Source organism: Lycium barbarum, chromosome 2 (genome assembly GCF_019175385.1).
Source record: "Lycium barbarum isolate Lr01 chromosome 2, ASM1917538v2, whole genome shotgun sequence".
Taxonomy (NCBI): Eukaryota; Viridiplantae; Streptophyta; class Magnoliopsida; order Solanales; family Solanaceae; genus Lycium; species Lycium barbarum.
In genome coordinates, this window is record NC_083338.1 from 95,649,270 (window position 1) to 95,721,358 (window position 72,089).

General features: G+C 37.9%; 2 protein-coding genes across 2 annotated transcripts; one reads left to right on the top strand and one right to left on the bottom strand.

Moving 5' to 3' along the window:
* Window positions 1-24,751: 24,751 nt before the first annotated feature.
* Window positions 24,752-25,540, bottom strand: LOC132628680 (uncharacterized). Its single transcript, XM_060344444.1, has 3 exons — window positions 25,215-25,540; window positions 24,960-25,094; window positions 24,752-24,902 (listed from the first exon to the last, which is right to left on the bottom strand). The coding sequence occupies exons 1-3, from the start codon at window positions 25,538-25,540 to the stop codon at window positions 24,752-24,754; spliced, it is 612 nt and encodes a 203-aa protein (XP_060200427.1).
* Window positions 25,541-44,114: 18,574 nt separating this feature from the next.
* On the top strand, window positions 44,115-50,143 carry LOC132626651 (importin subunit alpha-2-like). Its single transcript, XM_060341600.1, has 11 exons — window positions 44,115-44,459; window positions 45,495-45,591; window positions 45,676-45,767; window positions 45,851-45,982; window positions 46,064-46,249; window positions 46,412-46,575; window positions 46,668-46,746; window positions 48,551-48,679; window positions 48,971-49,098; window positions 49,176-49,581; window positions 49,687-50,143. Exons 1-10 carry the CDS (start codon window positions 44,247-44,249, stop codon window positions 49,540-49,542), a joined length of 1,587 nt encoding a protein of 528 aa, XP_060197583.1. The 5' UTR covers window positions 44,115-44,246; the 3' UTR covers window positions 49,543-49,581; window positions 49,687-50,143.
* The last annotated feature ends 21,946 nt before the right edge of the window (window positions 50,144-72,089 follow it).

The window sequence follows — 72,089 nt, forward strand, 5'->3', positions numbered from 1 at the left end:
CCTGTAGGAAGCCTAAACGTAGTTGTTGCTGTGCAAAATTTTACTCCATGTAAAGTTGTGTGGGGCAGTGTTACTTTTAGACAAGTGGGTTGCTGGTCCCACCTAGCAACTCTATACCTCTCTATTTTTCTTCAAAATATCTCATTTTCTTTCTTACGGTTCTTCTTTTAAGCTTTTCATTTTCTCTTTCCTCTTCCTTCTTCATTTCCATGCTCGTTGGTGGCCATCCTCATTTTTCTTTTGGAAAAAAATACGTTATCCTTTGAATGAAGTTGGTCTCTAAGTCCTTGGATTCCCTTATTGATTGCCAATTATTGCTTTTTGATTAGTCTTTTTTAGGATTGGTTTTAGGCACGTTAGGTCTTGAAGGAAAAGTATGAATTATTGACTCCTCTTTGAAAAATGGAAATAAGTTAGAGTTTCACCATTTAAAATTACCAAGTCAATAAAAAGATTTTTTAATCGGTGAATTAAGCGGAGTAGTTCTTTAAATTTGGGCTTTGAGTTCCTCCATGTTTTTTCTCCATTCTTTTGGGTTTGACTTTGATGGTCTGGTCTCATTCTTTATTTTTTTCAACCCTTAATTTTTTTTTTAAAAGAAAAAAAGTTAAACTTTTCTCTAATAATTAAAGAACAACAAAGAAAATGTAGTGCTTTACTTAAAATAGTAAACCAACAAAAACTATCCAAAATAGAAAATGAAACAAAGATATAAAGGAGAAGGTGATTCAAGTGGCGGATAAAGAATAAAGAGGATAGCTGGGTTTAGCAACAAAGAAAAAAAAAGGAAAGGATATATAGTTGGTATTTTAAAGATACGTTGGAATTTTGGTGGAATAAATTGTTTGGAATTTCAAGGCCACGGTCCACTTGTCAGATGATTTGTGGACAATTTTATTCATCACTTTTGAAATTCTATGATATACTTATTACAATTTACAAATACTTAAAGTAGAAATTATTGAGAGTGTTGAACATGAAAGCAGTGATATCAATCAAGATTGAATTATCTTTCAAATCTCTTACTATATTTGGTTAATTGAGAATAAATATTATTAAGCATAAATTATATATGAAGAATAAATTATTCTTGAGGTTCATTTTGATGAATTTAACTTTTCCTTAATTTCATCTAAAACTATATTTCAATCACCTTATTTAACCAGTGTAAAAATTTGCCACATGAAATTATAAATGAAATTAAAACTTAAAAGACATCAAAATAAACATATTTCTCTCTATGAGTAAAGAAATTATATGCTCACAAAAAAGTGTAATGCAAATTATATTTCTTTAGTTAAATGTCTATTTTTATATCTTGAAGTCTGGGCCTCATGAAACTAGTAAGCATATATTTTTGTAAATATTGAGCCAAGAAACACACAAATTGAGTGAGACAACATATCACGCGTATTACTGTTATTTTCTTGTTACAAGTATTGAGTAAAAATTTGGTAGACTAAACACTAGGTTGCTCCCCTAAGCACTTTTAGTTCGAAAAGTCCTCTTTAAGAGTTTCGTCGAACAAAGAGAGAGCATGTTTTTTTACCAAAAATCTCCTTTTAGTAAGCAAGCCTTAACATACCTCGAGGTACAACTTAACTTCAACTTCATGCTTTCTTCGAACCGTCTGATTCACAAGTTCACAATTTACATGAATATTAGGCTCAATTGCATCAATACATGCTTAAAGATTATAACTTTATTAACTTTACCTTAGGAATATTTATTTAAATCCTCTAACTTGTGAATTTTCACCAAGACGTGGGAACTATGTTAACATGCTTCAATTTTGGAATTCAGTGGGTTAAAATCGTCATTAATAATGTTGCTTCAATTTTGGAATTCAGTGGGTTAAAATCGTCATTAATAATGTTACTGATTGTAAAGTTCAATATCCAATAAAAAAATTCATTTTTTCCTCAAGCTTCAATATCAATGCCATAAATGGTTATTCACATTTCACCAATAAATTTCTAGTAGATGCATTTAACTAGTGTAATGATCCGCGCTTCGGGCAGTTATTAACATAAATCAAGATATAATTGAATCTTAAGTCATAATGTCCATTTCAATCATTAGGTGTGACTTTGAATAAAAAAAGAAAGAAAAAAAAGGAGAAGAAATAATATGTTAAAATCTGGGGATATATTAAACCTGCGCTGACCATTTTTTCTTTTCTTATCCAAGGCCTGTTTCTAATGAGTAAGAAATGATCTTCAAAGTTCCTTGTCATGATCTGTTATTTTCCATCCATCACTACTGACTAAGCAAGATAATATTTGAACTGGGTATTGGGTACTACCTCTTGTACTGATTTTAATTAGTGTTTGAAACCCCATAATTCTGAGACAATACAATACATAGAAATAGCTTCCAGAAGCTAAATGTCTCAAATTCAATTTCTACAAAAAATGCCAAAGGAACAAATATGATTCAAATTACCGTAATGACAAAAACACATTAAAAAAATATCATTCATTCAAGAGTGGATATTAGCTATACTAAGGCTTGTATCTATTGAACCTATTGAAAAAGTGGGCAAATTCCTTCAACTAATAATTAACAAAATTAAGTGATTACAATTTATCAGAGTGAAAAGATATTATATGAGTATCACTCAAAATTCATTGTGTAAGAAAGTATATGTATTTCAATAAAACATTGTGTTTAAGATCTCTTTTTTCATATATATTATCCAAGTTTTAGAATTCATACCATGTTGGAGGACAAATTCTATTCAAGTCCTATGGTTGCACTTACATATAAGTTAAACATTCATAACATTCCATGGAGAGACCCAAAATTCAAATGACCCAAAAATGAAGCATTACGTAATAATGGATAAAAGGGAAAAAAATAATGAGAATAATACCTTGGATGTTGAGATTGATAATTTCCGCAGACAATATTACTCTTCTTTTCTTCATTGGCCAAAGAAATTGATAAAAATTGCAAGAAATAATAGGATCTCAGTTTTCATTGGTCATCTAAATTGTTCAAACACAGACATCACTGAAAGTGTATAATAAATTAATTTGTACTTTCTAGTTTGTACAATCAGGTCGAGGCAACTTTGGCAAGCATCAGACGCAAACATCAGATTCTCATGCTCTTTCAAATTGAAGACCTGGGCAATCTAAAAAGAACAACAAAATAAATCAATTAGAAAAAAAAAACTACAGATACTTAAACAATGAAATCAAAAGGACGAAAAAAAAAACTGAGCTTGAAATAAAGAATATGCAAATTCGTTCAAAAGCATCCTCAAAATGATATTGTGGAGACAACAAATAGAAGAATATAAATCGGCAATGATATTGGATCTAAATATTTGCACGTTGTATTAACAATGTAAAGAGATATTTTCCACTACTATATAGTGTTGGAAATTTTACGGAAAATACTTCATCACGAACACTTGTAGGGGCTTCTCTTCATCACGAACACTTGTAAGGACTTCTCTTCAACACGAACACTTGTAGGAACTTTTTCTAAGTATTATCTCAAAAAGAATTGGTGATAAACCAATTCTAACGTTATCATATTGATTGGCATTTCTAATTCTCATTAACTGTTTCAATGTTTTAACGACAATTACCTTTATTCTTTGACATCTTTATGGTATTAAAGGCTGTAATGAGAGAAATGATGGTCACTTAATGTTATTCAATTCACATAATCAAAACATTGAAATAGTTAATCAGAAATAGAAATGCCAATCAATATGATAACGTTAGAATTGGTTTATCACCAATTCTTTTTGAGATAGTACTAAATATAACCTTTGTATTAAATTCAATTGACCAGGTCTTTTAATTATTTTGAGATACTAAAAAAATTAATATTTTTCTAACATATAGCAGATGCATATCTGCTTGCTTGATGGTATCATTTAAGTCAAGATTTCACTGGCTAATTACCCCAGCATGGCAGCTTGAGCGTTCAGTAGAGTAAGTGCAAATTAAAGTGTGGTTAGTGGTATGATAAATTCTCTTAAAAGGGGCAGTTTCATCTCCTTTTAATGAGAATTTATTACGTGTATTTTTGGGGTTTTTAATATAGCACATAAATTGAAGAAATATGAGAAAAAATTAAAAAGAAAAAGGAGAAAAAAGATAAATAGTATTCTAGGCCATAGAGAGGTGTCACATCACCTTGTCTATGCCTAACTTTATTATAGATATAGATTAGTACTTGAAGCATCATAACAACACTATTTTATCAAGTCCAAGTTGTTGAGTTAATTTTAGGATCCAAATCTATAAAATCAATTATCAATTACTCAATTCGTAATTTAAATCTAATTTCTATTTGAAATTAGAAATAACTGTAGCGAGTTGATATTTTTTCCGATTCGCATTTGCACTTGCCTCATTTAAAAAGGAAAGTGTCCCGGGGAAGTACGGTTGTCAATCATACCGGGAAAAAGGAAAAATATACCTCTACGTGATGGTACTCTAGATGGATATTGTTTAGAGTCGCCACCTAATTTTTAGGAAATTAGGAAAAACCAATTCGAAAAGGGTTCTTTTAAAACGGCTAAATTTTAAAAGAAACCTAATCTAACCAAAGTATGGGTAAGGATTCTGGTGATCTCCCGGGGAAGGTGTTAGGCACCCCGGTATTAAAGATCCGTAGAATACGGTTGACCTACGGGTTCTAATAGTATGCCTTGTGAATATAAATTGTTTTTGATAAAAATTGCTTTTGTTTTAGATTCCCGCAATAAAAGGTTAGTCATTCTTGCAAAATACAATTCTTTCAAGAAATAAAAGTGGTAAAATTTTGCTCAAAATTAAGCGTTTTGGGTTTCGGACTAGAACACCTAGGTTAAAACCCGAAAGCGTTTAACCTAAGTACAATACTACGTAAGTCCACCCAATTTTGTTTTAAGTTTTAAAAGAGTTTTATTAAGTGTAAAAAAAATAGTTTAAGGCGTACTATTATTAACCATTTGTTAACCATATTTTACATTTTTAGATTTTTTAGCCATTTCTTAGTTTAAGAGTCCGAGTTATTAAAATAGTCAAACAGTCCCATAAAGTCTCAAATATGTTCGCAGTCAGTCCATCAGGTAACTAATAGTAGTCCACAGGTTTTTAAATGTCCAAATCAGTCCTCCAATATTATAAAATCAATCAGTTTTCATCCAAGTTATCAAAACGATCTTAATTTTTGAGGAGACATTATACAAGCTACAGCGATTTCCAAAATTAGTTTGCAAGGTTTATAATAATCAAGTTTTAGCGACTCTAATTACGTGATAATCAATTGAGGCTTCCAATAAACACATTTCCTCAATTTTGACAAATAAATAATAAGAGATAGGGAGTTGGGCCTACCAAGCCCAACAGAATAAATGCATATAAAATTTATCCGCTCCAAGTTATGCTCCAATGCATATGGTCGTCCATGGTTGAGGTTGACTCTAAATGGAGTTGGTGGGCCTCGTTGGACCCACCAATGAATAGGGATTTTACAAAATAGAGAGGTATGACATAATTAGTACTAGGACATAAATTTAATTACATAGCCACAAATATGAATTACAAAGCAATTGGGCTAGGCCCATAATATTAACTAAAAGGGGAAGGCTCATTTTATGCAAAAGGACATAAATTAAAAGAATCCCAGCTGAACTCAACGTCTAGGCCCAAAACTGGCCTAATTTCTCAACTGAACACATGTGCTTGTATTTTTCTAAGTGTTGAAACATCAATATACTAATATACTAGGTGATATACACATATGTAGAGAGCAAAACCCTCTAAAGGGGCATACCCTCTACATATATTTGCTATAGATTGAGTATTTCTCAAGTTTTTCCCTCAGATTATTCAAGAAATCTATCCAATGACATTAACTTTCCAAAGAATACCCAGAACCCAAACAGCTATACAGACAAATGAATAGAACAAGTCTTAGACAGGTAATCCAATAGCACACAAGTGACTGAAGGTCTGCAATTTAGGCTAACAAATAAGCATCTTAAACACAATGTATTGTATAGATTTTGAGGTTAAACAAATACTTAAGGTCCAAGATTAAAACACTATAGAATAGGGTCAGTTTTCAATCAACAAGAGTCTTCAACTTTCCAGTCTTAAGGGAGTAGAAATGCAGCTTAAGCAAATACAGTACATAGGCACAATTTCAGTCCAAAGCTTAGTCAACTCGAGGAAAATTAGGGACAAAATAAGCACATAAGTTTCATGTTTTCAAACTATAATTTCTAAACTGTTTCTCAAGGTTTAAACTCACAGCTTCTCATTGTCAACTTAAAGTGAATCATTTTACAAGCTGAGGCAGTTTTGAGCAAGTATCAGGCAGGAAGAAACCATAAGAAACCAGCAGTTATGGCTTATACAACTAAGAAGGAAAGCAGGAGGTGCAGCATGGTCTAGCAGGTTTCCCTAATCAAATGGTCATGTCGAAATCAAACAAGGTCCAAGAGATGCTCAATATCACAAAGGGTTCAAAACCAATTAGCCATATCAAGCAAATTGGATAGTGATCAGTTTAAGCAATAACAGGAAAGGCAACTTCATATTTTCAAGGAAGAAGGCTCACAATCTTATCTTTCAAAGTGTCTCTAGCAATCAGTTTTTAGCCTGAACAACAAATCCTGAACTTTACAATTATCATTTTCAAGTGTTTAGCTTTCCGAGTAAGTTTTCAGCCTCTAAATGTGATAAAACAGTCAAGTATAGGTGAGGAAAATCAATATATAGTCAACCCAGTAACACATGCACACACAGAGTTCCTTCTTCTCTTTTCCAAGTCAATTCAAATTTTCAAAGTGTCTTGCAGTGTGTCTTTTAACTTATCAAAAGTACTACTAACTTTATGCAAAGATTTAAATGAATGCAAGTTGTAACTTCACAAAATGCCCTAATTTCTACAAATAATGCCTAGTTTGATCCAAAGAAACAGTCTTATGCCAAATTTGCGATCCAACAGGTAACCAAACAGTTCTGGTTTTTCATAGTTTCACAGAAAGGGGTTTTCAATTCTCATTTTTTGGCCAAACAACTTATTAACTAACTCAGTAATAGACAAACAAATTATGATCCAATATTTCCGATCTACAACTTATTCTGAGTTGCAAAGCAACAACATATAGAGGCGGTTATGACAAAGAACAAACTCTTATTCAATTTTTAAAATTCAGGTGCAAGAGATAAACAGGTTGCAAGTTTACAAGATAGCACTCAATCACAATTTGTCATTCCAAGGTCAAAAAAAGTTCATCCTTACAGCTTCTAATCCTAAAAGGCCATGACAGTCTCAGTTTTCCTATTTTAGGATCAAACAAGTCCATATTTTCCTTTTTAATCCTTAAGAGTTAACTTTTACAAATGACAGATCCAATTTCCAAAGATGAATCCAAAAATGTGTCAAACTAATAAGTGGGGCACACAGCAATATTTAAAAGCCAATTTTTCCTAAATTGACCAAACTGGTCCCATGGAATAACTAAATGAACTTAGCTTAATCTGAAGCAAATTACAAGGCAAGTTTTCATTTCATTCTTGTTCTCTAAACCTCATAACCAATCAAATTTTCACAAGAGTTGCTAGGTTTAGGGAAAATTTTTAATAAGAACTCATGATTCTATTTTGAGGTCTGAGAAAGACCTGGAGCTAGGCACACCCTAAGTCACAACAAAGGTCAAGCATGCAGGTTCATTTTTTCCAGTACTTTTCAGTCTCACAAGCGTTATTCAACAAGTGAGGATTTCAGTTTTTCAAAAGAGTTCAAAACAATATCAATTTATAGACACAGACAAGCAAACAAGATAGAATTAAGCATTTCAGACTCAGCAGCCTATCACAAGTTATAAAGCCAAAGTGATCAAGTAATTTTGACACAGAAAAAGAATTTTTCTCCAACTTTGAAATTTCAGGTTCATGGAAACAAGTAAATAGCAAGTCACAATATAGTATACAACCATAGTTAACACTTTTAAGGTCCAAACAAACTCATTTTTGTCTTTTAGTCCTTATAAAATCAAATAACAGGTTTCAATTAGTCCTATTATTGACAACTTTTTGACTTCAAATCCTTTCAAATTGTATGCTTGGTATTTATTGGACTACTCAATCAAATCAGCAAGTTGTGATACTTATTTAGTCCTATCTTCTAAAACAATAAGGATACTTAACAACTTTCAGAATTCCAATCCACAAATCCATTTTCCAGATATAACTTAAAACCATTTCTACCAAAACTGTAAACATACTAACAATATTTCAAGTTATCCAAACATTTAGTTAATAGTTAAACCACATCTTATTAGTTTAGATAGTAAAAGGGACTGGGTGGGATCAACAGTCCAAAACAAGCTCAAAATATTCAGTTTTCACAAGAAGCAACATCCAGAGTTAACAAATGACTTCTTGCCTTATTTTTAGAGGAACATATCACTCAAAACAGTGCTTCACATATCAAACAAGTGTATTACTTTAAAATGAATCAAATAATACACAATGATCACATTTAACTAGACTAAAACCAAATTGAGCCAAACACCTACAAATACTAATTCCAGATTTTCAAAAAATAGCCTCATTTCAACTAATATAACACCATCTCAATGAAACAACTCAAATATCCAAGACATAATACTTAGACTATACCCCCACCCTTTACTTCTTTTTCTCATTTTTTATGAACCTAACAAGTTATAAAATTTACTTAACACTAACTTATTCAACTTTTAACTTATTTTCCTATAACTTTAGATAACAAAACAGAATCTAGTACAACAAAGTAAGAACAGTAGTTTACAAGATTTATGTACTAAGTAAGCAAGAAACAGTAAAAATACTCAAAATTTAAAGTAATGTAGAGCTTGAAAAAAAGGGGTTACCTTTTGTAGAGGCAACCTAAATACAAAAGGGAGGTCGAAATTATTCACTTCAAGTATTCAAAACCCTTCTTTGTCTTCCCAAAACCTCTTTTTATATTTTTCTTTTTCTTCTTCTTATATATATGTTTATATATTGAGTGAATATTCTTGTATCTCTACAGTATTTTTGTAAAACGGTTTTTGTATATATATCTCAATAGTGTATATTTTGTATCTCTCTTGTATTTACAGTTTTTGTGTCCAAATTTCCCAAAAAAGGTCCTTAATTCCAACTTCTAAACTTGCTATTTATAGAATTCTCTAGCTTAGGGAATCCTAGGATGTAAAAAGGACACCTCACCCTAAAATTCCCTCCAAATCCTAAAAATAGTACTATCCTCAGAAAATTCGAAATCCCCACATAAGACACAAAATCCAATCAATTTTGTACCCTAAAATCTAAAACAAAAAAAAAAACAAAAAACTGAAAAATCACAGATAATACATCACAGCTATATCCTAACAGTAACAATGTACTAAATAGTACAATTGGATAAAATCCCTAATTTGTGTACTATAATGAAGAAAAATACCTAGAAAGTATTCCCTAGGTTTTTGTTTCAGTGTAATAGGGTGCACAAGATAGCTAAGGGCTCAAGGCCCCGCCCATGGCAACCCTATTACAACAAAAACCCGAGTAACGTTCCTAAATGAATCGATTAAGTATACAAAAAATGGAAATCGAAGGAAAATAAACCTGTAAACCATGAAAGTACATGGTCAAGGTCAAAACCCTTCAAGAAATTAGCGAAAATCATCCCAAAATTGCCACGAGTTGTAAGCACTGTATAAATCCTAGAGAAATTGCCCAAATCGCCTGATGAAGGTGATTAGGGTGATGGGTTAACGAGAAATAAAGTTATGTGGTGAGAAGTTAGTTTTTACAAACTTCTCACCCCATTTTTATGAACTTATGACCACTAAAGTTTTTAAACTTAAAACATAGCCCACCCCCTGGCCCCACCCTGTTTTAATAATTATAAACTATATATTATAAAACTTATATCATTAAATAAAATAACTATTTAGGCAAATTAAAATTTAAAACTTGCAAAGTTAAACAATTATCTTTAAAACAAGCCCAATATTGATATAGATCTGGGTAATATTTTAAAAATGTAAAAAATGCAATAAGAATGAGCCGTAGTTAATACGTTGTTTAAATTAACGATTTCCCCCAACTAGACAGAGCGGGATGAAAGTAAATAACTCGTATTTATTATATTCGGAAAAAAATTAGGAAATAATAATTAAATGTCATTTTTGCAATTTTCTCGGGATTTTGAAATTTTAATTTTTAAAGGGTATATCCTTACCCCGTCGTTGACTCGGGAAATTTGAAAACTCAAAATACGCATCTTGTAAGGTGAAAATTAGGTGTCAACAATAACTGTCCCAATAATATTAATAATTTAAAAGAATATAGGAAGATAAGCTAAAGAGGAAGGAAAAATTCACATAAAGAGTGTTAGTCGCGAGAACAAGTGCACCGAAATACAAAAATTATTTGCCTGCATTCTGAACCCCTTTATACCAAATCCTTAGCTTCAGTTTGTATTAATTTATATAAAGAGATTATTACAAAAATATATAAAAATAAATTCATAATTACCATAAGTAAAAATACTACTCAACTTTAAAAATAAGCAACAAACAATTTACAAACCATATACAACCTCTAAGAAATTCACAAAATTAGGGATTTTGTCTTCTCTTTCATACAAATCATATCCGCTACTGTCCACATTCAACCCAACGCCACGGCTCTACTGTCGACTGTCACTGCTCCGCAAAAAAATCGGGAAGCTTCTCTCCCATTAATTTTTTTCGTTTTTTATCGGTGTTCCAATTCCATCCGCCGACACTGTCCATTGCTTTTTTTCTTTATCGGAGTTTTTTTCCCACTAGAATTCTCTCCCATGGCTTTGAAACTTCTTATCTCTATGTATAGCTAGTATATCATTGTATATCAATGTATGTCATGTGTATGGTAATGTATGCGCTTGACATACACATAACATACAACGATAAACATATAATATACAAGATATACATATGGTATGTTTATAATATACAATGATATACACACTTGTATATCATTGTATGTAATTGTGTTTGTGTGTATTCCATTGGATGTATAGTGTGATATGTATAATATACAAAAACATACACCAATTATACACCATATAATACATCCATTCCACTTTCAACGTACTGCTACAAACCACTATAACCACTACTCATTCCACCATAATGATGCGAAAATCACTTTTATGATAGAAAAAAAAGAGTTTTATTGGAGCTAGATTTATCCTGATCTATTCCGGAGCTATTTCAAACCTATTCATATTCATGATTTAATTGAATAGTCTTACTCATTTTTCAAGTACAAGCTGCCTCTTCATGCGAGTACTATTTCATATGTATTCGTGTCCCTTTTGTCGGAGGGCTACACCTTTATTGTGGATGTAGGTACAGACTTTCAGGGTGGCGCAAATCCTCGCTAGGCAATCCTCTCTTCTCCCTTACTTTTGGTAAGCCTCATTACTACAGGGGGCACTTTTGTATATGACATGAATTATTCTATTTTTGGGTAGAGTCAGGGACTTGTCCCGGTTCTTTTTCAATTCATGCAAGTCATAGAGTCTCCATAGATATTATTGTCATGTCATTTCTCATTTTGTTGCTTTCAAACGTGGCCTCGATATGGCTTTTATGAATACATTTACTTTGGATTATAATTTCATACTTATTTAAAAGTTCAATTTTTTAATGAAATGTTTCCTCTTCCTCTTTCACGTACAAGTCATGCTCAAGAATGTATGTAATATATCGATCCGCTTGGTCAAGTTAAGGCATCGAGTATCGGTCCGTCTATCAAGGATTTGTGGTGTGACAAGACGATTTAGACAAACGACTAATGAACCACCAACAGAGAAGACGTGTTGGCTAACGACTCCAATGCTCTGCAATATTTATTTAGCAGGAACAACATGGTGTTTATATGTTTAACATTATATTCACCTGTTTGAGCTTATTTGATACTATGATACATATTCTGATGTAGTTGTTTTATAATTGTTAGAAGTTTTATTATGTCATATTATGTCATTATGCACTACAGATTTTCAAAACTTGTCTTAGGGGTAACACTGAGGCTGGTCGAGGATCTTATTGGAACATTTCGATTCATCGTTTACTGCTCTATGTATATACTGTCGAGGAAGACATAGTTACAGACCACTTAGTTGCTCGTCTAGTTACATTAGTTGAGGTGATCCATGTACCAGTTTGTGGAGGCGCCATGAGTTCTTATCTTAATCTTTCAGTCTTGTTATTTATTTTCGAGCTGTGGCTCATATCTTTGTATTGTAGATCTTTAGATTGCTAAATGACTTAGCAGATTTGGGTATTTGTAGTTCACAATTGTTGTTTATACTCTTCTTTCCCTATTATGATACGGTAACACCTTTTCTATTGAAATTATTTTTGTATTTTTGTAGACTTAGCATAGCCGGTATTCCTGGCGTGGGATAGATGCTCTTTTGGTGCCGACCATGACTTGAGTGCTAGATTTGGGTCGTGACATAATGGATTGGAGAAGACAAATTGTCCTTATACGTTGAATTATGCTGGTCCTTTTATCAATAAATTTTGTATCTAGTTGTGAACACAAAATTTGTGTTTGGAATATTCAAGTTAATAGAAATGATACAAATTACAATATTAATATGAAGAGACAACTTGAGTTACAATCTCTAAGATGTGACTAGATCTACAGACGTCCTCTAATTCTTCTCCTCACCAACGTCAACTCAAGGCATTGTGAGCTTGATCTTGAACTTAATTAATAGACTTTTAATTTGATTCAAGAGACTTGATTTTGAATTTGTATGTGTTATGAAAAATTTAACGTTCGTCACAAACGGTTTGATGGACGTCATGAACTAGGATGACTCGACTTTCACGGGTGGAAGGTTTCGAACCGTCAGTTGGAATCTTGATTCGAACTTTGTTGTGGACCTTGATCACGAACGAAGATTGTAAACATAGAGAAAGACGTTCAATGCTTTTTTCAAAGCTCTCCATGTCTTTTCCTCAACTTGCTTGATTTATTTCTGGTCTGTTTCGGCCTTATGCGAGCTCCTTATTTATAACGGTGAAATAGAGGAATTGTGATAAAGGCAAACTCATTTGCTTTAATTTGCTTGGTCCATTTGAATTACAAATCAATCTCGTTTATCTTGTGATAATCTTCATTTGATTGCCAGAGTATGTCATTTATGTACTTGGCACACTTTATTGCATGTTGATTTGACCTAGCATGCCGCGTTGCTATGCATGCGGCGTGATTTCTTTGTCTAATTGGTGCCACATATTTTAACATGTGGCGTTGTCTTGGGCTTCAAGATAAATTAATAGTCATTTGGACCTTGAGTTACTAAAAGGGGTTTATTATTGGGAAAAAAACATAAATGTCTACTATTTTTAAAATAATTACAAAAGGCTAACATGATTACTTATTTAACATATCTGGCACCCTATACATTTGGATTACAATAGAAGTCGTGGCGTTTTGGAGAGACCACGTGATGAACAAACCGTTCTTAATTTTTTGCACAAAAAATAATCTTTCATAACGGTTGACACCTAATTTTACCGTACCATAACTTGCTCATACTATTAAATGCATTTTATAAGTTAAAAAGTATTAATCTGTAACGACCCATTATAGTCTTTTTGGCACTTTCGCCCCTTTCCGAGCTTGGTTAGCTCATTTTTGACCCGAAGGGACCGTGACATGCTACTTGAGGTGTTTAGATTTGACTCGAGTGGCTTTTTGTGAAATTTGGGCTTAAAGCGAAAAAGAGTTGACTCAAAATTGACTTTAGGGTAAACGAACCTTTTTCGGAAATCCGTCGATTCCGAGAGGTTCGGATGGTTGTTTAGAACTTGTGTATATATTTTTTCGGTTCCCAATGCACTCGGATGCATTTTGGGACTTGGGTTGGGAAGTTAGAATCAAGGTATCATGGGTTGACTCGGTTAATGAGATCTCCATTGGGAATTCCGAGGCTAAAAGTGTGTTCGTAGAGTGTTTTATGTGGGCCTGAGTATGTGGTTTGTGAGCAGATGTCCTCAGGAGTTAGTCGGGATTTCGGTTGAGACTTGGGAAATTTTGGGGATTTCTGGTACTGGTGTCCTCTACGAAGGCGCCAGTACCGTCTAGCGGCACCGCCTTAGCGGTGGGATGGCCGCTGGGGGCGGCCAAGCTATGTTGTGTCTTGACCATCCCGACAGTCTGAGTCGACGTCGGGGCGGTCCCGATGCCACAGTATCGGTATCAGGCCTGTTATATTCATTAAGTGTGTATTAAAAGCCCTTAGTCTATCATTTACTACTATTCCGAAATTTGAGCTCTTGGGAACTATTCTAGAGGATTTTTGGAGAAGATTCTTGGTGGTAAATCCGTCTAATCCCATTGCTAATTCATTATTCCTAATCATCTTAGAATCCCTTTTCATTGTTAGTTCATTGGTAAAGGAAGATTAAAAGTGGGTTTAATGGATATTCTATCTAGGTTTCTAAATGATGAAATTGATTGGGTTTATGTTAGATTATGCCGTATCTAAGGTTGTTAATCATATATCTCCCATTATTAGTGTTGAATTCTTGAATCTAAGAGTTAGGTTTATACCCAAAATTAGGGTTTTGCTTGGATTTTGAAATTGGATGAATCCTTGAGTTAATTTAGCAATTAGTTGTTGGCTTTTGAACACCTAGTGTTTAATTGGATATTTTAACCCCGGATTTTCTGTTTTGACCTTGTAGACCCCGTTTCCCCAAATTCTAGGGTTGGTTTTGACCTAATTAGAATGATAGCAATATAGGTATCGATCTTTATGATTTCTAATCTAGATTTTGAATATGCCTAGACTTTCTTGATCTTGAGGCTCAGCGGAAGGGCAAGGCTAGGGAGTGATTGTTGGCGTATTGTTGTTCGGCCATCCAGGTAGGTTATGGCTTACCCTTGGTGAGACTTCGTGCAGCGAAGCATATATTTAGATGATATTGTTAGAGAAAGCATGTAAATCTTCGGGTATGAAGTTGGGTTGTCTATTGTCTTAGGTTAGGCCCTGTTGTGTGATTGGGGCTAGCCACCCCATTGTGTTGTGATCTGATTTGTTCTATTGTTGTAGGCTTGATGCCGCGTAGTGATAGTAGAGATTGAAGACTATTGATCTATCTTGTTCATGATATTGTGGTACCTCACTTGCTGACGTTGATACGAAGATAGTATTCTATATGACTTGTATAGTCTTTCATGATATGGTTGGCATACCCATGCTTTGTACTTGTGATATTGATCCGATTATTGATGTTGATTCATACATTGCACGCATGCTCATCTCTCATGATATACTGTTGATACATTGTTGATACTTGAGGAAACACTGTGATCAGCTGGGCTCAGTTTGCATGAGAGTGATGCGAGAAGTCTGATATCCGATAGTTGTCCCAGAATCGTGGATTGAGTGGAGTGATGTGAGAGTTCGATGTCTGATGGTTGTCCCGGAATCGTGACTTGAGTGAGTACATAGACTTCGCGGATCCCTCATGGGTTGTGCTACCGAGACGTCGATACTTCGGTCCGGAGTACATGTGTACACAACATTGCATTGCATTTGCATTCTTACATCATTGCATTGCATTAAATTATGGCTTATATTGTGATGATCTAGTGTTCTACTTGTGTTGTTGGTTTCGGATTGGTTATATTGAGACTTTGCACACTTGGGTTTAGATGCTTCAACCTAGGTGATGCCGTGTACTTGGTTCTGATAATGTTTGACTTATACTTGTTGATTTATCTGCTTATCCTGCTTTATTGTCTGAATTATGTTAGATATACATAGTCGGCCTATGATACCTACCAGTACAGTGGTTTTGTACTGACCTGCACTTGCTGCATTCTTTTATGAATGTAGAGTTCTAGGTTGGATCTGCTTCTGTCTCCCATGGCTGATAGTCGCTATCAGTACAACTTAGAGTTTACAGGGTGAGCACGAGACGTTCGCTGCCTTGAAGACTCCTCTTATTTATGACTTACTTTCCATTCTGAGACATATATAGATATTGATGTGTTATCATATTTCCAGACTTGTATATTTCTAGCTAGATGCTCTTTTATGGATTAGACCAGACCCTGGGTGTATTTCCTTATTTCTGCACTTTTTCTATTTGATTGTCGTCAGACTTACGTGATTTATTCTCTTCCGCTTATTTAGTTATTTATTTACGTTTTTATTATCATTGGGTTAAGGGTTCGCTTACCAAGGTGGGAAAGGTAAGTGCCCGCACGACTTAACCAATTGGGTCGTGACAAGTTAGTATCAGAGCCCTAGGTTACTCGGTCTATAATACAAGAGCGTGTCTAGTAGAGTCTTATTGATCGGTACGATGAGCTCTGTACTTATCTGCAAGAGGCTATAGGACATTTAGAAAATCTCACTTTCTTTCATTCTTTCGTGCTGCCTTATTCTAATTGGTATCTGGAAAAATCAAATTGGTATCTGATTCTTATCTCTTATCTTACAGATGGTGAGGACTCGGGCTATAGGTGACAGAGCCCGCGGCTGCGGCTAGTACCAGAGGGCGAGCGAGATAGGACGGCGATGCGACAGAGCTAGAGGCTGCGGGGCTCTGTCACCTCTAGATAGGGCAGGGCTCCTGCGGTAGGACAACGACGCGAGAGATCTCCGTCTCTAGAGCCTGAGGGCTAGCAGGATCGAGACCAGGCTGCCGAGGAGGATGTGGCCCTAGCACGGATACAACCCGAGATTACTTCTGATCAGATTATGCAGGATACTATGACCAGAGTCTTGCTCTATCTCGATGCCTAGCAGGCTGCCGCTAGTGTTACTACTCCTGGCGGAGGTTCACAGACCAGAGTTGGGGCGCAGACCCCTGAGCATAGACCTACTCAGGTAGCATAGCACACCCCGCTGCAGCTATGGCTCCCCTATATTGATGCGGTGCCAGCTCTGGGTGATGATATTAGGCCTATAGAGGGCACTATTATGACCGTGTCTTACCAGGATCTTGTTGGGAGGCTGAGGAAGCTGGAGTCGCCGAGGTTTTCGGGCACTACTGCAGAGGATGCTTATGAGCTCATCTTGGATATGCATGAGTTTCTGCATAGGATGGGGATCGTGGAGACCCATGGAGTTGACTATGTGTCCTACCAGTTTCACGGCGACGCGAAGACTTGGTGGAGATATTTTGTTGCTTGTAGACCTGAAGGTTCCCCTGCCCTGACTCGGACTCAGTTCTACCGGGCCTTCCTTGAGAAGTATGTGCTCCGGTCTTTGAGAGAGGCACGTAGGGGGGAGTTTTTACATCTTCAGCAAAAGGGTATGGCCGTGGTGGCCTATGTGACCCGTTATTTGTATCTGGCCCGTTATTCTACTCTTTTGATCCCTACCGATCCTGACAGGATTAGGTATTTTGTTGGTGGGCTAGTTGGTTCACTTTAGATTCCTTACCTTCAGATGGAGGCTATGGGGGCTTCCTTCTAGTCTATCGTCGAGCATGCTTCTTTGGTTGAGGCCGCTAAAGCCCGTGCATTTAGAGGTGGTAGTGACAAGAGGTCGCGTCAGACTGGGAGTTATGGTGGTTCTAGTTCGAGGGGCGCTGGTTAGTCTTCTAGGCCGTATCAGCCATATTCCAGCCGACCTGTACACTCAGCTTTGCAGGTTTCCTCCAGTGAACCACCCAGACAGAGAGCTCCTGAGAGGTCATTTTCTCGGCCAGTAGAGAGGGTTGTTTCATCCGGGTCATCAGCTTCAGTTTATCAGCCTCTGACCACTCTGACCTGTTATTCTTGTGGAGAGATGGGGCATGTTGCTAGGAGATATTCCCGACCCAGGCGGGATTATCAGCCACTGAGGACTCCAACATCATCTGGTGCTCGAGGTAGTGTTTCTCAGAGGGGCGGTGCTCAGTCAGGCAGCGGTAGTTCTCAGGGTTCGAGAGGTGGATCCCAGGCAGTTAGAGGTGGGTCCCAGAGTGCGAGAGGGGGATCTCAGACTAGACGTGGTGGGGCCTATTGTTACTTGTTTCTGGGTAGGACTGAGGCAGAGGCCTCAGATGTTGTTATTTCAGGTACCATTTTTGTTCGTCATAGAGCAGCATATGTGTTATTTGATCCTGGATCCACTTATTCGTATGTGTCTACATATCATGCTGTTGGTTGGGATTTGCCTTGTGATAGCATAGATATACCTGTTCATGTGTCCACTCCGATTGGAGATTCTGTTATCGTGGATCGAGTTTATCTGTCCTGTTTGGTCACTTTTATTGGGTACGACACTTGGGTAGATTTGATGATTCTTGATATGGTGGATTTTGACATTATTTTGGGTATGACCTGGCTTTCTCCTTATCACGCGACCTTAGCCATGCCGGGCATTCCTAGGCTTGAGTGGAGGGGTACTCCTAGTCCCGCTTCGAAGAAGATCATTTCATTCCTTCAAGGGTAGAAGTTAGTCAATAAGGGGTGTTTAGCTTATCTGGCTCATGTGCGAGACACGACTGTTGCATCTCCACCCCTTGAGTCCATTTCTATTGTGAGCGAGTTCGCAGAGGTATTCCCATCTGATCTGTCGTGTATGCTGCCTGATCGCGACATTGACTTCTGCATTGACTTGAATCCGGGCACTCTCCCTATTTCTATTCCGCCATATCAGATGGCGCCTGTCGAGTTGAGAGAGCTTAAAGAGCAATTACAGGATTTATTAAGCAAGGGGTTCATTAGACCGAGTGTCTTCTCTTGGGGTGCTCCTGTGTTATTTGTGAAGAAGAAAAATGGGACCATGAGGATGTGCATTGATTATGGCCAGCTGAACAAGGTTACTATTCGGAACAAGTGTCATATGCCTCGTATAGATGACTTATTTGACCATCTTCAGGGTGCTTCAGTGTTTTCGAAGATTGACTTGCGTTCAGGCTACCACCAGTTAAGGATCAGGGCTGAGGATATTCCGAAGACAGCCTTTTGGATGAGATATGGACACTATGAGTTTCTGGTGATGTTTTTTGGGCTTACCAATGCCTCGGCTGGATTTAAGACTTTGATGAATGACATCTTTAGGCCATTCCTTGACTCCTTCGTGATTGTGTTTATTGATGACATCTTGGTGTATTCCAAGAGTTGAGAGGAGCATGACAGCCATCTTCGTACTGTTCTTGGGTTGTTCAAGAAGCATAGTTTGTTTGCTAAGTTTTTGAAGTGTGAGTTTTGGTTAGAGTTTGTAGCATTCTTGGGCCATGTTGTGTCTAAGGATGGGATTATGGTTGACCCACAGAAGATTGAGGCTGCGAGGGGTTGGGCGAGGCCCACTACTGTTACTGAGGTTCGTAGTTTTATGGGATTAGCCAGCTATTAGCGTCGCTTTGTGAAGGGTTTTGCTGCTATTGCTTCGTCTTTGACCAGATTGACTCAGAAAGATGTTCCCTTCCAGTGGTCCGATGATTTGAGGAGAGCTTTCAAAAGCTCAAGCTTCTTTCGACTTCAGCCCCAATCTTAGCATTACCCGTAGAGAGTAAGAATTTCGCGATCTATTGTGATGCGTCCCGTATGGTTTGGGTGCTGTGTTGATGCAGGAGGGTAGAGTGATAGCTTATGCTTCCCGTCAGTTGAAGCTTCATGAGAAGAATTACCCTACCCATGACTTGAAGTTGTTGGTCGTAGTCTTTGCTATGAAGATTTGGAGGCACTATCTGGACGGTGTCCATTATGAGGTTTTCACCGATCACCGTACCCTTCAACATATGTTTACCTAGAGAGATCTTAATTTCAGGCAGCGCCGATGGATGGAGCTTCTGAAGGACTATGACATCTCTATTCTTTATCATCCTGGGAAAACCAATGTTATGGGTGATGCCTTGAGTCGCAAGGCAGTGTGTATGGGGAGTTTAGCTCGTTTGATTGTTTCCGATTCTCCGTTGGCCATGGAGGTTCAGACTCTATCCAACAGTTTTGTTCGCCTTGATATTTCAGCCCCAAGTAGGGTTTTGGCTTATATAGAGGTGAGGTCATCTTTATTGGATCAGATCAGGACTCATCAGTTTGAGGATGCTCAGTTGAGCAAGATTTGAGATAGAGTTTTGAGGGGTGAGGCCATGGAGGCCGTGATTGATCCTGAGGGCATTTTGAGTATTAAGGGGCGCGTGTACCTTCCTCGTGTTGGTGATTTGATTCAGTTGATTTTGTCTGAGGCTCATAGTTCTCGATATTCCATTCATTTGGGGGGAGACTAAGATATATTGTGATTTGAGGCAGCGCTATTGGTGGCATCGGACGAAAAGGGATATAGTTGATTTCGTAGCTAAGTGTGGGAATTGTCAGCAAGTTAAGTATGAGCCCAGCGACTCGGCGGTGTACTTCAGAGGATAACTATTCCTGAGTAGAAATGGGAACAAATTGCCTTGGATTTTGTCGTGGGTCTTCTGAAGACCCTGGGCAAGTTTGATTCGATTTGGGTGATAGTTGATCGGTTGACTAAGTCCGCTCACTTTGTTCCCGTTCAGGTTTATTATACCGTGGAGAAGTTAGCCAAGTTATACATTCGGGATATTATGAGGTTGCATGGGGTTCCTATTTCTGTCGTATCTGATCGGGGTACTATCTTTACTTCCCGATTCTGGAGGGCTTTTTATGAGGAGTTGGGTGCCGATTGGATCTCAGTACAGTTTTTCACCCCCAGACCAATGGCCATTCTGAGCGGACTATTCAGGTGCACGGGGACATGTTGAGAGCCTGTGTTATTGATTTTGGCGGTCATTTGGATCAGCACTTATCATTGGCAGAGTTTGCATACAATAAATGTTATCATTCGAGTATTAGCATGACGCCTTTTGAAGCTTTATGTGGTAGGAGGTGTAGATCTCTAATTGGCTGGTTTTATGGGTTCGAGGTTCGACCTTGGGGTACGGATCTGTTGAGAGAGTCCCTTGATAGAGTGAGAGTTATTTAGGCCAAGTTTTTGGCAGCTCAGAGTTGACAGAAGATGTATGCGGACCGGAAGGTTCGAGATTTAGAGTTTGCTATTGGTGACCAGGTTCTATTGAAGATTTCACCCATGAAGGGTATTATGAGGTTTGAGAAGAGGGGCAAGTTGAGCCCCAAGTATATTAGCCCATTTAAGATTGTTGACCGTGTGGGCGATGTTGCTTATGAGTTAGCCTTACCGCCAGGTTTGGCGGGAGTTCATCTGGTTTTCATGCTTCTATGCTGAAGAAGTACCACGCCGATGGTACTTACACTGTTCGTTGGGATTCGATATTGCCTGATGAGAATTTGACCTACGAGCAGGTGCCTATTGAGATCTTGGATAGGCAGGATCGAAAGTTGAGGTCGAAGGAGATTGCTTCGATGAAGGTGCAACGGAAGCACCGTCCTTTTGGGGAGGCTACTTGGGAGACTGAGTCCGACATGCGTAGCCGATATCCCTAATTGTTCGCTGATTCAAGTACTTTCCCGCTATTTTTTCGTTCTTCGTTCGAGGATGAGCGATGGTTTAATTGGTATCTGATGTAACGACCTGTTTGGTCGTTATAGTCTTTCGGGCACTTTCGCCCCTTTCCGAGCTTGGTTAGCTCATTGTTTACCCGAAGGAACTAGATGACACACTTCTCAAGGTGTTTAGATTTGATTTGGATGACTTTTTGTGAAATTTGGGCTTAAAGCGAAAAAGAGTTGACTCAAAGTTGACTTTAGGGTAAACGGACCTTTTCAGAAATTTGTCGATTCCGAGAGGCCCGGATGGTCGTTTAGAGCTTATGTGTATATATGGTTCGGTTCCCAATGCACTCAACAAGACCTCCGTTGGGAATTTCGAGGCCACGAGTGCGTTCATAGCGTATTTTTATGTGGGTCCGAATATGTAGTTTGTGAGGATATGTCCTTGGGAGTTAGTCGGGATTTCGGTTGAGACTTGGGAAAATTTGGGGATTTTTGGTACTGGGCGGACACCAATACCGTCCCAGTGGCACCGCCATAGCGGTGGGATAGCCGCTGGGGCGGCCAAGCTATGTTGTGTCCTGACCGTCCCGATGGTCTGAGTGGACATCGTGGCGGTCCCAATGCCGCCGTATCGGTATCGGGCCTGTTATATTCATTAAGTGTGTATTAAAATCCCTTAGTCTATCATTTATTACCATTCCGAAATTTGAGCTCTTGGGAATTATTCTAGAGTATTCTTGAAGAAGATTCTTGGTGGTAAGTCCTTCTAATCCCCTTGTTAATACATTATTCTTAATCATCTTAGAATCCCTTTTCATTGTAGTTGATTGGTAATGGAAGATTAAAAGTGGGCGTAATGGATATTCTATCTAGGCTTCTAAATGATGAAATTAATTGGGTTTATGCTAGATTATGTCGTATCTATGGTTGTTAATCATATATCTCCCATCATTAGTGTTGAATTCTTGACTCTACGAGTAAGGATTTATACCCAAAATTGGGGGTTTTACTTGGATTTCGAAATTGGATGAATCCATGAGTTAATTTAGCAATTAGTTGATGGGTTTTGATCACCTAGTGTTTAATTGGATATTTTACCCCCGAATTTCCCGTCTTGACTTTATGGGCCCCGTTTCCCCAAATTCTAGGGTTTGTTTTGACCTAATTAGAATGATAGCAATATAGGTATCGATCTTCATGATTTCTAATCTAGATTTTGAATATGCCTAGACTTTCTTGATCTTGAGGCTCAGCGGAAAGGCAAGGCTAAGGTGTGATTGTTAGTGTATTGCTGTTCGGCCATCCATGTAGGTTATAGCTTACCTTTAGTGAGACTTCGTGTAGCGAAGCATATATTTAGATGATATTGTCGGAGAAAGCATGTTAACCTTTGGGTATGAAGTATTGTCTTAGGTTGGGCCCTGTTGTGTGATTGGGGCTAGCCACCCCGTTGTGTTGTGATTTAATTTGCTCTATTGTTGTGGGCTTGATGCCGCATAGTGATAGTAGATATTGGAGACTATTGATCTATCTTGTTCATGATATTGTCGTATCTCACTTGTTGACATTGATATGAAGATAGTATTCTATATGACTTGTATAGTCTTTCATGATATGGTTAGCATACTCATGCTTGGTACTTGTGATATTAATCCCATTATTGATGTTGATTCATACATTGCATGCATTTTCATCTCTCATGATATACTGTTGATACATTGTTAATACTTAAGGAAACACTGTGATGAGCTGGGCTCAGTTTGCATGAGAGTTATATGAGAACTCCGATATCCGATAGTTGTCCCGGATTCGTGGATTGAGTGGAGTGATGTGAGAGTCCGATGGTTGTCCCGGAATCGTGGATTGAGTGACTACATGGACTTCGCGGGTCCCCCATAGGTTGTGCTATCGGGACGTCGATACTTCCGTCCGGAGTACATGTGTACACAACATTGCATTGCATTACATTATGGCTTATATTGTGATGATCTAGTGTTCTACTTGTGTTGTTGGTTTCAGATTGGTTATATTGAGACTTGGCACACTTGGGCTTAGATGCTTCAACCTAGGTGATGCCGTGTACTTGGTTCTGATAGTGTTTGACTTATATTTGTTGATTTATCTGCTTATCCTGCTTTATTGTCTGAATTATGTTAGCTATACTTAGTCGGCCTATGATACCTACCAGTACTGTGGTTTTGTACTGACCTGCACTTGCTGCATTCTTTTATGAATGTAGAGTTCCAGGTTGGATTTTCTTCTGTCTCCCATGGCTGATAGTCGCTATCAATACAACTTAGAGTTTACAGGGTGAGCACGAGACGTTCGTTGCCTTGAAGACTCCTTTTATTTATGACTTACTTTCCATTGTGAGACATATATAGATATTGATGTATTATTATATTTCCAGACTTGTATATTTCTTGCTAGATGTTCTTTTATGGGTTAGACCAGACCCTGGGTGTATTTCCTTATTTCCGCACTTTTTCTATTTGATTGTCGTCAGACTTACGTGATTTATTCTCTTCCGCTTATTTAGTTATTTATTTACGTTTTTATTATCGTTTTTTTTTTTTGTTAAACTGGCATATTTCATTAATAACCAAAGTTGATAATACAAGAAGTAGCAACATTTGGACTAGTTGCCATCCTCATGAGTTCTCTATCTCTAAGTTACTACTAAAGATACTAGTCTAGCCTCAATAGCCTAGGACTATACATTTTGTACACAAAATAAACTACACAGCAAAAAAATTTTAAGGATAGTTGTTGAGCCTGCTAAGGGCTCCTTGCCATATTCCAATGCCACGACCTCTAACATGAATCTGCTGAGTCATGTTCTTGAGCAGTTGATCAGCCTCCAATCTTCCATTCTGCATTGTGATCTTGTTTCTCGCCCTCCATATAGCATCCACAATCATAACAATAGCACAGGTTGTTATCTCTGCAATTCCAGCTTTCTTTTGAGCTAATCTGCAAGCCCATAATACCTCTGAATCCCAATCCTACACCAATCTCTGATAGCCCAGCCACACACATAATCTAAACCACAGAGATCTTGTTATATCACATTCAAAAAACAAATGGGCAAAAGTTTCTCTATGTTGACCACAGAAGGCACAGTCAGGTGGCACTGTAATACCCAACTTCATAAGCCAATCAACAGTTGACAATCTTTTGTGCAAAGCAAACCACATAATAAACTTGTTTCTTGGATGCACAGTAGCTTGCAATGATAAACTTTTCCAACCAACTCTAGGATATTGTGGTAGTAAAGAAAAATACATTCGTCTAATAGAAAACATCTGATTTTATTGTGCTGCATTCAAAGCTACACTTAAATCACCTACATATGTTGGAGCTTGTATAAAGAACTCCATTGCTGCTAATATTTTCCTCAGTACCCAAGAAGCATTCTTGGGTATAGGAACTGTGTCTATAGCTTCACCCTTTATGTAGTAACTGTGAATCCATAATATCCAAAGGCAATCTTTTTTCCTAGCCACATTCCACAATTACTTTAGGATAGCTGTCTTGTTCCACAAACAGAAGTTAATAACATTTAGACCACCAACAACATAAGGCAAATAAACAGTCTCCCACGCCACTAATGCCTTTTTGGACACTGAAACAACCCCTGTCCAAAGAAAAGTTCTACAAATTTGCTCAATCACCTTCATAACTTTCTTTGGAATGAGAAATATTTGGGCCTAATAGGCTTACACCCCAAATAGTATTGATTTAATGAGTTGGAGCCTTATTGCATAGGACAACAGTTTTGCAGACCAGCAAGTGACTCTAGCAGTAATTTTCTCTATCAATGGCATATAGTAGCTTACATTTAACTTCTTAGAAGCAAATGGCACTCCCAAGTATCTGAAGGGGAGAGTACCAGCAGTGAATCCCAATTCATCCAGTATTTCTTGCCTTGTCTGATCAGCAACACCTCCTATATATAGAGAGCTCTTATCTACATTGGCCTGCAAACTAGAAGCTCTAGAAAACCTTTGAAAAGATGCATTCAGGGGCCTTATAGATGACCTATCAGCCCTGTAAAACATGAGAAGGTCATTTGCAAAGCAGATGTGAATACTCCTCATTTTCCTATATCTTGGATGATAGTAAAAATTGCCCTCAAACTACAACTGGTTCAATTGTCTTCCCAAGTACTCCATGGCAAGCACAAACAAAATAGGGGGACATTGGATCCCCCTTGTTACACTATCCGTTTTGTTGCAAGAAGATTTTGGCTTATTGGCGGTGTGTACCTTCGGTTCGGTAATCCGCACCAGAGTTTTGGACATGAGATATTTTACCTTGTATGTGTACAGGAGTATAAGTGTGCATTCTTAACATTACGAGGGAATTAGAAGTGAAACGAATCGAATCGGGGCAAAACAGAGCAGTTCCGAAAAATTGCTGAAACCAGTCAGCGTCGACGGCCCAACGGACGACCGTTGACACGTCGACGAGCCATCATCTGGCACCGTCGATAGAGTTCTGCAATCAGGCATCTCAGGCGGTAGTTCGACGAGGCATGTTGACGGACCGTCGACACGTCGACGACCGTCGACCCTGCTCGTCGACCCGCGGATCTGGAACTTTCCATCCCTGATTATAAATATAAGATCCCACGTTTTTATTCCATTATTCTCCCAAAAACAGATCCTACATCTCTCTAGAACTCTCCAAAACCCTCCAAAACCCTCCCTCCATTTCTACAACAAATCTATACCAAGAAACCAAGATCAAAAGCAAAGATTAAGAGATTCATGTACTAGGAAGCATATTAGGGTTTGTGGAGAATAAGAATTTCTTTGGTATTCATGTGGGTGATTTCATTCTAATGGAGTAGATTGACTCAAGGCTTGTTCCTAAGTGATTAAGGTGAGTTTTATGTTTATTTCATGTTATTAAGAATATTGAGTGGTTAAAAGACTTGGATTATGGAAGAAAGTGGAATATGAGCTTAAATATGAAAATAATGGTATGTTGGGTTGTAAGTTAATATGAATTATGATTCTTAGTATGAGATGAGTATAATCTCATTATAGATGATGCTAATGATGTTGAGGGAATGTTATGTGAGGAATAAATATGATGTATTATAATTATGGTTATGGATATCCTTGAGAGGGAATCTTGAGAATTGAATAATGATTAACTTAACGAAGCTTATTGATTATGATTTTGTGGATGTGTTGTTAATGTTTGGGAATTGTTATATCATATGGAGAAAGTTGCAGAAACAAAGGAATGCTGCCCAATTTTCGTTAACTTTAGCTTAAGCTTAAGTATATTTTCGATTATCTAATTTTAGTATGAATTCCCTTGAAGGTAGAATCGCAAGCTTGAGAGGCACGCAATTAGACGATAGAGTTGAAGAGATACAAAGGTATGTGAGGCTAGTCCCTTTCTTTCAAAGGCATGACTCCTATACTATGATTCATTTATATTTCCATGACCTTCTTACATTCCAAAAGATGACAGCCAAAGAGTATTAACAGTTTCCCACGAGATAGAGATGAGATATGTTCTTTGATAATGGCATGATGCTATTATGATGCGAAAGATCTTAACATGATTCTCTGATGCTATTCATTGTTGACACCCTCACCTTATAATGTTAGTTCCTTCAAGGTAAAGCATGATGATCATGGCTACTCCATAATGGAATCGGCGGTTCTCGACCTTACGTCACCCCGATAAAGTTGTAGCTTTTACTTGAGTTTTTATGCATGCCTTACGATAACCGTATAATGATGAGATTACACTGTGCCTAGTTGGCCGAACATGACACCGTTAAGGCGGGCTGCTTATGATTACACTGTGCCTCGATGGCCGGACATGACACCTCTAAGGCGGGCTGCTTTGATTACACTGTGCCTAGAGGGCCGGACATGACACCACTAGTGGTCGGCGTGCGATAGTTACCCGGATGCGGGTTAAAGATGATGGTATAGTTGATATGTATAACATGTGTTTTCCTTTAAAGGCTAAGCAGGTTATATCTTTGCTTCATGTTTCATGATTTCTTTATAATGCTAGTATTATTCATGCCTTACATACTCAGTACATTTTTCGTACTGACGTCCTTTTATTTTTAGACGCTGTGTTCATGCCTACAGGTAGACAGGGAGACGGTGCAGACCCGTAGGAGTTTATCAGCAGATTCATAGGAGCACTCCACTACTCCGGAGGTGCTACTTATGGTCATATTCTTTTGTGTATATTTAGGGTATGACGGGGTCCTGTCCCGTCCTTATGTCTCAGTACTCCAGTAGAGGTTCGTAGATACGGATGCGTGGGTAGTTGTTGTCTTATGGATACATCAGTGTATATTTTTGTATATCATTTTTGCAGTCGTGAGGGATTATGTATATTTATGTATTTCCTTGGAGATTATATGTGTCCAGGACGCGTGGGATGACTAGCGTAATGCGTGGTGCTCGGTGGTCAACTCCGGGTACCCGTCGTGGCCCCTAATCGGGTCGTGGAAAAAGTGGTATCCGAGCAGTTCCGTCTTAGTATGTGTCTACGAGCCGTGTTCAGTAGAGTCTTGTTTATGGGTGTGAGCGCGCCACACTTATAAACAAGAGGCTGCGGGGCATTTAGGAAAAAATGATCGTTCTTCTTCTTGTTAGATCGTGCCATAGAGCCATGTTATGAGATTTTCTCCTCCCTAATTGTGCGTTATGGTTTCAGCGATGCCGGTAAAGAGAAAAGCCACAGCCGTCTTGAAGGGCAAGGCTACGACATAAAGGTGGAGGGAAAGGGAGCCACCAATGAATGTAGAAGAAGGTGAATCTCATAATGAGGCTCCATCTAATACCTCTCACACTCCGCCTATTCTAGAAGAACAAGAGGGAGCTTCAGCTCCGGCTCCTATGCCTCCAGTTCCTCCACCGAATGCTTCGGGTCAACAGATGACCGAGGCCATTCAGCTATTGACCTAGTTGGTTGCCGCTCAGGCTCAACGGCAAAGTGCGGGTCCCAGTGATAGAGCCACTAGTGCAAGGGCCCATGATTTCATGAGTTTAAATCCCCCAGAATTTTTCAGGTCAAAGCCGGATGAAGACCCGCAAGGTTTCATAGATGAGATATTGAGGATGTTGAGGATCATCCATGTATCCGATACTGAATCTGTGGAGTTGGCATCTTATAGACTCCGGGATGTGGCGGGCTTATGGTATAACATCTGGATATCTTCAAGAAAGGAAAATGCACCTCCCCTAGTTTGGTAGGAATTCGTAGATGCTTTCATCCGCCACTATTTGTCACCCAAGGTCCGAAGGGCCCGAGCTGACAGGTTTCTAAATCTAAAGCAAGGGAATATGAGTGCCCGAGAGTATAGCCTCCACTTTAATTCATTGGCTAGGTATGCTCCGACTATGGTGGCTGACATGGGAGATAGAGTACACAGATTTGTGAGTGGCTTAGGGCCACATTTGTTCAAAGATTGCCTGACAGCTTTATTGCAAGAGGAGATGGATATTTCCCGTATTCTGGCCCATGCCCAGAACTTAGAAGAGCAGCAACATCCGTAAAGGGGTGAGCACGATATTGATAGAGGGCAGAGTAAGAGGGCCAGATCTGCTAGTAGTGAGTATAGAGGGGGTCAGCAACAGTATTCCAGGTACTTGGGCGAGTCCGTGACTAGTGCACCTCCTCGGTTTGCAAGTAGGAGATTTGACCTCCCCATTCACTCAGGACAGGGTTAGAGCTCGAGAGCTTCGGGTTCCCAGTTTAGAGGTGATTATAGCCAGAGGAGACCCCCGGTTCCACGATGTAGTCAGTGCAGAAAGTTACATTCGGGCCCGTGTCGCCAAGGCTCAGATGCTTGTTATGTTTGTGGACAGACTGGGCATGTGATGCGTGATTGTCCCTCGAGGTACGGTAGAGGTGGGGTTCAGCCCACAGGATCCGCAGTCGCTCGTCTGTGCGCCCGGTAGGGCAGACTCCCCAGATTTTCACAGGCCGTGGTAGGGGTAGAGGGGGAGCGTCCAGTTCAGGTGGCACTCCGCCCCGTATTTATTCTTTAGCCGGACGTCAGGCTCTTGAGTCCTCCCCGGATGTGGTTACAGGTATACTATCCGTATTCTCTCATGACATTTATGCATTGATTGATCCGGGCTCTACATTGTCTTATATTACTCCTTATATTACTAGTCGTATTGGGGTGAAACCCGAGCTAATTAAACCTTTTGAAATATCTACTCCGGTTGGTGATCCAGTAATGGCGAGGCAAATGTATAAAAATTGTGTGATTGTGGTCTATGATCGTCACAGTTGATTTGATTGAACTAGAAATGTTAGATTTTGATGTGATTATGGGCATGGATTGGTTGGCCTCTTGTTATGCTAATGTGGATTGTAGAACGGAAATAGTCCAATTCCAATTCCCGGGAGAACCCGTACTTGAATGGAAAGGTAATACAACGTCTCCACGAGGTAGGTTTATTTCCTACCTTAAGGCAAGGAAGATGATCGCAAAAGGCTATATTTACCATCCAGTTCGAGTTCACGACACCGAAGCAAAGTTATCGACTTTGCAATCCGGCCCGATAGTAAATGAATTTCCGGTTGTATTTCCAGATGAACTTCTAGGCCTTCCTCCGGAAAGAGAGGTCGACTTTGCTATTGATGTGTTGCCGGATACTAAACCAATCTCTATTTCACCTTACAGAATGGCTCCTGCAGAATTGAAAGAGCTAAAGGCTCAATTGAAAGATTTGCTTGAGAAGGGATTCATTAGACCCAGTTCATCACCGTGGGGAGCACATGTTCTATTTGTGAGAAAGAAAGATGGTTCCCTACGGATGTGCATTGACTATAGGCAGCTGAACAGGGTGACGATAAAGAATAAATATCCGTTTTCAAGAATCGATGATTTGTTTGACCAATTACAGGGTGCCAAATGGTTTTTTCAAAATTGATCTAAGATCGGGGTATCACCAAGTGAGAGTTAGAGAAGAAGATATTCCCAATACGGCTTTCAGAACGAAATATGGTCACTATGAATTTCGGGTGATGTCATTTGGGTTGACTAATGCCCCGGCGGTGTTTATGAATCTGATGAATAATGTATTCAGGCCCTTTCTAGACCTATTTGTGATCGTGTTCATTGATGATATTCTAGTATACTCTCGGACAGAAGCAGAGCATGCAGACCATTTACGTATTGTCATTGGGATTCTTCGGACTCGTGGGTTGTATGCTAAATTTTCGAAATGTGAGTTCTGGCTAAATTCTGTAACTTTTCTGGGCCATATCATTTTAGCTGACGGCATTCGAGTCGATACTCAGAAAATATAGGTTGTGAAGACTTGGCCGAGGCCTACAACACCTATAGAGGTGCGAAGCTTTCTAGGATTAAAGGGTTATTATAGAAGATTTGTGGAAGGATTTTATTCCATTTTAGCACCATTAATGAAGCTAACACAGAAATCGGCAAAATTCCAGTGGATCGATGCTTGTGAACGTAGTTTCCAGGAATTGAAGGATAGATTAACTTCAACCCCAGTCCTGACACTCCCAGAAGATCCAGATGGTTATATTGTGTATTGTGATATCTCTGGTGTTGGGTTAGGCTGCGTATTGATGCAGTAAGGTAAAGGCATTGCCTATGTTTCCCGGCAGTTGCGGAAACATGAGAAGAACTATCCGACCCATGATCTTGAATTAGCCGCGGTTATTCATGCGCTGAAAATGTGGAGACATTACTTATACGGCGTACATGTTGATATTTATACAGATCACAAGAGTCTCCAATATATTTTCAAATAAAAGGAGTTGAATCTTCGGCAGAGGCGGTGGTTAGAATTATTAAAGGATTATGATGTGAGTATTTTATACCACCCCGGAAAGGCAAATGTAGTAGCCGATGCACTTAGCCTCAAATCAATTGGAAGTCTATGTGAGGTCCCTTCGGAGAAGAAAGAATTAATCTGTGAGCTCCACCAGCTAGCCAGCCTCGGAGCTCATCTAATTGATTCAGGCGATGCAAGAATTGGCATTCACGACCCAGCTATTTCGTCCTTAGATATAGAGGTGAGAGAGCGACAATATGAAGACCCTCAGTTGAGTCACTATAGAGATACATTTCCTGAGAAAGAGAAATCGCCATTTGAAGTTTCTGCAGATAAAGTTCTTAGATACCGAAACAGGCTATATGTTCCAAATATTGCAGGGATACGTCATCGTATTCTAGAAGAAGCTCATTATTCTCGGTACTCCATTCACCCAGGAGCAACAAAGATGTATCACGACCTCAAATTAATGTATTGGTGGGATGGAATGAAGAAAGACATAGCAGAATTTATAGCTTAATGTCCAAATTGCCAACAAGTGAAAATTGAGCATCAAAAGCCAAGAGGATTGTTACAAGCCATGGAAATTCCAGCCTGGAAATGGGAAGCGATCAACATGGATTTCATTGTAGGTTTGCCTCGCTCCCGACACAAGTATGACTCCATATGAGTGATCGTGGACAGACTCACAAAATCAGCTCATTTCCTTCCAGTCAGAACCACATATTCGGCAGAAGATTATGCAAGGTTGTATCTTAAGGAGATCGTGCGACTTCATGGTGTCCCGATATCTATTATCACAGATAGGGGAGCACAATTTACAGCTAAATTCTGGAAGTCTTTCCAAGAAGGTTTGGACACTCAGGTAAGGCTTAGCACAGCGTTTCATCCACAAACTGATGGGCAAGCCGAACGCACTATTCAGACTTTGGAAGATATGTTACGGGCATGTGTGCTAGATTTCGGTGGTAGTTGGGATGACCACTTACCTCTTGTTGAGTTTGCATACAACAACAGCTATCATTCCAGTATTCAGATTACTCCGTATGAAGCTCTATATGGAAGAAAGTGTAGATCCCTAATTGGGTGGTTTGAAGTAGGAGAGATACAACTAATAGGTCCGGAGCTGATTCAACAAGCGTTGGAAAAGATTAAGGTTATCTGAGATCGATTATTGACAACCCAAAGTCGCCAGAAATCTTATGCGGACAACCGTCGGCGAGACTTGGAATTTCAAGTTAATGATTGGGTATTTCTAAAAGTGTCATCGATGAAAGGTGTGATGAGATTTGGCAAGAAGGGCAAACTTCGTCCTCAGTATATTGGGCCTTATAAAATTGTACATAATGTGGGTCAAGTAGCTTATGAATTAGATTTACCTCCAGAGCTTGAATCAGTCCACCCTGTATTTCATGTGTCAATGCTCTGCAAATGTGTTGGAGATCCAGCTAGAATCGTCCAATTAATGATATTCAAGTTACAGAAAAGGTGGCTTATGAAGAGGTTTCTTTAGCCATATTAGATCGGCAAGTACGGAAGCTTAGAAATAAAGAGGTAGCCTCGGTTAAGGTCTTATGGAGAAACAATAACCGAGAGGAAATGACTTGGGAAGCAGAAGAAAAGATGAAGTCCAAATATCCACAACTGTTACCACCTCCGGCAGAAGTTCAAGATTAGACGCCATTATCGTAAGGTATATAATGCTTCTTTTAATGCTTTTGGTCACGTGTGGCCCTATTGTCTTACCATTGTGTTGTAGCCCTGTGAGGTGTTGTTAATGTGGGTTGTTGTGACAGGATGGTAGTGTCATATTACAGGAGAAACTCTGGTAAGAATTTTATAGAATCCTCGAGAATTTAACATTCGGGGACGAATGTTCTTAAGGGGGGAAGAATGTTACACCTTCCATTTTGTTGCAAGGAGATTTTGGCTTATTGGCGGTATGTACCTTCAGTTTGGTAATCTGCACCAGAGTTTTAGACATGAGATATTTTACCTTGTATGTGTACAGGAGTATAAGTGTGCATTCTTAACATTACGAGGGAATTAGAAGTGAAACGAATCGAATCGGAGCAAAACGGAGCAGTTCAGAAAAACTGCTGAAACCAGTTAGTGTCGACGGCCCAAAGAACGACCGTCAACACGTCGACGAGCTGTCGTCTGGCACCGTCGACAGGGTTTTGCAATCAGGCATCTCAGGCGGCAGATCGACGGGGCATGTCAACGGACCGTCGACACGTCGATGACCGTCGACCTTGCTCATCGACCCGCGGATCTGAAACTTTCCAGCCCTGATTATAAATATAAGATCCCATGTTTTTATTCCATTATTCTCCCAAAAAAAATCCTACTTCTCTCTAGAACTCTCCAAAACCCTCCCTCCATTTCTACAACAAATCTATACCAAGAAACCAAGATCAAAAGCAAAGATTAAGAGATTCATGTACTAGGAAGCCTATTAGGGTTTGTGGAGAGTAAGAATTTCTTTAGTATTCAAGTGGGGGATTTCATTCTAATAGAGTATATTGACTCAAGGCTTGTTCCTAAGTGATTAAGGTGAGTTTTATGTTTATTTCATGTTATTAAGAATATTGAGTGGTTAAAAGACTTGGATTATGGAAGAAAGTGGAATATGAGCTTAAATATGGAAATAATGGTATGTTGGGTAGTAAGTTGATGTGAATCATGATTCTTAGTATGAGATAAATATAATATCGTTATAGATGATGCTAATGACGTTGAGGGAATGTTATGTGAGGAATAAATATGATGTTGTATTATAATTATGGTTATGGATATCCTTGAGAGGGAATCTTGAGAATTGAATAATGATTAACTTAACGAAGCTTATTGATTATGATATTGTGGATGTGTTGTTGATGTTTGGGAATTGTTATATCATATGGAGGAAGTTGCAGAAACAAAGGAAATGCTGCCCAATTTTCATTAACTTTAGCTTAAGCTTAAGTATATTTCCGATTATCTAATCTTTGTACGAATTCCCTTGAAGGTAGAATCGCAAGCTTGAGAGGCACGCAATTAGACGATAGAGTTGAAGAGATACGAAGGTATGTGAGGCTAGTCCCTTTATTTCAAAGGCATGACTCATATACTATGATTCTTTTATATTTCCATGACCTTCTTACATTCCAAAAGATGATTGCCAAAGAGTATTAACAACTTCCCACGAGATAGAGATGAGATATGTTCCTTGATAATGGTATGATGATATTATGATGCTAAAGATCTTAACATGATTCCCTGATGCTATTCATTGTTGACACCCTCACCTTATAATGTTAGTTCCTTCAAGGTAAGGCATGATGATCATGACTACTCCATAATGGAATCGGGGGTTCTCTACCTTACGTCACCCCGATAAAGTTGTAGATTTTACTTGAGTTCTTATGCATGTCTTACGATAAGCGTATAATGATGAGATTACACTGTGCCTAGTTGGCCGGACATGACACCGCTAAGGCGAGCTGCTTATGATTACACCGTGCCTCGATTGCCGGACATGACATCGCTAAGGCGGGTTGCTTTGATTACACCGTGCCTAGAGGGCCGGACATGACACCACTAGTGAGCGGCGTGCGATAGTTACCCGGATGCGGGTTAACGATGATGGTATAGTTGATATGCATAACATGTGTTTTCCTTTAAAGGCTAAGCAGGTTATATCTTTGCCTCATGTTTCATGATTTCTTTATAATGCTAGTAGTATTCATGCCTTACATACTCAGTACATTTTTCGTACTGACGTCCTTTTCTTTTTGGACGCTGTATTCATGCCCACAGGTAGACAGGGAGACGGTGCAGACCCGTAGGAGTTTATCAACAGATTCACAGGATCACTCCACTACTGCGGAGGTGCTACTTATGGTCATATTCTTTTGTGTATAATTGGGGTATGACGGGGTCCTGTCCCGTCCTTATGTCTCAGTACTCCAGTAGAGGCTCGTAGATACGGATGCGTGGGTAGTTGTTGTCTTATGGATACATCAGTGTATATTTTTGTATATCATTATTGCAGCCGTGAGGGCTTGTATAATGTGGTAGAACAAGCAATAGGCCTATAATCCTTCACTTTTGTAGGGGATGGAACTTTAGGAATCAAAGTAATAGCAGTTGTATTAATTGTAGGAGATAACACACCTGTCTCGAAGAACTTCTTTACCACACATAACACATCAGCCTTCACTAAATCTAGTTTCTTGTGAAAAACTCTACTGGAAAGCCATCCACTCCTGGTGCTTTATCCCTTGGCATGTCAAGAATAGCTGCATATATCTCCTCATCAGTCACTTGCTGTATTAAAGCTCTTTGCTGCTGGATATTAAGATATACCATCCCTCACTACTTCCCTATTGACACAAGGCAACTCATTAGCACAATCACCTATCAGGCTAGTAAATACAGATATAAATTCCTGCTTAATGAGCACAGGATCAGTGAGCTTGATCCCATTCTCAGTGTATATGGATGTGATAGCATTGTGACTAGTTCTTATCTTCCATTGGGCATGAAAATATCTGGAATTTGCATCACCACAGTCAATCCAACTTACTCTAGCCTTTGCCTCAGTACTTGCTCTTCTATCATGCTCCACTTTTCTATGTCCTTCATCAGTGCTTTCTCCCCATCTATCAAAGTAGAACACATTAAGTTTTCCTGCATCTGGATCTGTACAATATCAATTTTCTCCCTAGCAAGGGCCAAATGCTGATTATAAGCAGCCATATAAGTATTCACATCCTTTAGTTGAACCTATAATGACTTTAGTTTTGCCCACAACCTCTCCATAGTAGGTTGTCTAGTATCCTGCTGCCACACCTGAAGCAATATATCATGAAACTCAGGATGTTCCATCACATTGAGATACAACCTGAAAGGTCTAGGATGCAAGTTAACACTAGTTAATCAACACAGGAGAATGATCAGACACTGAAGGGTTTAGAAATTCTGCTTCCACATGACCATATTGTTGTAGGCATTAAGGATCACCAAACGCCCAATCAATCTTACTAAAAACTCTATTGTGCCCACTCTGCTTGTTACACAAGGTGAAGTGCCATCCCAGTGATCTAAGAGGACTCAATTGCTGTGCATTTAGCAAGCCTTGTAATCTTTGAGTTTCAGCCATAGTTACAGGTAAGGCCCGGGAAACATCAGCTTCGACAAGCACTCTAGCAAATGAAATTTTCTCAACATTAGTAAACTTTCTCAGTGCCTCTAGGGACCAACAACCCACCAGCAGCCCTGGGAACTTCACCCAAATCAGAATCACATTAATCAAATCATTGTCAAAAGTGAAATCTAGCTCCCATGGTTTGAAAATAAGGGGTTTATTATTGAAAAAGTAAGGGCCCTCTTTCAGCACCTTCTCCTTACCCTGAATCGATTGGAACTTAAAAATATAGTACCCATCATCATGCATAAGTACCATCGGCTTAGTAACAAAGTTCCAATTCCGAGTAAAATAGCCATCTACTTGCTTAATAGCCGGAGTATCTCCTAATACATACCCTATAAGGGTTGATTGCCATTGTTCTTTTTGATTCTCAATATCTTCCTCAACGATTGTAACAATTATAATCCTATCTTTAACACTAGGAGGCAGATAGGTTAAAGACATAACATCACTACGATTCCCTCTCACAATTTCAGTAGTCGTCGGAGGTTTAGTAGGAGTTGTATCAGCAATCGTCGGTGAATTGTGAGCAGTGGCGCTAGCATCGGAGAATTGTAACTTGCGGACTACTGGTTCCTTACTATCATCTTTCGCCGAACATAGCTAGATCTCATCCTCTGGGCTGTTGTTTCGTGTTCCTCAGGAATTGATTGGAAATCTGCCGGTAAGAAGCTTCCAAAAGTAAGCGGAGTTAGGCGCTAGGGGATACCACTCACCGACGTAATAAGAGTTGGAGGTGGTTGGACTGGCTGCGTTGTTTTACGTCGGCCCATTCCGGTCACAATTGCTACCTTGCTATCGTGCGCTGAGAGAATTTGCCTAACTGCTAACGTGCGCTAGCCGTTATCAATTCTTCTACTCCAGTCTTTTCAAATGACTAGTCCGTTTTTATTATCGTTGGGTTAAGGGTTCGCTTACCGAGGTGGGAAAGGTAAGTGCCCGCACGACTTAGCCAAATTAGGTCGTGACATAATCTTTTATAATTTTATTATACTACTCAGTAAAATTTATTTATGGAATAACATTCGTATAATTTTGTTATACCTTGTAAATACATTTTATATACCTAGTATAATCTTATTATACCTCTTATAATAAATTTTATACCTCGTATAATTTTGTGTGATCTAATAATATTTGTATATCCAATTATACTTTATATAAAAAATTATCTTTTAGATGTTTATTTTGAAATGTATTTTGTTACATCTCGGAAATTTCGGATTTGTTACCTTGTGAGTAGACTAACGTGAGCTTAAGGTGAATAAGAAGTCTATACGAGATTAAGGAAAGTATTAGATAGCTTAAGGTGCATACTATAAGATTATGAAGTTATATGAATATGTGAAATTTAGTTTGTTGAAGGAAGTGAAATGTAAGTCGTGTTCGGAAAGGTTTTCGCTATAATTGAGCTAATATTTATTTGGTAATGTCTTGAGGGGCTGCTTTAGGGCATATTGTATGGTTAATGAAGTGTTATATAAGTGCCAAAAAGGTTCCACAAGGATTAGAAGTCAAACGAATCAACGAGAGAAAGTTTCGGAAATCAGTAGGTTATACGGTCCGTATAAGGGGGTCCGTATAACATAACCCTTACAGAGAGGGGTATTTTCAGGGTGGTATTATAGGGTCCACTTATACGGACCGTATAAGTGGTCTGTAAAAGTCCATCGGGCAGATTTTTTATTTTTGTATAAATAGATGACCCTTGTTCTTTTATTTCATTTCCCACATTTCCAAAAGTCTTGAGAGCTCCAAAACCCTTCTCCAAGCATATTCCACTCCAACCCAAGAGAAAACAAAGATCAAGAGGCAAGAATCAAGATACCCATGTGTTAGAAGTCTTGCTAGGGTTAGTAGACTACAAGAAATTCTTGGGTATTGAAGCTAGGGTTTTCATATAAGTTGATAGCTGCTCCAAAGCTCATTCTTATGAGATAAAAGGTTAGTTTTCATGCTCATTTCATGATATTAAGAATGATTAGTTGTTGAACAACTTGGGTAGACGGAGAAAGTAGAAGATGAGGTCTAAATATAGCTTTCATGATGTTTTTGAGTAGTAAGCCAACTTGAATCATGATTCTTAGTATGATATGGATATATTCTTGTTATAAAAGGTAATGATGATGATGAGGAAGCATTGTATGAAAATGTGCTAAGGGTTGATGAGAAGTTGTTGAGATAAGTTGAATATGAGAATGAATTTTTGAGACTTAATGGAATATGACTACTTAATTATGATATTGTAAATGTTATTATAGTTGTTTGGGAGTTGTGTGGCGATGGTGGTAGTCGATGAAATAGGGGAAATGCTGCCCAATTTTCGTTAGATCATGAATTATTCTAGTTTGAATTTAAGAGTATCATTAAGGCTTAACCATGGTATGAATCCTTCTAAATGTAGATTTCTCAAGCTCGACGGTGAACGTGAAGTAGTTAAGAAGACGATGACGTATGTAAGGCTAACCCTTCTTTCATCAAGGCATGATTCCTTTGCTATATACCTTCTCATGAGTTCCATAATGTCTTTCAAATGACTCCATCCCTAGAATTACTAAGGCTCATAATTCTCGATACTTTCACGATGATATTACCTCTTTTATATGATAGTTGATCCTCTAAGGAAAGATGTAACGAAAAAAATAATGATGATGTTGATGATACTTATGGACTCTTATGTATACACGTATAAGTATGTATGGCTACTATGTAACACCGAGCTTCTATGGCCGGGTATGACGTCTATCGCGCGCACACCACTGCAGTTAGGTACGGATAACACCAAGCCTTGGTAGGGCCAGGTATGTATAACACCGAGCCCCGTCATGGCCGGGTATGTGAGACACCGAACCTTATGGTCGGGTATGGTACTATATATAAGTAAGCATTGGAAATGGAAGGTTCCTATTAGAAAAAGGGTAAGAAAACACGATCATTGCCACTAGAGGTACAAATGGCTCTATTATCTCATGATTCTCCTATCTTATGTTATTTCTTATACTTCTATTATGATGGTGATTATGCTTACATACTCAGTACATTATTCGTACTGACGTCCTTTTGTTTGTGGACGCTACGTCATGCTCGCAGGTGGACAGGGAGACAGACTTGATCCCTAGATTACTTGTTCAGGGACTGCATAGAGGAGCTCTATTTGATCCGGAGCTGCAGCTGTTGGTATTATTCTTTTGTGTACATATATATGGGCATGGCAGGGCCCTGTCCCGTCTATATGATGTTACATACTCTCTTTAGAGGCTCTTAGACAGTTGTGTATAGTTAGATGTCTTTTAGCCTTGTCGGCTCATATTTTGTTTAGCCTCGTCGGCTTGTGTATGTGGATATGGGCATAGTTGTTGATGATGATATAAATGTGTAATTGCCCAATGAGATTAGTATTATTGATGTATAGAAATCATGCATAGGCCATGTGGCTCACCTAGATGTGAATATGAATGTACGATAAGAGCTGTCCGGGTGGGTTAGCACCAGGTGCCCGTCATGGCCCTCCGATTGGGTCGTGACATATTTGCTGGATATTTTTCTTAATAATAGTTGTATTTTTCTAAAAACTTAAGGAGTTTTTCTTTCTAGTATAAATCACATGTGTATTACATATGTTAATGTCCGGTTATAATAATGGCATATGTAGTGTGTCATAATATTTTATATGTGTGTACTTGTAATAATGCTTGTATACATATATTATAATCTATTATCCTTTTCTAACCGTAGTATCCTTGCGCAAATGCTAGAGAACTAGCATCAACCAAAAACGAAAAATGGAAATGAATGAGGAGATGAGTAATAGCATATGTTTATTGGTTGAAGAAAAGAGAGAAGCGAGAAAGATAAATATTCATTAGTTAAAGAAAGAATATGATAATAAAGAGATGTTTATTCTTTAAGTAAAAGAACTATTAAAGAATAAACAAATATAGTTAACTCCCTAATTTAGGGAGATTTTTTCGTATAAGTTTTTTTTAAATATGGATAAAGGTAATAAAAATTGTCATTTTTGGAAGAACTTTAAAACTAGTGTTATTTATGTTTCAAAATTTATAAGCTTGACATGCGGTGTTATTTTCTCTTTATTATTAGAAGCCTGAATGGACTTGCCCCTAAATGAATTTGAATTTTGAACTTAAATAGTTGATCTTACCTGTTTGGTATTTTTTGAATTTAAGAACTTATCCAATTTAATGCATACTTCAATTCGGCATAATTCACATGTTTAAGTTTGTAACTATGAAACTAGGTTTTACATTTTAGATAAATAAATAAAATGTCATCAATTATACACAATACATGACCTTCTTCGGTAACATCGCCATAAAAGAAGTTAAGAACGAACTATAAATAGGATATAATAGAGAAATTGTGGTGAAATGATTTAATAATTATGACTCCATATTAATTGAAAAGGATAAGGAAAATTACATTTTATTCCTTTGGTAATCAGATGTTCTATAATTATTATTGTTCAGAGGCCGAACGCTAATATAGGAGGATAAAATATCAACTATTTTAATATTGAGAAAAGATAGCCCGGTGAAAGGCCGGCCAACAAGACTCTTTTGTCCGCAGTCTTACCTTGTATTCGTATAAGAGGGAACTCGTGATCTCCTGATCACATGGCAGCAATGTTACTGGTTCCTCCAAGAAGGGTCCTCTTCTATTTCAATATTGAAAGAGGTAACCAACCAGGGTTGTGATATATTGGCTGGTACTACTCCATCCTTAATCAAGAGGTCCTTGGATACGAAGTTACCATTATTATGAAGTGCTTTGCCCCCTCATGTGGGACTACCCGACACGAATTCGGATTTAGTCGGGCCTTGATACCGCATGGGAAACAAAAAAAATAAAAATTGAAAGAGGTGTTTAACTTTTAAATGGGAATCTATATATAATATAAAGCTAGGCATAGACAAGGTGATGTGGCACATCTCTATGACCTCTATTCCTATTTATCTTTTTTCGCCTTTTTTTGGCTTTTTCTTTTATTTTCCCTATTTTTCTTCCAACTAATCACTCATTTTATCCGTTCAATGTTGAATTATTTATTTCATATTGATTAGATCTTAAAGCTCTTCAAATCCTCATCAGTACGTCCCTTTGCTTTCTCATTGTCTTTTTTTTCCTTTCTCCATAACAACTGTAAATATTTTGGTTTCCTTACTCTATGATTAATGTCAATTATTCTGTGTAATTATATGTAATGACTAACCATTATTCCTTTGACGTTACTAACCATTCCAAAAGCCACTTTCTTCATCCCTTTTAATTTCTCTTTCTCTACTTTCCGCTCCACTTTGTATTAATTTAATGTATATTAATGTAGTATTCACTTTTAATGTATATTAATGTAGTATTCACTTTGTATTCTTTAACCATTCTATGTATAAAAGCAAACAATATAACAACAATTTCGCATTCTACATTTTCATCCATTAGTTGCACCTATGTATAATAGTATATGATCTTTTGTTTGTTTGTTAGATTATCTATTTATTCAAGGAAGCTAACCAGATGAGCTATTTCTTAATCCCTTTTTACTTTTTGCTTAACATATTTTATTTTATTTTCTTGATTATACTCTTCCTTAATTTCTACGACCTTATTGTTTGAATTTTCATGTCACCTTATAAAGAAAAGATTTTTTTCTAATCTAAGTGAAGGTGTTTTTTTGAAGAAAATATTACTATATATATATTTTGTGATGAGAATATTTTAAGATGATGAGGCTTATCCACACTCTGGTGGAAAATCTTTATCTGAAAGGTAAGTTACATAAGATAAATACTTTTATCATATATCTTTCTACTCATAGACATAGCTATTTCAAGTTTAATTTAACTTATGTTTGTAATTTTTCTAGGAAAACAAGCCCTGGATAAGCTATCAAGTTGACACAAAAGTTGATTAGTGAGAATGATTTCATTGCGGTAGTCTTTAACGATTTCATTGCGGCAGTCTCTATGACCCTTGATATTTTTACTTGAATATAAATTCCACAAGAAGTAGTCAAGAGTGTTTTTTTTCCCCTGTAATTCCTTTTTATTTTTAGTTCTCTTCTCGTATCAAATAGAGATGTTACTATTTTCAATAGCTGTATAAATTGCACTTCAGTTTTTATCTGTTTGGAAACCGTCTTTCATTATTAATTACTTCATTGTTCTTTGAGGTGAAGGATGATCCAGACAAGCGTCAAACTATTACTAAGTTGTGTTTTCGCTAAAGGCATGCTAAAAAATCTTTATTGCCATTGATCAGAAAATTGGTGTTAATGAGTCCTTTGTTATAAGCTGTCGTTTATTTGGGAAATTGTATCAGCTTTTGCTTACTATGAAGTTATTATCTTCATTATCCTTATATATGTGGAAGAGTAGAGTGATTGCAACACACGTTTGTTGTTTGTTGTTAGTTGTTAGCCTTCTTTTTTCCGTTTTAGTTCTAGAAGTTGATGGTCAAAATCTGTAGAAATCTCAAGTATTCATACTTTACTTCGTGATATACTGCTTATTGAACTAAATATTTATCGGTGGAAGTGAAAGTTTTAAAGTACTTATTGAATTGAATATAGACTACTTGATTATTGTCAATAGTAATGAGACTATTCCCTCTTAATATATTGACAATCTAATTTTAAATTAGTGTATATAGGCAATCGATGTGCGGGCTTTGGGCAATATCTTGAATGTTAAAGGTGTTTTTATGCTCGAATATTGCACATATATTTATACATGAGTGTTTACAGTCCAATTGACGCAAGTGCCTTTTGCACTTTCTTGAATGTTAAAGGGGTTTCTAAGCTCGAATAATGTACATATATCTACATGTGAGTGCCTATAGTCCAGTTGATGCAAAAGTGGCACTTTCTTGAATGTTAAAGTTGTATTTAGTCTCGAATATTGTACATGCATCTATACATGAGTGTCTACAGTCTAATTGATGCAAGGCGGCCTTCGGCACTTTCTTGAATGTTAAAGGTGTAGGCTCAAATATTGTACATATATACGTGAGCACTAGGTTGAAATTAATTTAAAAAGAATATTCTAAGTTGAAAATATAATTTTGTAAAGTTAGTTATACGTTGATTTGTACTTCACTTAGCAAAAGAAAAAGGTTTGGAAAATTTTAAGCCTGATAAGGCTTCAGCCTTTGCTTTGTATTGCTGCACTTGGTAGTTAACAAACCCAATAATAAGTTGGTATTTTTTTTAGCTTTAAATTCAGGTGTTCTCTTATTTGAATATAAGAAAAATGATACTTAAAGTAAAAGCATGTATTAGAATTCTTCTTCTTTTACCATTTCTTTAGAAAAGAAATTGATAATGAAAAATGCAGTTCAACTAAAAACTAATTCCAAATAGTAGTATCTTTTTTATTTAATCAATCTAATAAAATTAAACTTTCTATGCATATACAATGAATATTTTTTTTTATCTATTCTATCTAAATTAATTTTATGAAAATATTTTTTGAAAACTTATTGATATTTTTATAATCGCGCGAAGCGCGGACAAATTTACTAGTATAATATAATTTTAAGCACACGAGGAAACATACATATGCAGACAGAATATTGGGCTTGAGGGCAGAGAAAAAATATATTTCGACCCGGCCCATGAAGAGAAGAGAAGAAGACTAGAAGAGGAAGTCTTTCAATTCCAAAACCCTTGTCATTCACGGTCTTCTCCTCTCTTCTCTCCAATATATGTACTCTCGGTCTTTCTACTTCCTCCTTCAATTCAATTATCCTTGTCCTTGAAGGGTTTTCTCTTTTGCAGTTAAAGGAAGGATGTCTTTGAGACCAAGTGCAAGGACGGAGGTTCGTAGGAACCGATACAAGGTTGCCGTTGATGCCGAAGAAGGCCGCCGCCGTAGAGAAGACAACCTTGTTGAGATCCGAAAGACTAAGAGAGAAGAGAGTTTACTCAAAAAGCGTCGTGAAGGCCTTCAACAACAACAACTGTTCCCTACTAATCTTCAAACTAACACCGTTGAAAAAAAGGTCTCTTCTTTTTTTGGTTCAATTTGGGTCTTGTTTTTATCAGTATAGTATTGTGTATACCCTTTTGGATTTTTGAGCTATTTGATTGGAGCTCTAATTGTTCCATATGTTAGTGTTTGTTCAATCACTCGATCAATCAATCTAAAACTATATTTTCACTTGTCGTGTATACTAATATGTCCCGTTTTGAAAACCAAAGAGATAATTTATTCTTTCATACCTATTTTACCCTTATTATTAATTATTGGGCTGGAAACTTCAAAGACTTGTTAGTGGGTGCATAACTTTTAAAGTATGTTTTTATGATAAACCATATGTTAGTGTTTGTTTAATCAGTCGATTAATTAGTCTTAAACCAAATTAGTTTTCTTATAACTTTGGTGGATCAGGGGATGGTCAGTTTGATTTTTAAGGCCGTTTCGGCTTTATTATTTGTCTAAAATAATGATATCTTATCAGGAGTAAAGCTCATCTTATTACCCCCTCCGTCCCAATTTAAGTGTCTTAGTCTGGGGATAAAGTTTAAGGAATAAAAAGAGACTTTTGAATCTTCTGGTCCTAAATTAAATGTGTGTAATGTACCAAATGTCCTTTGAATCTTGTGGTTTTAAACTTGTTATGCAGGATGTTTAAATTGTCTACTTACTAAATATAGAAAGAGCCACTAAGACACTCAGATTGGGACGGAAGGAGTAGTAGTTTTGTTATAACTACTATATAGGTCGATCAGGGGATGGTCAGTTTGATGTTTTAGGCTGAATCGGCTTCTGGTGTATGAATGTGTGCTTATGTATCATCTGTCTCAAATAATGAAATCTTATCAGGAGTAAAGTTCTTTTGATTATGTTTTAAAGCTTGTTTATAGATGAACCTTTGGTCAGATATAAAGCTTCTTTGCTTCTGATTTAGAGCTCATTATTTAAATGAATTTAATCGGAAATCTGTCAGTTGTTTCATAGTTGTGGGTTGGTCTATGCTTTGTGCTGATTTGATTGTGAATGTGGTTTTAAATGGTAATTAATTGTTGTTTTACAGTTGGAAAGTCTTCCATCAATGGTTGCTGGTGTTTGGTCAAATGATAACAATTTGCAGCTGGAGGCGACCACACAGTTTCGTAAATTGCTCTCTATCGGTATGACTAGGCCTGCTCCAGCTTCTTTTTCTGTTGATTTCATTCAATTTGTGTATTCACGTACGTGCAAATTTTGATTAACAGAAAGGAGTCCTCCTATCGAGGAAGTTATACAATCTGGTGTTGTTCCTCGATTTGTTGAGTTTCTAATGAGGGAAGATTATCCGCAGCTCCAGGTAGAGAGTGATGTGTTTATTATTCTTTTGTGCCTTTAGCGTTTGGTTGTTGTAGCTTTATACTTATGGTTTTGCTTTCATAGTTTGAAGCTGCTTGGGCTCTCACAAACATTGCGTCTGGTACCTCGGAGAACACCAGAGTGGTGATTGACCATGGGGCTGTGCCAGTTTTTGTAAAGCTTCTGGGTTCTCCAAGTGATGATGTTCGTGAGCAGGTATGATTAAAAGACCCGCTATATTGTATAGACTGAAGTACGTTCATTAGCAGGCTGATTGTATTTTCTTTCCAACTATAGGCTGTGTGGGCACTGGGAAATGTTGCTGGCGACTCACCTAGGTGCCGTGATCTTGTTCTTAGTAATGGGGCTTTGATTCCTTTGCTGTCTCAGCTTAATGAGCATGCCAAGCTTTCAATGCTGAGAAATGCCACATGGACTTTGTCAAACTTCTGTAGAGGCAAGCCACAACCTCCATTTGAGCAGGTTGGTTATTGGCTGTTGAAATGTTTTATGCCTACAATTATTTAACTCAAAATAGTGTTTTTCTTGAGCATTCAAAATACCTCAAGTTGAGGGTCATTTAATTTGGTAAAATGGAAGAACTTATTGGATGCTTTGCATAACTGATGACGATTCATTTGTCAGGTGAGACCAGCACTCTCAGCTCTTCAGCAGCTTGTTCACTCAAATGATGAAGAGGTGCTAACTGATGCATGTTGGGCACTTTCTTACCTTTCTGATGGTACAAATGACAAAATTCAAGCCGTCATTGAAGCGGGTGTTTGTCCACGGCTGGTTGAGCTCCTCATGTCAGTGGAATGTTTTAGTTTCCTTAATTAACCTACTTTTTTTTGTATCTAACTTACGATTGAATCTGATGTATACATCAATTGATCCTCAGGCATCCGTCTCCTTCAGTTCTCATCCCTGCCCTCCGTACAGTAGGAAATATTGTTACAGGAGATGACCTCCAGACTCAGGTATGTCAGGCTTAACGCACTTGTATAATTTTTCAAGGTTGAATCCAAACACTTTGATGAATTGACCAATGAAAAAAGGGAAAAAAGCAATAAAATAAAATGATTAAAAGGTGGAAGCATCTGAGAAATGATGTATTCAGATGATATTTCAGTATTCCTAGAATCAACAGCGAATTTGATTTTTGTTTTTTAGTCCATTTCTCGACTTTACAGGGTTGTGCTTGGTTCCTTCCTGGACTTAGTCTGGATCCTCTGTGCATCTGAGCAGTCTAGCACAAACTTCTATTATAGCTGTCATTTTTATTGCCTACAGATAAGACTACCACATTTATAATTTTTGGCAGTTGAGTATCTTTGTATAGATTACCAGAAACAAAATGCTAGTGTGTTATGGCGCCTAACTTGACATGGTGGATGTGAGAGGCTGAAAAATAAGATTTATAAGCTGTATGCATGCAATATCTTGACCTAATTGTGGACCAGTTGTGATATCCATGTTATTCCAAAAATAAGCATCAAATTCGAACATTTTCCAAGTATATGCCTGATATAACGTTGGAAATTTAAAAGAATAGTGAAGAAGATATTGGAAAGTTGTAAATAGATTTGGAATTGTTCTGGACTTTACCATCTTGTATCGAAGTACCTTTTTTTAAAGTGTTCTTTTGAAAATAGTAATTACAGGACTTTATCAAAACTGAAAATAGTAATTACGGGGATTTTTTGCTGGCACTTGGTTGGGTGCTTGTTACATGATCTTTAAGGAAATTTTAGTGTTCCTTTTCTTTTTGGGTTGAATAAAGCACTTCTTTGGCAGGTTTTTTGGTACATTTTTTAGTTTTTTAGTGTTTCACTAACTTAACCCCCTTAAATCTTGATGACAGCAGGAAAATATCATCTTTTAGGTAAGTTGGTAATATGAGATTTCACGTTGTTTGTCTAGATTTAGTCTGAAATGCATATGCAAATGCTTAAAGTTTGTGCTTTACACTCATTTGGGGCCTTGTACTTATATGTAATATGATGTAGTCTTTATACGTTCTGAGAATCTTTAGATGCTTCTAGCAGAGTTTGTTTTGCAAAATATGAGCTTGAATTTATGTGACATTGCTTGAATTTATGTGACATTGTTTGAAATAAGAATTCAGTTGGTACTTGGGTAGTCTTCTTTAGCAGGTTGACTTTTTGCTGCAGTAGTCTTGTCGATGGGTTCTGCCCTTTGATGTTGTACACATCTAGTTCTTGCATATCCCATGTTGAAAAGGACAATAGAGTTTAAATCACCCTTGTAAATTGCCAGTGTCTTGGGATTGGTTTGCTGGGGATCATGAATTCTTTGTCTTCCTCTACTGTCCTGTTTCAGTTCAGCTTCTATAATATCATCCTTCCTTCAATGTGTGGATGAGTACATTGTGTAAAGGCTACGCTGGAAAATGGTTTTTTTTTGTTTCTTTTCCTTAAGGCCCTGTTTGTCCATAGATACCAAAAAAAATTGATTTTTTTTTTTTTTTTTTTTGGAGTTGGAGTTGGAGTTGTGTTTGGCCATAGTTTTTGAAATTGTAGTTTTTGGTGAAATGAAATGTAGTTGTAAAAAAGTGAAAAGTGAAATTTTTTTGAAAAACAAGTTTTTTGAGTTTTTAAACTTCAAGTTGTATTCGGAATTCTCATGGGCAAACGCTGATTCCGAATAATTCTTATGGCCAAACGGGGGCTAAATCTTCTGCTAAAATGTAACTGTAACTCTGCTAGTCATGCATATTACTTTTATTTTCTGTTACTAATATCAACTGTCTTCACAACCCAGTGCATTATTGAACATGGTGCCCTTCCTTGCCTGCTGAGCTTGTTAACACACAATCACAAAAAGAGCATCAAGAAAGAGGCCTGCTGGACTATATCAAATATTACTGCTGGGAACAAGGAGCAGATACAGGTATGTCCTCAAGATTAAAGGGCAGCTAAATATGGTTTACTCTTTACAGTCAGCTCTCGGATACATTGTTTCCATGTCTTCCAAGTTCTAACATGTTATATAAATCTATGGGATGTTATTAAAGTGGTGAATATGAGAGGATAATAGTTGGAAATATAAATGGATATTTTGAGTTGTGGAGATGTTTTTCTGTAGCGCCATCCTTTTCGTTTGCTTTTATTGAATTTTCATTTGAAGAAACCACACTGCATTTGCCATTTATCTGATCGTTTTTATTTTATTTTTGAGCAGTCTGTAATTGAGGCTGGATTAATTGGTCCACTAGTCAATTTGCTTCAAACTGCAGAATTTGATATTAAAAAAGAGGCTGCTTGGGCTATTTCAAATGCTACTTCCGGCGGGACTCATGAGCAGATCAAGTATGTTACTTCCTTTTTGAACTCTATTGCTAATATTTTTACTGGAATTCATTGTTTTCTTGTGCTTTTGGCTATAGGTTCTTGGTGAGTCAAAACTGCATAAAGCCTATGTGTGATTTGCTTGTGTGCCCTGACCCAAGGATTGTCACCGTCTGTCTAGAAGGATTAGAAAACATATTGAAGGTTGGGGAAGCAGAAAAAGCCAACACTGGAGGCATTAACTACTATGCTCAGCTGACTGATGATGCTGAGGGATTGGAGAAGATTGAAAACCTTCAGAGTCATGATAACAATGAAATATATGAGAAGGCTGTTAAAATACTGGAGACATACTGGTTGGAGGAGGAGGATGAAACATTGCCGGCAGGTGATGGAACACAAAATGAATTCAATTTTGGCGGAAATGATATTCAACTTCCATCTGGTGGATTCAAGTTTGGTTGAAATTTGTTACATCCGTCCACCAAATTGCTCCCATAACAGGTGGTAAACGTTGCACTTGAAAACATTTAATCAAATTCCTTAATCTGCACACTTTTTGGAACGAAAGGCATTTTTGTTAATCCTATGCTCACCTGACATGTGCAGGCTGTGTATGGTGGATGAGAAATGCAGTTTGAAAGATGACATGTTGGTGCTGGAGTCATGTCAAGTCGAGTCAGATCACCTCCCAGAGTCTGGTCAGTCCGGGTCAAGAGTCAGTCATGGTTGAGGGAGGTGCCGAAAAGGGGTCATTCCATATGACAGTCGTAAATAAGACTGCGTGAAGAGTCTAAGAGGTAAGAGCAGTGGCATCCTGGGAATTTGATACACGATTCCCCTGCATGCTTGTATTGTTTGGTGGAGAGTATTGAGGGTTGTTATTATCAGTGAATTAGCTTCTCAGAGTGCGGAGTCCTTTTTCCAGTTAGCGCATGAGATGTATATGCAGTCTGTCTGAAAAGAGTCGGTCTATATTATTTTGAGTCATCGCCGAGTGAATGTGTATACTTTATGAGTCATTCCTTATAAATTATTGCAATAGAACACTTGAGCAATTTGACTATTCTTTCTGTCCTTAGTTTTGGTTGCTCAAGTTCAAGTTCACTAGCAATCGGCAGCATAGATATCAAGATGAATTGTTCCTTTATGAAGTTTCTCTTGTATTGCATATGAGTTGCTAAAATAGCAACATGAACTTGTTCGTAGGATTTGGGGTAGGGGTTTGCATTATTTGGATTAAACTGAAACCAAACCAAACTGATTTTTCTTTTTTGTTATTTGAATTGGTTTTTAAGTTTTGTGATTTGTTTGGTCTGATTGAAAGATTAAGAAATTTTGGTTTTTAGTTTGGTTTCGGATTTTCAAAAATAAAAAACTGATTATATGTTTGATTCTTGGTATATAAAGGACTCAAACAACACTAAGGCCCCGTTTGTCCATAGATATAAAAAAAAAATCACTTTTTTTTTGGAATTTTGGAGTTGGAGTTCGAGTTGTGTTTGGTCATAGTTTTTGAAATTGTAGTTTTTGGTGAAGTGTAGTTGTAAAAAAGTGATTTTTTTAAAAAAACAAGCTTTTGGAGTTTTTGGTATTTCGGACAACAACTTCAAGTTGTATTCGGAATTCTTATGACCAAACGTTGAAAAGTGAAAAAAGTGAATTTCAGAATAAAATGAATAATTCTTATGGCCAAACGCCTACTAAATAATACATATATTGTGTTCTGATCATGATATTAGGTAGGGGTGTCAAAAGGGCAGGTTGGGCTGAAATCAGTCCAATCAAAATAGGCTGAGGTAATAAATGAGTTGGGCTAACATTGATTCAAAAGTTATTTGGGCTGAAATGGGTTGGGTTACAACCCGCCTAATTTTGACCCAATTTTTTAAAACTATTTCTGCTAAAATTAATCAGTTTCAATTTTTTTTTTTTGAAAATTAATCAACTCCATCAATAAACTCATATAATCAAATGTAAGCTTCACATAAACCAGTTACTAAAGAATCTGCAAAATACACAACATGAAAAAGAGAAACAGAACAGTTATAGGACATACGACTCACATATATAAGTACTAAGACCATCTATCATATGTATTTTGCATTTTGCAGAACTTTGCATAAAGGATACAAACCTTAATAAAGGCAGAACTTCCGGTGATAAGTTTATTAAGGTTTTGCAGTGATAACATTTACTAAATAATTCACTTTTAACCTTAATAAAGGCCATCTATCACATAATCAACAACCTCATTAAAACCAACAACAACAACAACCAACCAAACAACATCCAAACAAATGTTTGCAATAAAAACTACAATAGTCACTATGAGAAAAAGGGTCTGGTCATTTCTCTACTACTCATCATCCTCTAAGCATCATTCTACTTCTACTGTCAAGAAAACTGAGAAAAACATCAGCTAGCTGGAAGGTATAGCAGCAAATTTTCCCATGTCTATTGCAATGTCATCTTCCTCTTCAGAGTCATCAGAAGCTAAACAAAGAAGATTAAAGAAATTATGAAGCTACAACAAAGATTGTATAAAACAAATGTCAAGATAACAATTTTGATCATATTTTACCTTGATGACCATAAAGCCAATCTCGCGAACACAACTTAGCTTCTGCATTCTTGGGTAAAATAGAGGTTTGAAATTTTTCAATAACACGACCTCCAACACTGAAAGCGGACTCGGATGAAACACTGGTGATAGGAATACTTAACAAATCACGTGCCATCAATGAGAGTTTCGGATATTTAATCCTATTATCCTTCCAAAATTTAAGCACATCTAAATTTTCATTTCCTTTGCGAACCAACACAGGCTCTTCCAAGTACAAACTTAGTTGTGTCTTTTTTGAACCAGGTTGAGATGGACTTACAAAATTATCATACTCCTCCATTTCATTTGCCATTTCAACACCACATCCACTACTACTACTTCTTACCGTATCAACATCAGAAATTGAAGGTTTCAAGTACTCCTTAAATAATTTTTGCATATTATCTTCAACAGCCTTTACCTTTTCATTGGAAGTAGATAGATCAAGTTTAGAGAAGCAAAAATCCACGAGATTTAACTTATACCGAGGATCAAGGACTACTGCCATTGTAGCAATCAGACTGCACTCTTCCTGCCAAGATTTTTTGAACTTTTTCTCCATTTCTATCCCCATTTCCTTGATATTAAGATCCTCACTATATATCGCTTCTCTTATCATCGTATGAATTTTCCAAACTTTATGAAAGTATACATTGGCAGTAGGATATTGACTCCCTGAAAACAAAGTAGTGACATCGTAGAAAGGCCTCAAAAACTTAGCAATCCTTTCAACTTTAACCCAATCCTCTTCAGAAGGACAACATTTAAACTGACTATCAAGTACCTTAAAATCAGAAAATGCTCGACGATAAGGTATAGCAGTATCAAGCATCAAATATGTAGAATTCCACCTAGTCGGTACATCTTGACGCAATTTCCCTTTCAACTTTATGCCAAGGTTCTTGATACACTCTACAAATTTTATAATTCTTGACTCAGAACCTTTAACATACTTTACACTTTCTTTAACGTTAATATGGCGAGCTCAATTGTTTTAAAACCTGCGTTGACTACCAAATTTAAAATGTGGTTTGCACATCGAATATGCACAAATTTTCCATTGCAAAGTATAGAATCCAGCAACTTAAAATGTTCAATCAATCTATCTAGAACACCTTCATTATATTGTGCATTATCTAACGTTATAGAAAATATCTTCTTCTCAATTCCCCATTCTTTAAGCATATTAATGAATTTTGGACCTATAACGGCACCAGTATGGGGAGGAGGAACATGACGAAATATCAAAACTTTCTTTTGCAAAACCCAATCTATATCAACATAATGAGCAGTAACACACATATAACCATTTTGGATGAGTGAACTCCGTAAATCAGTTGTCAAGCATATCCTACTTGGAATAAGTGCAAGTTCATTCTTGAGTATTTCTTTTTAATTTTGATACAACTTACTAACGTTGGCTCTTGCAGTATTTCTTGAAAAGGTCTTAACAGTAGGATTCAAAAATTCGTGCAACTCTCTAATCCCTTCATGCTCCACAAAACAAAACGGGTAGTTGTGTCTAACTATAGCCTTTCTTACCTTATCACGATATTGTTCGTGATTTATCGGCACAACTTGAGAGGCTGCTTCTTTTATGTGTTTAGCTCGATGGCGATTTAAATTTATAGTTTCCGAAGTTGAGTTAGCCATAAAAACATCTCCACAAGTTTTGCATTTTGCCCTTAATCTATTATCTGTATTACTATCCGTTGGCAACTTCTCATAACCTCCCACGGCGTAGATTTATTTTTTCGTCGTTTTGATGAATTTGAAAAGCTCTCCTGAGTCACTTCATTACACACTTCAGTATGATCCATAATACTGCCTACAAAAATGAAATAAACTCTTAGCATATATAAAACAAAAAATTGCAGACTTTACAGAAAGGAACGAAAGCAAGAAGCAGAAACACATAATGGTGTTTTAGAATGATTTATTGCTCTGTGTATATTGTATGCTAACAACTGAGTAAGTATACTGCTATAACGGCAAAAAAAGACAACATATACCAAGTATACTGCTATACTAACATATTCCAGAGATACATAAATCAAAAAATAATTCAATTCACTTCCCCAAGAACCAACTTTGATAATGATTTTTCAGCACCCACAAAAAAATAGCAGTAACCCACAAATGATTCCAAAAAAAAAAAAAAAAGCACAAAAATAACACTGGAAAAAAGAAAAATAAAAATAGAACCCAAGAGAAAATCAGAAGTGAAAATCATATGCCTTTTGTCATCTTTATGTCTCAAATACACTCATGATTTATCATATAAATAAGCAAACATATGTATGTTGACATTTCTTTGTTTCTCTAAAAAAAAAATCGAACTTAGGTATGTTGAAATTTCACCTACCTGGGTATGTTGAATAAAGTCTGGAAGGGGAGAGAGAAAGAGGAAGATGAATAAAGTAGAAGTCTGAAATGACTAAATAATTTAGGGGTTTTTAAAAGTTGAACTTGGGCCATATTTCGGCCCAATATTGGGCTGAAATGACAATCAATTAAAAAATGGGTTCTGATGAATGGGCTAAAAATCAACCCAGTACTAATTATCTTGTGCCCAACCCATAAAATTTTGGGCGGGTTGGGCTGGCCATCACGTTTTGGGCCAGAATTGATACTCCTGTATTAGGTATGTAAGTATACGGCTTGTTGCATTATGCTCTTATAGAAGACTTAAGTGTTCTACAATCTCATCAAATATGCATTAGTATCTTGTCATTGATGTTCAGATTTCAATCATGTAAATTGAATTTAGAAAAAAATAATTATGAAGTTCAACATTACTAAATCTTTTATTTTGATTTGGATTGGATGATAATACTTTCTATATCGGAATATCGAGACTAAATGATGAAAATCAAATTGAAAAACAGAATGCCCTTCGTATAGGGTTGGAAGTGAGACCATAGCAAAATTTCCCTGCTGGAGCAATTAGTGAAGGCGTAGTAATAGCATTAGCACGGGCTAGCTTCTTTGCAGTCTTGTACAATGCTATTTGTGAATTTTGGGCGGACCCAGAATTTAAATATTTGGATGAAAAGCGGACATATATATTAAATTTCATCCAGAATTATTTTTCAAAAACTTATATGGGAGTCGAGCAGGAAGCCATGTTTCCAGCCCACATTGGATATACGATTGGAGCTACTTCTTGTTGCAACATGAATAATGTAATACCTATGATGTGTATGTATATCTGTACTATGCAACCATATATGAGGATGCACACTTGACTCTTGAGCCAGATGCGCCCACGGTCTTCCTCCTCAACTGTATCCATAACGACAAGATGATGGGTAACAATGAGACGATCGAGTTTCTCATATTATATTATATTAATATGTTATTATAAATAACAAATGGAGACTTCTAAGCACCTAGGACCTAGAGAATCAGCTGGAAGCTTAATTATGTAAACACTTTTTTTTGGGCTCGCAAACTGGAATGTCTCTCCCGATTCATCTATTATAAATTCAAGAACACAACAGTTACAATTACAAGTTATATAAAGCTGTTAAAGAAATTTGACAGATTTTGTTTCTACATCGTATGTGCCTTTGCCTTCTCATTCAATTCTATGCTTTTTCTAATAATCTGAGCAAGACTAGAGACAGAAAGATATGTTCTTTTGTATAATTGGCGAAACAATGACATGTATACTAAAGCATTTGCGATTCTCCAGAGCAAGTAGTTGGTTTCATGTCAAATTTATACAATTCTTCCACATAGTTTTGGGAAATTATATAAGTTATCTAGTGTCACGCCCCAAAACCCACCCTAGACGTGATCGGCATCCAACGTTATGAATAACATCGGAAGAACCTAAACGACACAATAATAACACTTGAACCCGCCAGGTTCAACATTTGCCTCCAGCAGTTTATAAAATAAAGGTAAACAATTCATGAATTTATGAATTAAATCAGCGGAAGTCTTTATTAATCAAATACTTAGTCAAACGTAACAACGTGCCCGAGAGTTAATCAATAACTCAACAACTACCCACAAGGATGTATACCATGGAGCTTCTAAGATAAAGGATTAATAGTCTGACTCATCGGGACGCAGCCCGGAAAAACTAATATAATGAATAAATAAATAAATAAGGTGTCCCATGAATGAATGTGTGGTCTCACCAAATCAGCAACAACAACAAGTCCTTCCTAAACACCCGGAGTATCAAGAACCTGCTCTTTTCCGTTACCTAACATACTATAAAAAACAACAATGGTATGCCTGAGTACTTCGTACTCAGTGAGTGCCTCGGGGACAACAAGTAATATGAAAATAAAGTACAATAATACATAAAGAAATCAGTCCTGAAAGTCATGTGAAACCAATGTAGGAACATTTATTCAGTTTGTGTATCTCAATAAGAATTATCAAAATCGACTATAAGGCCTCTTGTCAAGGTACAACTTCAAATATGCCTTTCAATTGATCATAATTAACAACAACAATTCCATGAGAAAATAAGAATATCACACATGGCAATACAAGCCCAAGAATCAAGCACATAATTGAGATCCATATTCTACCTCCTTCCATAATCTAAGTCTTTTAATCATTCAATATTCTAAATAGCATGGAATGATCATAAAACTCACCTTTGATTGTGTAGGAATAGTATTTTGATGAAGGTAATTCACTTGGAGAAAACCCTAACTTCAATTCAAAGAGAGTTCTTAACTTCTAGCAACCCTAGAGAGCTTCCTTGCACTTGATTTCCTTGAATTGATGATATTGATCTTTGATTTCCCTTGTATTTATGTTAGTGAAGGGTGTAGAATGTTCTAGAGACTTAGAGAGAAGTGGAGAAGTTGGAAGAATGAAAATTTAGAGGTGGGAACACATTTATATACTTGGAAAAATACTCAGCCCGTCGGGTGTTATACGGACCCTTATACAGTCCGTATAAGTGACCGTATTTGAGCATCAGGGAAATCCTTTCTTCTGTTGGGTTATACAGACCTTTATACGGACCGTATAAAGTTATACAGACCATATAAGTGGTCGTATAACTCCACTTTCCTGAAATCATTTCCGTCATTTCGTTTGATCTCCAATCCTTATGGAACCTTCTTAGCACTTGTTCAACACTTCATCAACAATCTAAGGAGCGGTATAACTTTCCCTCAAGACATTATTAAGTCGACACTTAGTCGGTACCTTGCAAACCCTTTTTAAAACACGACTTATACTATACATTCTTCATCGAACTTTCTTCTCTTGTCTCAAACATCTTTGGAATCTTAATTGGAACCGTTAAGTGACCTTTCCTACTTGTAGGGACCTTCGTATTCATCTCACCCTGCTTTAATCTATCCATCACATGACGACATAAAATTTTTCAAAGTGTAACACTCTTCCCCCCTTTAAAAACATTCGTCCTCGAATGTTAAGTTCTCGGGAATTCTACAAAAATTTCGCCAGAGTTTCCCCTGTAATATGGCACTACTGTCCTGTCACAATAGCCCACAATAACATCAACTCACAGGGCTACAATATAATAGCAAGAATTTATGGCCACACATGACTAAAAACATTAAAGGAAAGCATTACATACCTCATAATATTGATGTCTCATCTTGAATTTATTCCGGGGGTTGAAATAAGTGTGGTTACTTGAACTTCATGTTTTCTTCTGCTTCCCAAGTCATCTCCTCTCTATTATTGTTTCGCCACAAGACCTTGACTGAGGCTACCTCTTTATTCCTAAGTTTACGCACTTGCCTATCTAGTATAGCAATAGGTACCTCTTCATAAGCCAACTTTTCCGTAACTTGAACATCATCTACCGGTATGATTCTAGTAGGGTCTCCGACACCTTACGGTGCATTAATACATGAAAAACTGGATGGACTGATTCAAGTTCTAGAGGTAAGTCCAATTTATAAGCTACTTGGCCTATCTTGCGGACAATCTTATAAGGCCCAATGTATCGAGGACTTAATTTTTCCTTCTTACCAAATCTCAACACGACTTTCATCGGTGATACCTTTAAGAACACCCAATCATCAACTTGGAATTCTAAGTCTCGCCGACGATTGTCTGCATAAGATTTCTGACGACTTTGGACTGTCAACAATCGATCTCGGATAACCTTGATCTTTTCTACCGCTTATTGAATCAACTCCGGACCTATTAGTTGTATCTCTTCTAGTTCAAACCACCCAATTGGGGATCTACACTTTCTTCTACATAGAGCTTCATACGAGGCCATTTGAATACTGGAATGATAGTTATTATTATACGAAAAGTCAATAAGAGTTAAGTAGTTATCCCAGCTACCACCGAAATCTAGCACACATGCCTGTAACATATATTCTAAGGTCTGAATAGTGCGTTCGGCTTGGCCATCAGTTTGTGGATGAAAAGCTGTGCTAAGCCTTACTTGAGTACCCAGGCTTTCTTGGAAAGACTTTTAGAATTTACCTGTATATTGTGCTCCTCTATCTGTGATAATAGATATCTGGAGACCATGAAGTCGCACAATCTCTTTAAGTTACAACCTTGCATAATCTCCTGCCGAATATGTGGTTTTGACTAGAAGAAAATGAGCTGATTTCGTGAGTCTGTCCATGATCACCCATATGGAGTCATATTTACGTCGGGAACGAGGCAAACCTACAATGAAATCAGTGTTGATCACTTTCCATTTCCAGGTTGGAATTTCCATGGTTTGTAATTGTTACACCTCGGAAATTTTGTTTCGTGAGTCTACAATGAATAGATCAACGAAGGGTATGAGTGTGCGGTGTTTTACTAAGTAGGGAATGACGATTCATGAATTTTTGGAAATAAGAAAGTTGTAGAAATTCATTTCAGTCCAGTGGTCGTAAAGCACAATACGACCCGTAAAGTGATTTACGGACCGTAAAGTGCGATCGTCCTCCAACACTCCAAGAAATTCAACTTTCTATTAAATGTTGAAATGGTAAAACACGACCCAGAATACGGACCGTAAATCGAAATACGGCCCGTAAACCTCGATCATAAATCACCATGATGACAACCAACCCTTCTGTTTTTGATATGCTTAAATACGACCATGAAGGACGGACCGTAAACCAGTATACGGCCCGTAAACTGTGATTCACGACCACTGTACACCCCGACTGTTGATCATTAAAAATCAGACTTTGAGTTATTAAAAGGGACCCAAGCCTCATTTTATTTCATTTTCTCATCTACACAACTCAAGAGCTTTCTAGAGAATTCTCCAAACACTTCATCTACAAGAAGGACCAAGGGAAATTAAGATCAACAACATCAAATTCATGAATCAAAGTCTATGAAACTCAAGTGAAGTTCATCCAAACCAAGAGATCCCAAAGGAGGTGAAGTAGGGTTTTGGTGAAAGAGGAGAGGCTTCACTCCAGGCTTGTTCCACCAACCTCTAAGGTAAGTTTGATGACTTTTCCATGATGACTAAAGTATTTATATGATGAAACACTTGGATTATGAGAGGGTGTAATAAATGGGTCATAAAATGTGAATAGTGTTATAATTGAATGATAGTGGGATTGAATCATGAATGTTGATGTGTTGTGTGTATAAAGATGTTATACATGGCGTGTAGACCATGAAATAGGTGTGTGGTATGAGAAAACATGATAATAAGCTAGAACCCATGAATGTGGAAATTTAGAGAAAAATGGTGGATTTTGCTCAATGTATATAAATGACGATTGTTGATTTCAATACTGTGAGTGTTGTTGTGAGAGATTGGGAATTGAGATTGGACACGGGAAAAGTAGTACAAATAAAGGAAATGCTGATCAATTTTTTCTAGAAATAACGATGCGTTCCTATAGTCGGTTAACTAACGTAATGTGCATTCTCTCGTGAAGGTAGCAACGTGACATCGAAGGGGATCAACTGAACGATAACCTAGCTAAGCGACAAAGGTATGTGAGGCTAGTCCTTTTCTTTCTATGGCATGAATCCCAAAATATGATTCTTCTCCCTTTCCATGATTCTCCTATATCCCGGAAAGCCAAGAGCCTAAGATCATGAATAGCTATATGAGTCAAGAGATATGATATGACGTTCTTATAAAGTAAATGATATTGTTCCTTGTATACACTCACCTTATATACTGATCCTTTCAAGGTGAGGCAGAATGTTCATACATGTTCATAATGGAGTCGAGGGTTCACGACCTTACGTCACCTCGATAGAATGCAGTTGTTCTAGAGTCTTTATGCATGTACGATGACAAGTATATTTTGATAAGCATATTATTATAAGTATTTTATGATGAGCATGTCATGATTGCATCACACCGGGCCTAGTTGGCCGGGCAGTCACCGCGAAAGCGGGCAGCTATACGATACACCATGGCCAGTTGGCATGGGCAAACACCACTAGTGGGCGGCATGAGATGGTACTCCGGATGCGGGAGGCCTAGACGCGGGCTATTGTTATTGATTATTACACCGTTCCGACATGGACGGGCAACTTACATATTATGCATATACGATATGATGATAAGTATGAGTAAGATAGCATGCATTACTTCTCTTATGATTGTCATTCAGATCCAGATGTTCCATATTGATGTTCTCATTATATTATTGTTGCCTTTCTTCATTGTTTATGCCTCTCATACTCAGTACAATATTCGTACTGACGTCCGTTTTCTTTGGACGCTGTGTTCATGCCTACAGGTAGACAGGGAGGTGAGCTTGATCCAGATCCATAGTAGCTGTCAGCTGATTGAGAGCACTCCATCGTTCGGAGGTGCTTGTGATTCTCCTTTTGGTATATATGCATATTTTGGGCACGACGGAGTCTTTTTCCGTCTATATATATACAGTCTGTCAGTAGAGGCTCGTAGATACGCAGTGTGGGTTAGATGGTCTCACAAGATGTTATTATATGCATATATTATTTTGATGGCCGAGAGGCAAATGTATATAAAGCATTTATATTTCTATCTAAAATATGTTTTTCCTATAATTCGTGTATGAAGTTGATAAAAGGGCCTTAAGTGAGTAAGATGAGTGGTAGAGCGAGTGGTGCTCGGTGGCTAGCTCCGGGTACCCGGTGCGGCCCCTAGCTGGGTCGTGACAGTAACAATCCTCCTGGCTTTTGATGCTCAATTTTCACTTGTTGGCAATTTGGACATTGAGCTACAAATTCTGCTATGTCTTTCTTCATTCCATCCCACCAATATATTTTCTTAAGATCATGATACATCTTTGTCGCTCCTGGGTGAATGGAATACCGAGAATAATGAGCTTCTTCTAGAATCCGACGATGTAGTCCTGCAACATTTGGAACATATAGCCTGTCTCGGTATCTAAGAACTCCATCTACAGAAATTTCAAATGGCGACTTCTCTTTCTCAAGAAATGTATCTCTATAGTGACTCAACTGAGGGTCTTCATATTGGCGCTCTTTCACCTCCACATCTAAGGACGAAATGGCTGTGTTATGAATACCAATTCTCATATCGCCTGAATCAATTAGACGAACTCCGAGACTAGCTAGCTGGTAGAGCTCACAGATTAATTCTTTCTTCTCCGGAGGGAAATCACATAGACTACCAATTGATTTGCGGCTAAGTGCATCAGCTACTACATTCGCCTTTCCGGGGTGGTATAAAATACTCACATCGTAATCGTTTAATAATTCTAACCATCGCCTCTGTCGTAGATTTAAGTCCTTCTGCTTGAAAATATATTGAAGACTCTTGTGATCTGTATAAATATCAACATGTACGCCGTACAAGTAATGTCTCCACATTTTCAGCGCATGAATAACCACGACCAATTCAAGATCATGGGTCAGATAGTTCTTTTCAAGTTTCCGCAACTGCCGGGAAGCATAGGCAATGACTTTACCGTGCTGCATCAACACGCAGCCTAACCCAACACCAGAGGCGTCACAATACACAACATAACCATCGGGTCCTTCTGGGAGTGTCAGGACTGAGGCTGAAGTTAATCTATCCTTCAATTCTTGGAAACTGCGTTCACAAGAACTGGTCCACTGGAATCTTGCCGATTTCTATGTTAGCTTCATTAATGGTGCTGAAATGGAAGAAAATCCTTCCACAAAACTCCTATAATAGCTTGCTAATCCCAAGAAGCTACGGACTTCTATTGGCGTTGTAGGCCTTGGCCAAGTCTTCACGACATCAGTTTTCTGAGTATCGACCCAAATACCATCAACTAAAATGATATGGCCCAGAAAAGCTACAGAAGTCAACCAAAACTCACATTTCAAAAATTTAGCATACAATTCCCGAGCTCGAAGAATTCCAAGGACACTACGCAAATGGTCTGCATGCTCTGCTTCTGTCCGAGAGTATACTTGAATATCATCAATGAACAAGATCACGGACAGATCTAAGAGAGGCCTAAATACATTATTCATCAGATTCATAAACACCGCCGGAGCATTAGTCAACCCAAATGACATCACCCGAAACTCATAATGGTCGTATCTTGTTCTAAAATCCATTTTGGGAATATCCTCTTCTCTAACTCTCACTTGGTGATACCCCGATCTTAGATCAATTTTGGAAAACCATTTGGCACCCTGTAATTTGTCAAACAAATCATCGATTCTTGGAAGCGGATATTTATTCTTTATCGTCACCTAGTTCAGCTGCCTATAATCAATGCACATCCATAGGGAACCATCTTTCTTTCTCACAAATAGGACGGGTGCTCCTCACGGTGATGAACTGGGCCTGATAAACCCTTTCTCAAGCAAATCTTTCAATTGCGCCTTCAGCTATTTCAACTCTGCAAGAGCCATTCGGTTAGGAGGAATAGATATAGGTTTGGTGTCCGGCAACACATCAATAGGAAAATCAATCTCTCTTTCCGGAGGAAGGCCTGGGAGTTCATCTGGAAATACATCCGGAAATTCATTCACTATCGGGACAGATCGAAAAGTTGGCGGCTTTGCTTCGGTGTCATGAACTCGGACTAGGTGATAAATATAGCCTTTAGCTATCATCTTCCTTGCCTTAAGGTAGGAAATAAACCTACCCCTGGGAGACGCTGTATTACCTTTCCATTCAAGCACGGGTTCTCCCGGGAATTGGAATCGGACTATCTTTGTTCTACAATCCACATTAGCATAACAAGAGGCCAACCAATCCAAGTCCATAATCACATCAAAATCTAACATTTCTAGTTCAATCAAATCAGCTGTAGTCTGGCGATCACATACCACCAACACATAATTTTTTTACACTTGCCTCGCTATTACGGGATCACCAACAGGAGTAGATACTTCGAAAGGTTTAATTGACTCGGGTTTCACCCCAATACGGTCAACAATATAAGGTGTAATATAAGACAGTGTGGAACCCGGATCAATTAATGCATAAACGTCATGGGAGAATATGGATAGTATACCTGTAACCACATTCGGGGAGGACTCAAGATCCTGACGTCCGGCTAAAGCATAAATATGGGGCTGGGTGCCACCTGAACTGGATACTTCTCCTCTGCCCCTACCGCGACCTGCTTGAGTCTGGGAAGTCTGCCCTACTGGGCGCACAGATGAAGAAGAACCGCCTACTGATCTTGTGGGATGAGCCCCAGCTCTACCACCCATCGACGAGCAATCACGCATCATGTGCCCAACTTGATCGCAGGCATACAAAGCATCTGAGCCCTGACGACACAAACCCGAATGTAACCTTCTGCACTGGCTGCATCGTGGGACCAGTGGTCTCCTCTGACTATAATCACCTCCAAACTGGGAACCTGAAGCTCTCGAGCTCTGACCCTGTCCTGAATGAATGGGGCAGTCAAATCTCCTGCCTGTAAATCGAGGAAGTGCACTAGTTACTGACTGGCCTGAATATCTAGAATATAACTGCCTCGATCCCTCTCTATAGTCGCTGCCGGCACCAACAAATCTGTCTTTCTTACTATGCCCTCTATCAATATCGCGCTCACCCCTCTGCGGATGTTGCTGCTCTTCTAAGTTCTGGGCATGGGCCTGAATACGAAAAAAATCTACCCCCTCTTGCAATGAAGCTGTTAAACAATCTTTGAACAAATATGGCCCTAAGCCACTCACAGATCTATGTACTCTATCTCCCATGCAACCACCATAGTCGGATCATATCTAGCCAATGAGTTAAAATGAAGGCTATACTCCTGGGCACTCATATTCCCTTGCTTAAGATTCAAAAATTTATCAGCTCTGGCCCGACGAACCTCGGGTGGCAAATAGTGGCAGATGAAAGCGTCTACGAATTCTTGCCAAACTGGGGGAGGTGTATTTACCTTTCTTGAAGATATCCAGTTATTATACCAAAGAACCGCCACATCCCAGAGTCTATAAAATGCCAACTCCACGGATTCAGTATCAGAGGCATGGATGATTCTCAACGTTCTCAGCATCTTATCAATAAAACCTTGTGGGTCTTCATTCGGCTTTGACCCGAAAAATTATAGTGGATTTAGACTCATGAAATCACGGGCTCTAGCACTAGTCGCCCTGTCACCTGGATTCGTACTCTGCCGCTGAGCCTGAGCGGCAACTAGCTGTGTCAATAGCTGAATAGCTTCGGTCATTTGTTGACCCGAAGCACCCGGTGGAGGAATTGGAGGCATAGGAGCTGGAGCTGAAGCCCCCTCTTGTTCTTCTAGAATAGGCGGAGTGTAAGAGGTATTGGATGGAGTCTCATTTTGGGATTCACCTTCTTCTACATTCGTTGGTGGCTTCCTTTCTATCCGCCTTTCAGTCGTAGCCTTGCCCTTCTGAGCGGCTGTAGCTTTTCTCTTTACCAGCATCGCTGAAATCATAGCGCACAATTAGGAAAAGAAAATCTTATAACATGGTTCTATGGCACGATCTAATAAGAAGAAGAATGGTCATTTTTCCTAGATGCCCCGCAGCCTCTTGTTTATAAGTGTGACGCACTTTACACCCATAAACGAGACTCTGCCGGACACGACTCGTAGACACAGCATAGGACAGAACTGCTCTGATATCACTTTTGTCACGACTCGACTAGGGAGCCATGACGGGTAACCGGAGCTGACTACCGAGCACCACTTATTACGCTAGTCATCATACTCAGTCTGAACACATATAAACTCCAAGGCAAAACATAAGTATCCAAAAGCCCACATGGCTGCAAAATGATATACAAAAATGTACACTGATATATCCATGAAACAACTACCACCCACGCATCCGTTTCTACGAGCCTCTACTAGAGTACTGTGACATAAGGACGGGACAGGACCCCGTCATGCCTAAAATATATATACACAAAATAATGCATAAAAAATGGCACCTCCGAAATAATGGAGTGCTCTTGTAAATCCGCTGAGTAGCTCCTAGGAATCTAGGCCAACTCCATGCCTACCTGTGGGCATGAACACAGCGTCCCAAAAGAAAAGACGTCAGTACGAATAAAGTACTGAGTGGGTAAGGCATGTATGATAACATAATAAGAAAATACGGAAGCATAAGAAAAAAGGATAACTGTATTGCGCGCCCCTTAAGGCGGAATCACACTGGTTTACTTTTACCTTTAAGACATATCACACATACACATATAAACTATCTGGATTAACAACATCGTTAGCCCGCGTCCGGGCTAATCATTCCATGCCGCCCACTAGTGGTGCTACCCGTACTATATAGACACGGTGTAGTAAGCCGCCCGCCTTAGCTGTGCTGCCCGGCCATCTCGGCACGGTGTATAAGCCGCCCGCCTTAGCAGTGCTGCCTGGCCATCTAGGCACGGTGCAATCATCATCATATACACTTATCATAAAGCATGCATTAGGAATCAATTCAATACTACAACTCTATCGAGGTGACATAAGGTCGAGAACCCCCGATTCCATTATAGAGTAGTCATGATCATCATGTCTCACCTTGAAGGAACTAACATTATAAGGTGAGTCTAGCAATCATGAATAACATCAAAGAATCGTATAAGGACCATTAGCTTCATAGAAATATCATATCATGAGCTTGAGAATCTCTAGACTTAGGCTCATCATCATCATTATCATATTCATAACATATATCTTATCTTTATCTCATGAGAAGTTCTTATTAATCATGGACTCATAGTTTTCGGAATATGAGAACATCATGGAAAGTTAAAGGGAGTTATATTATAGGAGTCATGCCTTAGAAAAAGAAGGGACTAGCCTTACATACCTTGATGTCTCTCTAACTTTATCAATTAAGAGCTTTCCTCCAATGTTCATGATGAGTATAAATTATTCATGTAATTTAAATATAAAAATATAATATTTTAAAAATAAAACATGAATAATTTCTATCATATTCTCACGCTTTTCTAACAAATCTTGCAGGAAAAGAATACATGGAAAAAGAGAAGAAGCAAGAACTAAAAGCCAAGAGAACAGGATGCATCAGTGACAACTTCACCAAAGACTACTCAAAGTCAAGAGAAACGAAGTTATGACAAATTCTCACCAAAATTTCATGATAAATTTCCATGCCAATTTCTCAAGATTGCATGATAATTTGCCATGCCAAGTTCTCGAGATTGCATGATAATTTGCCATGCCAATTTCTCATCAAGAAAATATTATTATATTGAATTTATCTAGCAATGTCTCTCCAAGACTTCTAGGAATTTTTCTATTAATAGGCATATGTTTTTTAGAAGAGGGGGAGAACCCATCTTTCATCTTATTTGCATCCAAGAGTGAAGAGGACACAAGAACTAGTCTTGGTGTCTCACTTGGCTCTTTCTTGTAGTAAAACAATATTCTCTTAGTCTTTATTTGTATTTAGTTTTCTACTCCATAATGGAGTAAGTTTCCTTGGTTGGGATACTAGATGAAGCTTTATGAAGCTATTATAATAAACATCTTTATTTTATTATCTTCTTATGTTGGGAGTTTCTCTTTATCATCTTTATACACCAAGGTATTTGATATTAATTATATCTATTATTGGATATAATTATATCTCTTTACAAAAATCTTTGTCTTGTTATTTTATTTCTTATTCGGGAGATTTGAACGATTTAAACAAGTTTATTGATTTAAATGATCTTTATCTTATTTCTTTTAGTCCTAATTCTCGCGGAGGGATTAACTCAAAAAAGTATATTGATTTAAATGATCTTTATCTTATTTCTTTCGGTCCTAATTCTCACGGAGGGATTGACTCAAATAAGTTTATTGATTTAAGGGATCTTTGTCTTATTTCTTTTAGTCCTAATTCTCACGGAGGGATTGACTCAAATAAGTTTATTGATTTAGCAAAAACTAATTGAAAGAGGCTTTTGTTCACTTGGTGCACTCAACTAAGATAATTCTCGTTTGAAGCCGTTACTTTAATTGGTTAACTACACTAATCGAAAGAGGTGTTATTAATTAATTATTGTTTAATGTCACTAATTACTTGTCAATAAATTAATAGTATAAGCGAGAGTGGTGCTATTAACATATTGTCGTTATGTGGAGTGATTGTATTAGAAATAAGCAATCATTCTTTAAACAGAGAAATAAATAATAAAATTTTGATTTTATTAAAATAATTTTATCTTTCCGATTCAAAATATCCCAACCTCTATCATTTATTAGAAAAATTCAAAAATAATTTTTTATTGACTTTTGTACAACTCTCTTTTCATCAATTTGATCTTCTCAAATAGTAACAAAAATAATACAAATCTGTGCCTAGGTGGTTCCAATCTATGTGGGACGATATCTTAAACTTTACTATAATTTGACAGAGTACGAGCAGAAAATACCTATGCACATTGGCCTCGTCAGTTCACGATTCTACATCCAAGGGAATTCGTACTAGAATTAGATAATCGGAAATATACTTAAGCTTAAGCTAAAACGAAAATCGGGCAGTATTTCCTTTGTTCCTACAACTTCCTCCATATGATATAATATCTCCCAAACATCAATAACAACATTCATACTACCATAATCAATAACTTCTACAAGTTCGACATTATTCAATTCTCAAAATCTCCTCTCAAAGTCATACATAACTATGGTTATCACCCAACGTTGTGTTCATTCACATATGATGCTTCTCCAACATTCTTAATATTATTTATAACAAGATTATACTCATAATATCTCAATAATTATGGTTCATTTCAAACAACTACTCAAGAACACCATTATTTCGTAATTGAGCTCCATATTCTACCTCCTTCCATAATCTAAGTCTTTCAACCATTCAATATTCTAAATAGCATGGAATGATCATAAAACTCACCTTTGATTGTGTAGTAATGGGCTTTTGATGAAGGTACTTCACTTGGAGAAAACCCTAACTTCAATTCAAAGAGAGTTCTTAACTTCTAGCAACCCTAGAGAGTTTCCTTACACTTGATTTCCTTGAATTGATGATATTGATCTTTGATTTCCCTTGTATTTATGTTAGTGAAGGGTGTAGAATGTTCTAGAGACTTAGAGAGAAGTGGAGAAGTTGGAAGAATGAAAATTTAGAGGTGGGAACACATTTATATACTTAGAAATACACTCAGCCCGTCGGGTGTTATACAGACCCTTATACGGTCCGTATAAGTGACCGTATTTCACCATCAGGGAAATCCTTTCTTCTGTTGGGTTATATGGACCCTTATACGGACCGTATAAGTGGTCATATAACTCCACTTTCCTGAAATCATTTCTGTCGTTTCATTTGATCTCCAATCCTTATGGAACCCTCTTAGCACTTGTTCAACACTTCATCAACAATCTAAGGAGCGATATAACTTTCCCTCAAGACATTATTAAGTCGACACTTAGTCGGTACCTTGCAAACCCTTTTTAAAACACGACTTATACTTTACATTCTTCATCGAACTTTCTTCTCTTGTCTCAAACATCTTTAGAATCTTTATTGGAACCATTAAGTGACCTTTCCTACTTGTAGGGACTTTGTATTCATGTCACCCTTCTTTAATCTATCCATCACATAACAAAATAAAATTTTCTGAGGCATAACAGCTATGAGCTTCCATCATCAATTCTTGTCGAAGACCATCAACATTGGGAACACACAATCGTCCTTGCAACCGCAGAACACTCTCGCTAGTCCTAACAGTAAATGAAGTGTACTCACCCCTTTCCACTACATCTCTCAGCTTTGCCAAAAGTTCATCATCGTATTGTTTGGATTTAATCATTTCCACAATGTCAGACTGTGATGGCGTGATTCCCACTAACTCTCCATCTTCAGTTTCATCAAGTTTGACCTCGAGACTAGCAAGTCTTCGAATTTCCTTCCCCATGGGCATGTCATGTGCACGCAGATAAGCCAACGTGCCTATAGATTTTCTACTCAAAGCATCAACAACCACATTAGCCTTACAAGGATGATATAAAATATCCAAGTCGTAATCTTTTAATAACTCCAACCACCTCCTCTGTCTGAGATTCAACTCTCGCTGCTTAAAGATAGATTGCAAGCTTTTATGGTCGGAATAAAATATCGCAATGCTCACTGTACAAATAATGACGCCAAATTTTCAAAGCAAATACCACTGCAGCCAACTCCAAGTCGTGAGTCGGATAGTTCTTCTCATGTTTCTTCAACTGTCGCGAAGCATAAGCAATCACCTTACTATTCTGCATCAATACACAACCCAAACCAATTCTAGAAGCGTCACAATACACCACATATCCACCAGACCCAGAAGGTAAAGTCAAAATAGGAGCCGAAGTCAACCTTGTCTTAAGCTCTTGGAAACTATTTTCACAAGCTTCGGACCACTGAAACTTATAGCAGTCTTCTGTGTCAATTTAGTCAATGGAGAGGCTATTGAAGAAAAGCCTTCCACAAACTTTCGGTAATAATTTGCCAAACCCAAGAAACTACGAATTTCAGTCGCACTAGTGGGTCTAGGTCAATCCTTCACCGCTGAAATTTTATGAGGGTCTACTTTAACGCCATCACCAGTCACCACGTGACCCAAGAAAGACACAGACTCAAGCCAGAACTCACACTTAGAGAATTTTGCTTAAAGCTCGTTCTTCTCAAGTGTTGTCAAAGTTATCCTCAAATGATTTGTATGATCCTCACGATTCTTAGAGTATACCAAAATATCATCAATAAACACAATAATGAAGTGGTCTAGATATGGCTTAAACACACGATTCATCAAATCCATGAATGCAGCAGGCGCATTAGTCAACCCAAAGGACATGACTAGGAACTCAAAGTGCCCATAACGAGTACGGAAAGAGGTTTTCGGGATATCCTTCTCCTTTATCTTCAATTGGTGATATCCAGACCTCAGATCAATCTTTGAAAAGAACTTAGCACCCTGAAGTTGGTCAAACAAATCATCTATCCTAGGAAAATGATACTTATTCTTAATGGTCACCTTATTAAGATGACGGTAGTCAACACACATCCTAAGGGAACCATCCTTTTTCCTAACTAACAAGACTGGGGCACCCCAAGGTGAGGAACTTGATCGGATGAAACCCTTATCCAACAAGTCCTTCAACTAATCCTTTAATTCCCTCAGCTCCGCTGGAGCCATACGATAAGGTGGAATAGAAATAAATTGGGTGTCGGGTATAACGTCAATCCCAAAATCAATAACTCTATCAGAAGGAATACCAAGAAGATCTTTGGGAAATACTTTGGGATAATCACGGACTCTGGGAACAGATGCAAATTCGGGTACTACGGCTTTTGTATCATTAACATCAACCAAATGGTAAATACACCCCTAAGTAATCATCTTATGAGCCTTAAGATCGGGAATAAATCTACCCCTTGGCTTAGAAATTTCACCCTCCCACACAATAACAGGCTCCTTGGGAAAGGCGAAGTGAACCAACTTATGGTGATAATCCACATTAGCATAACACGCGGACAACCAGTCCATCCCCATAATTACATCAAAATCTACCATCTCAAGTTCATAAAAATCAGCCACGGTCTCATGACCTTTAATCACAACAACACAAAATCTATACACTCTAGAAGCAATAACAAGAACACCCGAAGGCGTATCAACAACAAAGGGTTCCAACAAAGGTTCGGGTTTCATACCCATATCAAGAGAAAATAAGGGGTCACATAGGATAAATTTGAACCCGGGTCAATCAATGAGTAAGCATCATGAGAACAGATGGTAAGGATACTTGTAACCACAACGTTAGAAGCCTCAACTGCCTCCCTATAAGTCAACCCATAAAGTTGAGCTGTCCCTCCACCAGAAGTGTTAGCAACTTCCTTTCCTTTGCCATTATTATGAGCATTCTGATTATTATTGTTAGCATTACCAGCAGGCGGATTTCTAGCAGGCACAGAAGCAGGCGAATCATTCTTTTGGTTACGCATAGCAGCCATCTCACGTAGCCATTTTCTACATTCCCTCTTAATGTGGCCTCTAATCCCACAATGATGACAGATACGTTCTTCCCACACTGGCGGACGACTAATTCCCTGCGAAAACTTACTACTACTATTATTATTATTGTTGTTGTTGTTGTTGTTGTTGTTGTTGTTGTTGTTGTTATTATTATTATTATTATTATTATTAATAATAATAATTAATATTATTATTATTATTATTATTATTATTATTATTATTATTATTATTATTATTATTATTATTATTATTATTATTATTATGGCCTTGCCTACCAGAAGGCACACTAGCATGGGAATAAGTGCCAGACTGAGCCGGTGCAGGATACCCTTTACTCTGCCCTCCCTCATAATTATTACCACTGAAACCACCCACCGATTGGGCCTTCTTGTTCTGATCTCGATCCACCCTCTCTTCATTTTTCCAACTCACTTGTTGTCCAAACCCAACCAGAGATGAGAAAGTGCAAGTAGGAGACATAGCAACAGCAACACATGCAGACTTGATACGTGGTACCAAGCCTTTCACAAAACGAGTCAACTTATGCTTTTGAGTCGGAATCATATATAAAGCATATTTGACAAATGGGTGAACTCCAAACTATACTCAAGAACCGACTTGTTACCCTGTTCCAACTTTTCAAATTTCTTAGCCATAGCAAATCTCTCCTCATCAGACAAAAACCTTTCCATGAATGCCTTTTCAAATTCTGCCCACGTCGGAGCTCAAACAGTGTCACCCCTTTTAGATTCCCACATCTCAAACCATGCTTGAGCAACATCCTTCAACTGATAAGAAGCAAGCCTCACAGCTTCGGAATCCTGGGCATCCATTGCCCTCAATGCCTTGAAGGTCTCATCTAAAAAGTGCTGGGGGTCATCCACCTCTCGTGACCCGAAGAACTCTGGTGACTTCAAGTCGAGGAATTGTTTAAGTCTGCTTCCACCATGAGGTCCCACACCTCCACGTTGCTGTTGAGCCACAACCAATGCAGTCAACATTTGAATAGCCATTTGCATAATACCGATATCCGGCACGCCCGCAACAGGAACA

What these genes read in the sequence shown, in the direction of transcription:
- LOC132628680 (XM_060344444.1), bottom strand. Translation starts at nt 25,540, where the DNA reads ATGAGGAGTATTCACATCTGCTTTGCAAATGACCTTCTCATGTTTTAC. An exon ending in ACTTGCTGGTCTGCAAAACT is followed by an intron (nt 25,095 to 25,214) that starts GTTGTCCTATGC and finishes GCAAATTTGTAG; the next exon opens with AACTTTTCTTTGGACAGGGG. An exon ending in AACAAGACAGCTATCCTAAA is followed by an intron (nt 24,903 to 24,959) that starts GTAATTGTGGAA and finishes ATGGATTCACAG; the next exon opens with TTACTACATAAAGGGTGAAG.
- LOC132626651 (XM_060341600.1), top strand. Translation starts at nt 44,247, where the DNA reads ATGTCTTTGAGACCAAGTGCAAGGACGGAGGTTCGTAGGAACCGATAC. An exon ending in CACAACCTCCATTTGAGCAG is followed by an intron (nt 46,250 to 46,411) that starts GTTGGTTATTGG and finishes TTCATTTGTCAG; the next exon opens with GTGAGACCAGCACTCTCAGC. An exon ending in GGGACTCATGAGCAGATCAA is followed by an intron (nt 49,099 to 49,175) that starts GTATGTTACTTC and finishes TTTTGGCTATAG; the next exon opens with GTTCTTGGTGAGTCAAAACT.